Raw genomic sequence first — 60,948 nt, 5'->3', positions numbered from 1 at the left:
AACTGGGGTCAAATGGCCTTTCTCTCAATGTTAAAAAAAACAACACGACTAAATTTTTTTTTTTTTTTTTGCCAGAGACACATTTCTGTTCATCTCCCCTGGAAGTGTTTCTATGATCCCATAAACAAAAAAGAAATGTGTTAAGCCCCACTTCTCACTTTATCACATTGCAGAATGGGGTTTGGAGATTATCTGCCATTACAGACCGTCTTAAGGAGTGTGTGAAACGCCGTGGAGCAGTGGTTTGGAAACTCCTGCTAGTTGTGAAACCTTTTTTTTTTCTCTAGAGGGAATTTTATGGGAAACATATAGCAGAGATGAGGCCCAGAGCCTCCCTACCTCATGACCTCAGTCTCCTCCAAGAATGCCCAAACTCCATACAGCATAGGAGTAAAACAAAAAACAGAGACAGAGGCAAACCATAAGAGACTCTTAAATGCAGAGAACAAACTGGAGGTTACTGGAGGGAGGTGGGTGGGGGGATGGGCTAAATGGGGGATGGGCCTTAAGGAGGGCCCTCGTTGGGATGAGCACTGGGTGCTGTATGGAAGTGATGAACCACTGGGTTCTACTCCTGAAACTAATACTACACTGTATGTTAACTAACTTAAATTTTTTAATAAATAATTAAAAAAAAAAAAAAAGAAGAAGTAAATCGAAAACAAAAGACAGGGGCACCTGGGTGGCTCCATCGGTTAAGCATCTGACTTCAGCTCGGGTCACGATCTCGTGGTTTGTGAGTTTGAACCACACTTCAGTGTGTGGAGCCTGCCTGGGAATCTCTCTCTCTCCTTAATTAATTAATTAATTAATTAAAACAAAGCAAAAAAAAAAGATGTATTTGTCTAGGGGGTGAGCAGAGGAGGGCTATAAAAAGTTACAGAGAAAGGTAACGAAAGAATCCCTTTACATCTGAGTGCCAAGCTTAGGGTAATGCAGAAGCAGCGATGTTTTCTATACAAGGCACAGAAGAGTCTCGTTCACACCGTGGTAGATTACATTTGGGGGGGAGGGGTATTTTTTACACCTCCCTGTAGCCACACCCTTTCCCATCTGACTTTGCAGTTCCCCTGTGTAAACATGAGTGAGTGCATTTCCCCGCCCCTTGACTTTGGGACCAGCTACAAAACTTGCTTTGGCCAATGGGATCTTAAAGCCAGCTTTTGCTGGGGGGCCCTCCCTCTTGTATTTCTGCCCCTGCCATGAGAAAGACATGCCCTGGGTGGGTTGCTGGTCCAGAGAGGATGAGACACACTGCCAGAGACCCAGAGATTAGAGTGAGAACTGGAGTTTCCCTAGCCATCACGGTCAAAGCCTAATGGCTCAGCCATGCCCCGCTTTGGTTAGACAACCTTCAGCCAACTGGTGATGCATAAACAAGTCAGGCTGAGATCCACAGAGGTGTCTAGCTGACCCACAGATGCAGGAGCCGAAAAATGCTTTCTATTGTATGCCACTGAGATTTGTTTGTGGTTGCTTGTTACACAGTGATAGCTGACTGATGCACTCACCATGCTTCTCTCTCCAAAAAACTCAGGGAATTTTGTCAAGGAGACTTGTCAATTTGTGGACAACCATGGGCACCTGGGAGCTTAATTATTTAAGGATTATGTCTCTCTTCTCCTCACGGAAAGAAGGGCAGGACAGTGCTGATGACAAATGTGGAAAAGGCCTGTCTCTAGGTAAGATAATATGTACACATTCCTCCTGTGTATTTGACTTGGCCTAACTGTCCCTACCTAGAAAAAGCAATGCTTTTTCCTAGACGTGAGAAGCATTCTAGGAGATTCTGAGAAACCTTCAACCAATCCTGGGAGTTGGCCAAAAACTTCTCCAGAAAACTAAACATCCTGAGTCCCAAAACTTTAGACTCTCTTATACACACCTCCCCCCAACACACACACACACACACACACACACACACACACACACACACACTTTTCAAATCTAAATATTTCTACGGCTTTGCATTGCACAGGGATAAAAAACACATTCTCGCCATAGAAAGAGAATTCTTTTATAACAAATCTGTCTTCTTCAACATACGAAAACTCAGGTTTCTGGACCCATAACCAAAAGTGTGTTGTGAGTACATTTAACACAATTTAACTCCGATTTGAAAATGTTGGCTGACCCTTAACTCTTTCAGAAGGTTAAAACGGTCTAAGCCTCACAACTGTTAGCAACTCTGTTATTAGGGGGAAAACAATGGTACAATTCAAACATTTCAGCCCAAGATCTTATCTCCTTTTTGTGACAGCTGGTTCCAGGCAGGCCTGGGCAAAGTAGCCATAAACATTTATTGCTTCCCGAAGCCAGGAATCAGCACAGTTACCTATTGAAAGAGAGACATGGTTGTTCCCAGAACTGACATTCAAACCCTGACCACCTGTTTCTTTCTCACGGATGGAGAGTTAGGCGGACACGAACCCAGACTGCTTTGCACCTCCACGTGTGGCCACAGCCCTGACTCCTGCCCCCAGCCCACCGGCGTGCGTCTCAGGTAACCCAGGAAGAGACGGTCCCCCTGAGTCTCCCATGTGATGAATCAGGACATTTCAAGGCAGCGATCCGAAGGGCTCTTCGAACCTTTAGGATGATTTTCTTTGGTCTTTTAAGGCATACATAGAAACATGGACTTTATGAAAGTATAAAAGTGTTCCTTTTTGCATGTTTACAGAGGATGTGCACGGGCCCCTCCCACAGTTGCACCCCAGCCTTCGGTGTCCTGGAACCTTTCCCCATTAACAGACCCTTCCTCTGACCCCCCAACGGCCTCAGCTCATCCCTCCCATGGTCCCTTGTCCAAGCTCCAGCCCATGCCTGGGTCTGTCCATCCACGCTCCCTACCACCCCGACCTCGGGGGGGCAGGGTGAGCTAAGTCGGGGAGTCTAGGTAAGGATCAGGGCAGAGCTACGTGCACACTTTGGAGCTTATCCACCAAGCTTTCCACTGCCAGGAGCAAGAACATCTTGTTACAGTGACACCGTCCTTATCTCGCCTGACAGAAACATCCCATTTTGAGAGACTAAACCTAGCAGGGCAGAAAATGAGAAAGATACCAAACCCAGATTGTCAGGGAAAGCGTTTATCAGAAGCCGATACAACACGGATCCCTCAGGTACAGGGTCAGGACGCAGCAGCCCGACTGCGCTTTGTACAACGGAGGTCATTCCCTGATCAGAGCATCAGAGCCAAGCTGGCTCCCCAGGCCCAACACGCGGTGCCCTGGGGACACGGGCCCATCCGGGGCCTCCCCGTGGAGTGGCCCACAGCGACGCCGCTCACAACGCCACCTGGTGGCCCCTTGACGATGGGCCAGCCTGCAGAGCCTAAACATACCAGCAAAACCTCAAGGAGGACTCAGAATAAGTCAGACTTCGCTCTGTCTTTAGTTATGTCTCCCACCTGCTCACTCCTGTTTAGTTGTCCGGATTTTCCTGGTTCTGGTGATGGGCGTGGTGAGAAAAAAAACGCCGCCGAACCTCGGTTCCGTTTGAAATAAAGCCATTTACCCATTTTCTTTGCTGGGGTGCCTTAGACACCCCATCAGCCAGACCAACCCTGCAAGGTGCCCGCCCACGTGGACGCTGCGCTGTGTGAGGCTTTCCTACTGGTCCCCCCACTCTTTGCAAAGGCTGGAGATGTCAACAGGGAGAGCCTTACCTGGCTGCCCCCCGGGGACTGCAGGGTCCTTTTACCCTTCGAATGTGATCTCCAAGGGCCATCCTCCACCCAGAATGAAAATCTACGGCTGTCAAATTATTCCTTGGCCAGTGGCACAGCTTGGAGCTCTGTTTTTACCTTTTCCAGGCTTCTTTCAAATACGTGAGAGCAAACCTCTCCTTACAACTCATGCGCATCGTGGGTTAAAACGCCACAAGGAGACAAGACCCAGCTCTCCTCAAAACTCTTACTGCGAACACGAGGAGATGGGGGGGGGGGGGGGGTAACTGAACAGTCATGTGGCTGAAGACAGATGCCCCAGAGAGGATTATGGTGCTGGGAGGGCGTGTTCTTTCAGCTCAACTGGGTTCGGGAAGTGACTATTTCCAGGTAAAAATATTCCCTATGCCCCTGCTATGAGAATCCTGATCGTGCCGGAGAAATCACAGCAAACAATGGGGGGTTTGGAACATTCTGCAGAGTGAGCATGAGAGAAAATTCTAGAGCACCATAAGCAAAACAGGCCATCAGCGTACTGTAAACAATTGCAGGATACTTTTTTTTGGCGATACTAGCCTATGTTTTCCTAGGGCTGTTTTTATCTCCTTGGATTTCATGCAAGTAGCCTTTGTAGTTCTTCTCTTGGGGGATTTTTTACAGAACAGGATACAGATGGATCTTGAGGTTAGAAGCTTGTCCTCCTCCAGTGCTGTATAATGGACCCCTGATAAAGAAATATGAGGTGTCCCAGACGTAGAGTGGACAGAGAGAAGTGAGGAGAGAGTGCAGGACAAGGGTGGGAATATCTATGAGTCCCACATCTATGATGTTGGGAATGCCTGAGTCATGGGGACAGCACTCTGAGGCAGGTGAGCAGGGAAGTGGGGGGCGGGGGGGTAGGTCATAAGACCTCAAGGGGATACTAGGACAGGGGAAGCTAGACCCAAGGACCCAAAGCTCAAAGCCCTCACCAAAGGTTCTGGTGTTCCAGGCTGAACCTGAACAGGCCCAATGGGCTGGGACAGTGCATGTCTCAGCATCAACCAGTGTGGACCCATGACCCATGATGGGAGAGGCCCCCCTTCGCTTTACCCTTGAGAATGACCCCAGAACCCTGACACAACTCCAGGAGAGAGAGATGCCCACGGTAACCCTTGGGTGAAACTTCCAGTCAACCCAACAGAATGGAGTTCAGCATTAGAAAACAAGAAAGGTGGGGCGCCTGGGTGGCTCAGTCAGTTAAGTATCCAACTTCAGCTCAAGTCATGATCTCACGGTTCATGGGTTCGAGCCCCGTATCAGGCTCTGTGCTGACAGCTCAGAGATTGGAGCCTGCTTCGGATTCTGTGTCTCCCTCTCTGTTCCTCCCCCGCTCGTACTCTGTCTCTCAAAAATCATAAGTCAAGATTTTAAAACATTTTTTAAAAAAGAAAAGAAAAGAAGAAAGGCGATCCTCCCCACACACCCTAGTTAAAAACTCAGATTCAACCACTCCAAACATACTGACAGGAAGCAGCTTTGCAGGAACCTACCACCAGCATTACAGAGACCCAGGAGGAAATCGAAAATCGGGACTGGAGGCAAAGCCTCAGAAGTATGGGATTAAAATCCAAGCGTTGAAAGCCCAGGGCCACGTGCAGTGCCCGCGGAGGACCTAGACGGGCCTGGTGTGGACCACTCGGGTGAGGGTGACTCCCAGGCTGTTAGCGAGGGCCGCCTGGAGGCATAAATCAGACCTGGGGTTTGCAGCAACAGGTGCTTGGTGTGGCCCCCTTGTCTCCTGAGATCTCAGCGACGCTGGCCAGAGCATCGTCTCCTACAAGCTGTAGGAAGGATGATGAATTCCTGGGGTCGCACAGCCAGGGGCTGCCCCTCTTAAGAGATCTAGGAGAACTGACAGGGTTGCTCATGTAAGTTTTTGTCCCTTTCCAGACAAGCCTTGAGATGGTGATTTTCTTTCCCTCGGATACAAATTGTATTACTCCATCCTCCTTAAGACTTAGATCTATAGTCAGGTTTGTCCTCCAAAAGCAATTACATGGTTGTCAAAACTCATCAAGCTGAATACTTAAGACTGGTGCATTTTATTGTATATTAAATAGCCCTCGACTTAAAACACACACACACACACACACACACACACACACACACACACACTTGCTATGGGCATCTCTAAAATCTGGAAACGGACAAATATATATGTCATCAAAGACGCCTTCAGTCTATAAAAATGCGACTGCCACACTTTAGGACACTAGAAAGTTGGATTAGGTTAAGTAACACCGAACCTATATAATATTCTCGTTCTTGGTGTGGGCTCCCTCATTCTCAGCACTAGGAATTACCTGGGTAGGAGAGAGCAGATGAGCAGCCCAGAACACAGGGCTGGGATGGTAGCGGGCATACAGTTGGGGCTATCGTGGAGGAAAACATTCATTACGTTGTAATTTTTTTTGTTTTTAAGAACTTGATGGGGACGGGAAAGAGCTAAGCTCATTCCCCGCTCACCGTGCCCCCTTGAGCAAGTTTATTTCCCCTCCCTGGGCATCAGATGTTCAAATGTAAAAGAGTTAAGACGCAGAAGGTGATCTCTGCATCTTAAATTTTATGATCGAGTCTGCATTTTATCTGTCTTGAAGCGCTCACGTGGCTTGCATTAAAAATCACATAAGTGAGGCATCCTGTAAGCGACCGTCCCTAAGCAGATGCTGCTATCCCAAGTTTCTGAATGGAAACTCAAGGCCACATAGCAACTTGAAGTGCCTGATCACCGCCACCCCCGTGAAGAAAAACGCACGTGCTGGATTTCCATGTTGCTAAGGGGGAATCATCACCCCTGCATTTTCACGGACTCCTTAGACTGGTCGGGGGCCAGAGCAGACCCGTGCCTTTTCCTTAGCACTAGAACTAACCCGCCAACCTACGGGTGTGGGGTTCTGGAGTAGACCAGGGCCAAGTAGCTGGCTGCCTGTGCTTCAGAGGGTCCAAAAATCTCCTAGCAAAACCATCAGCGGTGAGGGAAGGGCCAGGACTGCTTTCATAGGCTAGAAAAAAATTGAATGCAACCTAACGACCAAACCCCAGCCCCGTCACCAGCCTGTGCTGCATGAGGCTAAACTTGGCCCAGATAAGGTTATCCCAGGGAGAGTGTTTTTAAAGATAAAAAGACAACAAACCTACTGCAATGCAACACTGGCAAATTCTATCCAAAGCTGACCGACGCGCCCTGCGCTGCAGATTTCAAACGTCAAGAGCGCCACCTGCTGCCCAAGACTGGGAAAGGTCTGGTTTGTCTGTCTCTGCCTGTCTGTCCAGCAACGTCAAACCGAAAGTTGCTTTCATCTCAAACTGGATGGGCTGCTCAGGATCCGAAGGCTCTCTCCCAGATCCGTGAGCTGTTTGTATGTTTTCACGATGGCCTAAAAACTTCCTGCAAACTCATGCCGGATCACGGGACTGATAAAATCATCGAAACAGACGCCTTTGTTTTGCATTCGTGAAGATAGTGCTGGGAAGTTTGTGCCCCGTGCTCCATGTTCATGGAACAGAACAATGGTGGGCTAAGTGCTCAAGGAAGTGTTTATACTAAGTAAGGGCCCAAGGGCTCAGCTTCGAGCTCCATAGTGATGGCAGAAAAATGGGGTAAAAACAGAGGCATCACAGGGTTCACGATGGTGAGTACACCTAACTCCAAAGAGTGTGGACAGAACAGTAAGGACCGTAGTTGCAGTGAAGGCAATTTAGGGGAAGCAAAACACCCACGCCAACAGGTTGCCATAAATTATGATGTAGCTTTATTTGAAGTTAATTTGCAATTTTGTTTTGCTTTTATGGTTGAGTACGAATTATAAGGATAAGAAATGGATATCCAGCGTTGTCTGAAATATTTATTAAATTAAATAAAATGATTTCCTTCTGGCTCCTTCTAGCTGCTCTTCTCATTTCTACCCCTCACCCCTCCGTGCACGACCGGCGTGGGCGGAGAGCTGCACGGTACGCGGCTCCCGCGGCCAATGGCTCCCACCACGGCACCCTGCAGGCTGGGGAGGAGAACTTGACCTTGGCAGCTTTGGTCTGCTCGAGGGGACGTGATGGGGAAATGCCCAACAAAAAGGAGGCACTCCCATGGCGAGACGGCTCCCTCTATGGACAGAAAGACTCTCAGCCAGTGTCCAGTGTTGTACAAAAGAGACCGGTCTGAGCTGTGCAGATAAGCAAGGGGGAAAATGAGAAGGGGAGAGGGCAGGGGAGGGGCAACAAAGCGTGAAGGGGAGGGGGAGGTGCAGGCGTCCAGTTGTGGAGTAAGTCACGGGCCGAAGGCGCAAAATAGGGAATATAGTCGGTGGTACTGTAGCCCCGCTTCAGGGTGACAGATGGGAGCTACCCCAGTGGTGACCCCAACATGATGTATAGTCTTATCCACGCGTTACATTGTACACCTGAAGCTAACGTAACATTGGGTCAACTGCGCTTCAATCAAAAAAAAAACCTCACTGGATCTACAAAGTGACTCCGCAGTTTAGAAGCAGTGGCCTGTGGTAATTAAAATAGGGTACATGGGCTAACAGGTGAACGAAACTCAATATAGTCGACATATATTGATTTATATGCTGATTGATTTCATGCATCAGAAAAACAAATTTCTTTAATCGAATGGGGTACTTAAAAACTGAGAACAAACTGAGGGTTGATGGCGAGTGGGAGGGAGGGGAGGGTGAGTGATGGGCATGGAAGAGGGCACCTGTTGGAAGGAGCACTGGGCGTTGTATGGAAACCGAGTTGACAATAAATTTCATATTAAAAAAATAAAAAAAGTAATTGAATGGGGTAGGTCGAAAAATTATGTCAGGGCAGCGGGCTAGCCACCGGGGTGGGGAGGTAGGAAATAAAATTGAATTCCCTACCTAACTCCTTGCGCCAAAACAAATTCTGGACGGATGAAATATTTATAGTTTAAGTGTTGAATAAAGATATACATAGGAAATAGTTTTAATATTTAATCCTGGCGTTTGGGGTGGGGGTGCCTCTAGGCAATGTGTCCACATCAGAACCCAAAACAGACAAGATCACAAGATCGGGGAGTCAGAGCACTGGAATACTATCAGGTTTCTTTGAAAGGGAGGCTCATCACGGGTGTGCCCCTGAGCACCGGACAGCAAGCAGGAGATGACACTCAGCGATGGCCCTGGAAGTGCCAGTTCTCTCCTGCCCAGCCCACACTGTCCTCTTGGAAAAACTGCCCTCAATTCCTCCCCCAGAAGGTGCCATGTGCCTGCCCAGCATGGCACACAGCTGACGGGGCTAGGGGCGGACACCTGACCTAAGCAGGCTACCAGAATTCCTTTCCCAGGAATTTGGAGACAGATCCCTGTGGCTGAGGCAGCCAGTTCTGAGGGGACACGCTATAAGGTCACGGAGAGTCCGGAGCCAGAGCTGACACAGCACACGCACCACCGTGAGCCAGCAAGCCCCAGAAGCCGGGGTGAAGCGGGCTGGTACGCAGGGGTGGAGAGGACACTCAGCCAAGGCTTAGCTGAAAGCCCCTGGTCCACGGGGAGAGGCTGGAGAGTCTGTGCAGGTGACCTCTGGTTCCCATGCGACCTTTTCGGCGGGGCCCCCATGACCCTGCGGTAAGCGCCCTCTCTCCCTGAGTCGCTGGGGGGGCGCGGTGCCCTTGCGACATCACGATTCCTGCTGGGGATGCACCTCGCATGGATGTGCATGCTACCCGCTGCCGTGAAGGAAGGAAGGAACAAGTCAGAGCTAAGGGAAGCGGGGGGAGGAGAGGTCACGGCCAGCTCCATTCCGTTGAGGGTGATCAGACCGAACAATGGAGGCAGAGCCTGAGAAGACCAGACCCACGCGCAGTCACTCAGAGCCCGCAGAAGGTGGCCCGAGTCCCACAGCCTGGCCACGGAAAATACTCAGAAGCCACAAATGTAGGACAAAACGTCCCACGGTGCTTCTGCTATTTTCAAGGGAATAGGCAAAGCAGAGACAAAACAGCAATGTTCAGCCCTCGAATGATTCTTAGGAGGGCTGAAAAGCCGCGCAGGGCAGTTTGAAAGCGGCTGCCTCGCGGTTACAAAGGCTGGGCCCTCTGATTCCAGGCTGGGGAACAGCCCTGCTGGCTTCTCACAACCTTCCCCGCTTTCCCTGGGACTGGCTTCCACCCCCGAGGGCAAGTTTAAAGAAAGAAGCACCATCAAAGGGATCACCCTCAGGTCTGAAGATGCTGGTGCCTTTGGGCCAAAGGCAGGCCTTTTATAAAAACAGAATCAAACTCCTGCGATCACATTTTGGAGAATGGAGATGCTTCTGGAAAAAGGGTTTGCGTTTTTGTTTTTTAATGAGGGCAAAGGGGCAGCGCAGCCACAGCCAGAAAGCAAGCAGGTGAGCCTCAAAGAAATGAGGAAGACGGAAGTAAGAACCTTCCAGCAGGGAAGGGTCCACGCTCGATCCCGCTGTGATGTTTCTAGCCAGGGATGCTTTGTCAAGTGGCCGCATCTCCGCAGCCAAGAATCTGAGCCGAAAACAATTTGGGCGGAGGTGGGTGAGGATCAAGCATCTTCCTTGTGCACACCTGCCCACCACCTTCTCCGTGTGTCTGGAAGCACAGACGGGAAGGCTGGAACGCTTTTGTGATAGATAGAACCCCACCCTCCGCCTCTGTGTGGCTAGATGTGCCTTTTTTTTTTTTAATATTTATTTATAATTTCTTTTGAGAGAGAGAGAGAGCGCACAAGCGGGGAAGGGGCAGAGAGAGGGAGAAAGAGAAACCCAAGCAGGCTCCATGCTGTCCACGCAGAGCGCAGAGCCCAAAGTGGTGCTTGAACTCATGAACCAGGAGATCATGACCTGAGCCGAAACCAAGAGCTGGATGCTTAACCCGACTGAGCCACCCAGGTACCCCTGCATGCGCGTTGGCATATTAATTGATGGTTTGTCCTCCCTGAACTGCCCTCCCTCTTTCCTTCAATTCAAGCTGGTTCTCAAGGTACATGGCAAGACAGAAAAGACAAGTAAACCGTACGATCTTCTGGTTTTGTCTGCAAAAGCCGTGGTCAGCTGTAGGGCGAGGCAGGTGAGGCTGCAAAATTTAAGGAGTCACCAAAAAAAAAACAAAAACAAAAACAAAAACAAAAAAACAAAAAACTCGGAAATCGGGAAAATTAATATTTTAATGCAATCGTTTAAAAAATCAAAATTAATACCCTAAAAAATCTGCAATTTTTAAGGTGCACCCTTAAATTTAGCAGCTGAGTTGGATCCCCATTCACTTCGCCTTAATCCCAGCCCTGCCCAGGGGAGAATTTGGAAGATCTATGGAGGGTGTAAGGAAGGAGAAAGGAGCTTACAGAGAGAAAAGGAGAATCCCCCTCCCAACCATTCCAAGTGGTCCTTCCTGGCTTGAGGAAATAGAATCCTATAGGCTCCAGAAGCCCCAGGGATCCAAGCGGAGGGCCACTGGAGGGTCAAGACTCCAAAGAAGATTATGGACTGTTGAACAAAGGATTCCCAAGCCCTAGGGTGGCAAGGGAACAGCAGACAGGTGGGCTGGGACAGAGGTGTGTCAGCAGTAACCCATGGGACGGATCGTTGAAGCCTGCCGCCCTTGACGTGGCATTTCACCAGCCCCCAGGGCTGTGATCAAATGCGGAATGAATGGCTGAGGTCACTGCCCACTGCACCCTCAGCCAGCAGACTGGGAGGAACACAGTCGAAACATCATTCGACTGACAGAAAATAAAATGATGCACATCCCTTGTTTCAGACTAATATTCATACCAGCTGCCTCCAGATAGGGAAACTGAGGTCAAAAGGTTAATGAAGCAACTTGCATTACGCGCAGATTAAAAAAAAAAAAGATTGTGTGAAACTACATTTGCTGGAGAAACATATCGATTTCAACATATCAATTTAAAATGACTTCCTGGGGCGTCTGGGTGGCTCAGTCGGTTAAGCGGCTGACTCCGGCTCAGGTCATGATCTCGCGGTTCGTGAGTTCGAGCCCCGCGTCGGGCTCTGTGCTGACAGCTCAGAGCCTGGAGCCTGTTTCAGATTCTGTGTCTTCCTCTCTCTCTGACCCTCTCCTGTTCGTGCTCTGTCTCTCTCTGTCTCAAAAATAAACGTTAAAAAAAAAAATAAAATGACTTCTTTAGTTTTATCAAGAATGCTTATTAAAGTATTTCCTGTTTCCAGAGTTACCTCCATGATGCTCCTGTATAAATCTCTCTGTCAAAGGCCAGGGAGCCCTGGTGAGGGCTGGCGTGAAACGTGGACAATCTAAGAACCGTCCGTCTTCCCCCACCCCCACCTTCCTCCCACCAAAGTTCTTCTGGGGAGTTGGAGCAGAGAATGTATACACATGCTTCCTTCTTATCAGATCAAGGGAGGGCCCAAGATCTCTCAAGTGAAATCTATTTTCAGATCTTGATGAAGCTATTGGCTTTCTGTTGACATAAATTCCACGGATACCACAACAGACAGAGCATCATTTTCCTCTGTGCTGCACGGTTTTTATAACAGCAGCTGGGTTTCTCAACGTAATTTTTCTTAAGGTCAAATATTCTTTTCCAAGTATATTCGGTGATATGAAACTTGTCAGAACAAATCTAGATATATCTTTATGTTCTCGTATTATTCAATTCCCAGATTCTATCAGGCAGATAGACAAGGAGGAAAAAATATACCGTTAACAACAAAAGAAATATCTGAGGCTGCTCTGTATGGTATCTGCGTACAACAGAAAGAAGAAATCTCCGCTATTTATTCCAGTACCGCTGCTTTCTTGAAAACAATTAGAGTTTTCACTGCAATTGGTTTCCAGATTCTAGGACACCATCACTGTGGGGTATACCCTAGGTTTAATAAGAGCTTTCAAGGGGCAAAGGAGCCTATATTAAGTGCTCATCAAGCGTAGAATGCACTCCGATTAAAGAAAGGTCACCATATGGAAAAGTATCCCTTTTAGAATGAAAGAGAACAGCCATGGAGATTCCATCTCACAGCGACTCAGCTCTTGGTATTTGCCATTAGAGGGACGGCCACGGTGATCCCACCCTGACACCAAAGGCAAGGTCGTAAAACGTAGGATCAAAATACAGAAAAGGGGAGAGGTCTGCGTTCCCAGGTTCTCTAAGCAAGATGGCATGGCGGGAACGGCCATGGATGGCTTCCACAATTATGGGTTCAGATCCCAGCTCCGCCGCTTACGACCGTGTGACGGGGGTCCTCAGGGTCCTCATCGGTAAATCAGGGGTTTCTTCGTTCATGCAACAAGTATTTATTACGAGCTTCAAATTGTCCAGGCACTGGTCTAGACGTGGATGATACCTTCGGGAACAAAAGAGAGAAGGTCCCGCCCTCCTGAAGGGTATATGCTAGCGGTGCGAAGGACGGGGAGGCGCAGACGAGTAGACAAACTAAGCGCTGCAGACACTGAGAAGCTCCTTTAGTGAACTTTAGCGAAACAGGCGGATGGGACGGCGTCTCGGGGAGGCAGCTTCTCAAGGAGAGAGCATTTGAGCTGAACCCTCAAGGGCTGGAGGAAGATCATTCCAGAGAAAGCGAAGAACCAGTGCGAAGGCCCAGAAGGCGCTGACTGTGCTTGAGAAGGCACGACGACGTCTGTGCGAGGACAGCCGCGCTAGCCCCTGGGAGAGGGGCGGCAGGGAATCGGGAGGTTAGTTTCCTTCCGCTTCCACAGGCCACAGTGAGGAGCTCGGTTCAAAACATAGCAGGAAGCCATTTTTAAATGGCGGTGACATGATTAAATCCCTGCTTCAAAAATTCGCTCTGGCCAGGGATGCAGGGTGAGATAATAAAGCCTCTATCCTGTGATTGTCTGGGATTCGCTGAGAAGACATCAAGGGCCTGTCACAGATCCTGGCTCTGTGTCCGTGCTCCTAAATGCCCACCGTTACTCATTACACACATGGAACTCTGCGAATATCTCCTTCATTCCGCTTAACACGCTGCACGAAATGATCAGCTTTGGGGCCTGTCTCCCCCACAAGATGGAGCTTCTTGACAGCTGATACGATCCCATATTGCACAAGACGCCATAGTATCCCCGGGGCCTGGCACAGGGCGGGACTCAGGACAAGCACCCTTATCATGACAAGCTGAGCGAAGACCTGAATGCACACATGATTTTTCCCTGATGACTGAGGAAGGAGCCCACATAGTTCCTGCCCTTCCACCGTGAGTGTTAAGAGGCGGGAATTCAGCTTCGCAGAGGTGAGTGGGTCCGTGAGGACGGTTGGTCCTCCATGCCGGGCACGGGAGATGTGGTAGAATGCCATAGTGGCCATAGATTCTACCCCCCAGGAAGCTCCCACCATTGAGAGGTCAAGACTGTTTCCTCGCCCCTTAAATCCGAGCTGGCTGTGTGAATCGCATCAGCCAGAAATGTAGTGTAAGCGATCGCACGGAGTTCCAAAACTGAACCTGAAGAGAACGGAGAGCTACCAACCTCGTGCTGGGGACCCTTCCGCTGCCATGTTACCAGGCCCAGGCGGGCCTGCGGGAGGCGGAGCAGCCACACGGACTGAGGAGGACCCAGCCATGTCACCTACTCTAACCAAGAACAACAAAGCACTGCCTAGGTCAGGGCCACCCAGCCCAGCCCAGCCCACGATCCCAGCCCAAAGCCATTGAGTTTGGTTGTTTTGCAGCAAGTGTTAACTAATATAGCAGACCTGGGGTGGAAATCCAGGGTGAGTCAGCAGGGGAAGAAAGGCCAGTTAAAAGCAGGAGAAAATACAAAAGGCAGTGAACTCCAAAGCGTGAATTTAGTGCCAGACTCCTCTTGGGGCGCCTGGGTGGCTCAGTCAGTTAAGAGTCCGACTCTTGGGGCGCCTGGGTGGCTCAGTCGGTTGAACGGCCGGCTTCGGCTCAGGTCACGATCTCACGGTCCGGGAGTTCGAGCCCCGCGTCGGGCTCTGTGCTGACCCGCTCAGAGCCTGGAGCCTGTTTCGGATTCTGTGTCTCCCTCTCTCTCTGCCCCTCCCCCGTTCATGCTCTGTCTCTCTCTGTCTCAAAATAAATAAACATTAAAAAAAAAAAAACTAAAAAAAAAAAAAAGAGTCCGACTCTTGATTTCAGCTCAGGTCATGACCTCACAGTAGTGAGATCGAGCCTCGTGTCGGGCTCTGCACAGAGCATGGAGCCCGCTTGGGATTCTCCCTCTCCCCCATCTCTCTCTGCTCCTCTCCCACTCGTGTGCTCTCTCTCTCTCTCTCAAGATAAACAAATAAACATTAAAAAAAAAAAAGAGCACGATGCCTCTTTTACTCCTAAATGCAAATGGCACACCACCCTAAACCATTTTAGAATGGAGAAAGTCCTCATAGCCCCCTGCTTTGTTGAGATGGCCAAATCCTCTCCGCCAGTGCCCGTGACTGGTCCAGTCGTCCAAGAACCTGTCCCTCTACAGCAAAGCGCCCTGCCAGGCCCCTCCTACCTCCCTACTCGTCTATAAACGCCTGAGCTTTATCAATCCTAAGATGTCCATGGTGGCACCTGCCCTTATTCCCCATCCCAATGAACAGAATTTCCCTGCCTCGCTGGACTGGAAGAGACAGAAGCCATCATTTTCCCAAGTTCCCCAAATCAGTCTCCAAAAACCATGCAGGCAGAAGCCTCGGGACTCAGTCTCTCTGGGCCACGTGAAAGCTGTCACCAAATGGGCTCCCCTCTGGGGATCGCACGTGCTCTGACTCCACACGTCGGTGGAAATAGACGGGAACCCCAGTAAGCAATAGTCCCGGGGGATAACTGAACAGCAACCAACAGCAAGCCCCAAAGGCCACAAACCAGTTCCACTGTAAGGCGCTGTGGACTCACAAGAGCCATGAAACCTCTCCAGAGTTACTTTGATCCAGTTTTTTTGGTCATCTTTGTCACCCTTGCCATGCCCCTGCCCCACCCCCCACGGCTCTGGGGGGCTGAAGGGAAGTGTCGGCACCCGCCAACGTTTGCCAGTGGACCAGCTTCCGCATCCCCCAGCCTCACGCCGACACCACGAGCGCCTTCCCCAAATCCTGGCGGTCCTGCCTCCCAGGTTCCTGTGTGTGGCGGCACCCCCACGGCATCCTGTCAGCGACCCAGAGGTCGCCCACAGTGGCTGCTACAGATGCCACCAGCTTCCTGGGACTCTGCGAGAAGGCATCCCCCAGACGTGGAAGCTTTAGCCCCAAACAGGCCAGAAGTGGCAGGGAGTTAACACATCAGGAAAATCCCCCCACCAGCAAAAGACACGAGCTGGTGGTTAAAACCCCAGCTGTCTTGCCCAGGAATGGACTGATTCTGACACAATTTACACGGTGCCTCGGGGAGCCCCTAGTAGACAAGCCTCAGTTGCCCACAGCAGTCCTCAGGCGTGGACACCTGCTTTCTGGAGCTTTCTCCCTTCCCAGACTCCCTCCCCCACTCCCACCACATTTCTTGGGATGGCCTCCCATAAACTATCCATCTAAATCCTGGTCTCAGCCTCTGCTTTCGGGAACCCCATGCCCCCAGAATTTTCCCAGATGGGGTTAGCCTCCTCCTCTCCAGGCCAGAAGCCTCCATCGTCACCACCTGCTTGAGCTTCCCTTCACTGCACAGCACGGCCCCAGGGCTGGAGCCCAGTTACTCACACAGGCCCTGAAAGTCTTGCTGACACACTGGAAGTAGTTCTAATCTCCCCCTTGGAAGAAGGGAAACCACAGTTGAGCCTGTAACCCCGCTCTGAGCTTGACGGTCCCTGGATTCTATCACCCGGCCAAAGTCACCAGGGTCCACTCATCTGGGACACCTGGACCCAGATCCGTTCTGTGCCCTGGTCCCCTGGGGTTAGCCTCAACGCGGGCAGCCAAGTATCGGGGGCTCCATTCCAGGTCTGGAGGGGAAGGTCCCCCGATGCAGCTGCCCCCTGCTCTTACTAAACTGGGTGCGAGGAACTCATAGACTGTTTCCCAGGAAAGCAGGCTCTGAGGGGAGATGGGTGTGTGGGAAGCTTCCCGGGGACTGTTCTCGGTATCGACACGTTTTGGGGAAGGGGTGTAAGCCACACAGGACTCAGTAGAAGAAAAAATGTGGTCCCACAGGGAGATATGGGAAGGCCCTGAACAGCTGTCCTGAGTTGAAGCAACGGGTCTGGACCTTTGTAATCCACAATGACCAGCCACTGGATACGAGCTGCCCCAGGGCTCACATGAGTGTAAGTGAGGAGATTTAGTTCAGCCGAGGGCAAGTCTAGAAAATCAAGGGCTAGAGTCCAGGAGCAGGGCTCATAACGCCACACCGCACCCATCACACCGACGTTAGAATATTCGGGGGGCGGCACGTTCAGAGACTGCTCTGCCACCCGGAGCAGATGAGGGCCACAAAGTGACTGCCTCACGATAAGCCCTAAGGAGAGGGCACAAGCCACTTGAGAGCCCCCCCGCCCCGGGGGCTTCTGCACCAGAGGCACCTCCCTGGAAGGACCAACCATGACTGCTAAGCCACCTTCAGACCCACCATCAGCTCTCAACCAACCTGCTGGTGGGGTGGGTCTCGTGAGATGCCCCAGGTCCGGCGATACGGGGACTGGTTTCAAACGCGGCCTTTCTGCTCTCACGAAGCAGGAGTGGGAGGGGTTCGTGTAGCCTCTGGATGAGTACCTCTGTTGCGGAAAGGAATCTGCCCGGAATCATTCATCCGCAGGCACTGAGGACCCAGCCTTGCAGGATCAGAGCAGAGCGGAGGCTGGGAACTAAAGCGATGGCCCTGGGGTCCATACCTGGCAGCTGGCGAGTGACATTGAGGAAGGGAGGTCACTTCTCTGAGCCACTGTCTCCCAGATGATTAAGTGGGGCTGATAACTATACCTCCCCGTGCTATTGGTTTAAGGTTAGAATGAGATACTTAATAGGCATTCACGCCAAAAGCTATAAAGTGCTGGGGCATCTGGGTGGCTCAGTCAGTTGAGCATCAACTCTTGATTTTGGCTCAGGTCATGATCTCGGGGTCGTGGGATCAAGCCCCGTATTGGGCTCCATGCTGAGCATGGAGGTTACTTGGGATTCTCTCTCTCCCTCTCTCTCTCTCTCTGTCCCCCGCCCCTGCTCGTGCACATGCGTGCTCTCTCTCAAAAATGAATAAACATTTTAAAAAATGCCAGAATAGAAAGCAACTTCTGTGTTCCTACTTTTCGGGTATGGCCAGAGAGTAACATTCTAGCATTAAAAAACAAAAGCCATGTGGGAATCCCTAAGGGAAAAGAGGAAATTTTCATGGATCTCTATGAGAAGGTAAAGTAATTCAAAATCAACGTGGCCATATCCTCTACATGTAAGAAGTGTAAGTATCCTCTGTGTGTAAGAAGAGAATCTCTCCCGTGTCTCTGGGCACAAGGACATGTATACACAATGGTGAAGGCAGTGTGTTTGTAACAATAAACAACGAACAAGAAACAACCGTAGGGCCCATCAGGAGGGGAACCAAGGAGGTTAAGTGGCTAGATTCAAGAAACACTAAGGAAGTAAATTCAATGGGGATGGGCTGGATTCGAGGTGGAAGATGGAGGGATGGAGGATGATGCCAGAGTTTTGAACTTGCCCAGCAGACCCGTTCTGTGCGATAGGGAGCAACGGAGAAGGGCCAGGTGTGGGTGGGGTGATGATCACACATTCTGGCCTGGAGGAACTTGAACCTACACCTGGATGTGTCACAGGGCCGGCAGGACAGACGGTCTGAGCCGAGAAGCCTGGGCTGGAGACATCCTGGGGGAGGCAGGTAGACGATCACCTGCAAATCTACAGCCAGTGCCAAGAGAGAGTACGGGGGCAAGGAAGAGGGTCTAGGACTGGTCTTGAAGCAACTGCAACTATATTTTTTAACAGCTTTATTGAGGTGTAAGTGACACACAATATACAGCACAAAGTGAAAGTGCACAATTTGTTAAGTTTCGACGTCTATGCACCCACAGACCCATCATTACATTCGAGACAACAAGCGTATCCCTCACCCCCAAAGTTACCTGGTGTTGTTCCTTGGGGACCCCTCCTCCCTCCTGTCCCCGGGGAACCCCGATCTGCTCTGTGGCTTAGTTTTCAGCTTCTAGAACTGTAGGCAAAAGGGATCACAGAGAACATAAGCTGCTTCGGTCTGGCCTCTTTTGTTCAGTCTAATCACTTTTCACGTTTTTCTTTTTGTCCGTGTTGTGGCTCGTCTCGAGAGTTCATGCCTTGTTATTGCTGAACTGTATGCACCGCATGGATGCACCATAATTTATACGTCACCAATTTATGGACATTCAGGCTGTTTCTACGTTTGAGCTACTACAAACATAGCACCTATGACTATTTGTGCGTAAGCCTTTGTGCGGACACACACTGCAATTTCTCTCAAAAATACCCAGAGGGGGAATGGCTGCATCACACAGTCGGCATACGATTAAAGGAACTGCCAAGTTGCTCTCCAGAGGGGGAGGACCACTGAAAACGCTCCCCTGCCCCTTACGATAGTTCTGGTTGTGCCTGGGAGGCTCAGGGTTAAGCGTCCGACTTCGGCTCAGGCCACGGTGACGTCGCAGTTCGTGAGTTCAAGCCCCGCGTTGGGCTGTGTGCTGACGGCTCGGAGCCTGCTTCAGATTCTCTGTCTCCCTCTCTCTCTCTGCTCCTCCCCCACATGCGCTCTCTCTCAAAATAAGTGCATATTAAAAAGAGAGAGAGAGAGTTCCGGTTGCTTCAAATCCTCACCAACGCTTGGTATGGTCAGTGTTTTCACTGTGGCCATTAACTTCTAGCCATTCTCATAGGTACACAGTATTACGTCATTGTGGTCTTAATTTGCGTTTCCCTAGTGACGGATGATGAAACAGCTTTTGGCAACTGGAAGGAGGCTGAACCTGGTACAGGAGGCCCAAAGGAGAAGACAGAGAAGCGGGTAAGAAGATCAGAGAAACGTGGCATCACAGAAGTCAACAGGAGAAATGGCTCAGAGACAGTGGTCAGGAGAACCACCTGATACCAACCGACGCTAACGCGAACTGAACCTTCTCACTTGGATTTAGTGCCTCTGGTGACCTTCCAGGAGCAACTGGGCTCCAGCTTCCAGCCTCTTTCGATGTTTGCAGAACAAGAGTCCATGTACCGAGCAGCATCCCCTCCTCAGGTGTGTGGGTCCCAGCTCGCCCTTCGGAGCCCCGTCTCCTGGGAAGCCAACCGTGGGATGGAGATGGGCAGATGTTGTATCAGGGCGTGGTCTCCCCTGTCACCTCCGAGGACAGAAAGAAGCAAGCCTGGGCCAGGCGGATGCTGGGCTGGGAAGAAGCAGTGTCACCGAAGGGCTCAGCCGATGCCCACGAGGAGCCCTGAGGCCGGGATGGCCCTTTGGCGTTGTCCCCACGGGGGTGCGGGGGCTGAGCCTTCATCCCCTGCGTGGACCAGTCACTGGACACAGCCTGCCCCGGGAGGGAGGTGTGACGGCTGAGGGCTGCCAGCCCCACAACCCGTTTGTTCCCTTCAGTCTTCAAGGGGGTTCAGGGCGGCCTACTCAGCATCCGCAAGGCGATTCTCCTCCAAGTTGCCAGGTTCTCATGGCCCAGGCTCTTCCTTCGGTTCCCCACCCAGGATCCCCACCCAGGATCGGAAGCCGCTTCCTGCCGTTACTGTTGCCAAATTACTTCAGAGTCTCCCGGGTGTTTTTGTAGGTTTCAATACCCGGTTAAGCGATTCCTTGCACTAAACGCTCTCTCTGGCTCCTCCTGTCTTCCCGATGTGCATCCTCCACCAGATGACTCCAGCATCATTAGGGAAGGAGGGGGCAGGGGGAGAAACCCATACTTGGGGGCTGGTTCTGTGTCCCACTGGCCGAGTTACATATAACCCAGAAAGGTCCATTCGGGAAACGTGAGAGTTATGTTTTGCTTTCAGCTCATGCGTATCCCGCCCCCGAGTCATCTGAAAAGCCCAGCGTTTCCACCCAGAAACCTGGACTGGAATAATCAGAGAACACGCATCCCGTGCCCTCCGTGTGTCTGCCCTGCAGGTAGGAACGTGCCTGAACTCTCTGAGCAACTTCGAGCCTGAGTGTAATCCATTGACTGCATCGCTGACATATTAATGCACTAAATGGCTCCCGGGTGATCTGAAAATGTTAACACAGTCACAGCCTGGGTGCCTAACTTCATGTGGAAATGACTCAGGCTCAGGTACACTCGGCTGAAAAACAGTATAAAGGGGTACTGAAGGGGCAAGAATAAATCAACGATTTCTTTTTTTTCCATTTCTCCGACAGCACCAGAATGGATTTTCAGGACACGCTGGACAGCGAGACGAGCACATCCCAAATAAACGCGTCCTGCCAGTTAGTCAAGTGTCCATCACGACATTTATATGTAGTCACATCGGTTTTAAGAAGCATGTCTAAACTAGAATTCCCAGGCTCCCATCTCCAGCATTAAGAAGCAAGCAGAATACAACCCACTTCCGTCAGTCAGAGCACGTTTTATTAACAGAGAAAGAGCACGATTTGCCTTGTTAACCTCGCAGGGGGAGTTCAGATCCTGGTAAGCACCACTCAGGTAGTATACCATGGACTGGGTTATGAGGAGGAGGCAAAACACAGCATTATTACCAAAAAGTCCTCACCGACAGCCTCCCTGCCCCCGTCCCCAAAATGTATTAAAGTCTCCAAATATACAAATCTAAAAATATGGTACAACATGTAACATCAAGACTCAAGTTTGTTTTTGTAAAATACGCTTTAAAACGTACGAAGCATTTCTCCCCCTCTCCTGATTCTGTCTGTCTCCTGGACTTCTAGCTCCTTCTCTGTCTTTGGGGGAGAAGGAGGCTGACCGGTACCCGAGGCGGGGGCTATAAGGCTTTCTCCGCAGACCGCCTGTGCTGGCTCCGGACGTGCCCCTCACTGCTGGGGGGCACCTCCTTTGGTAGGTTCGCCGAGCTAGTCTTCCCCGCCGTTTCAATCCAGGGGTGCTGAAGGACCTGGTGGGCGGTGTAGCGCTTTTTGGGGTCCACCACCAGCAACCGGCTCACCAGATCTTTGGCAGCTGTTGAGGTGAGAGAAGGAGGGGGAAAGAAGTGAATGCAGGTGCCTCCGAAATGGTTCTCCCCACGCAGGAGATAAGAACACAATCATCCGTGTCAGCACCACCCGAGCTACGCTGCAGCCGCGCTGTCCCGCAGAACTTTCCGTGATGTTGGGAACCTTCCAGGTCTGCACTACCCACTGGGCGTCTGAAATCCAGCTAGCGAGCCCGGGGAACTGAGCGTTTCTTCTATTTACTTTCAGCTACTCTACACGTAAAGTTCCGTAGCCACGTGCAGCTACGGGCTACCATGTTGGGACAGCACAGCTCTAGAGGACGACCGTTCGTTTCTAGAGTCACAGGCCAGGCCCCACCCGTGATAGCCACGGCGCCCAGTGCAAGGGAACAAACGGGGGCCACCTACCATATGTCCATGGATCTTAAGTTGTGAAATCGATCGTCGGGCTGTTAAGTAAAATACGTTCAATCGCCTAGGTTGGTAAATATGCCTTCACATTGACAAAACTGAGAAACGTGTGAAAGAAACCGGAGTAAAAAAGAGCACAAATTCAAAATGAACTTCATTTTCTGCCCAAGACCATGACTGCTTCTAGAGAGATGTGGTGGCAACTGGTGGGCCAGGGGGCAGGCGAGGCGGAGAAAAGATTTCTCCTCCTGGGACTTGCTGGCTCTCCCTGGCCAGCTCCCTGAGCCTCCTTTTCAAACACGTGAGAACCTTTCTTGGGGGATGACCCTTGGCTCTCGATCAGCTGCTCAGCCACCAATCAGCCCCGCCTCCACACCCCTGTCCAACCACCTCTTGGGCATGGAAGCCGCAGGATTTCTCCTGCCCCACCCACTTCAAGCTCCGCCCACAAAGTGCCCTGGTACCCATCCAGCCAGCATCACTCCGTCAAGGTCCTCAAAGGACTCAGCAGGGAGCAGGTCAGGTTTAAACTGGAAATTCTCAGACTCACATGGACAGGTGTGGACAACTGGACACCTGGCCACATGTCCAAGGTCTCTCTACCCCTCTGAACAGGCGCCCCTTGGCTCACTGTGGGGAGTGGCTGGGAAAAGAGGTCTCCCCAGTCTTGGGAGTGGGCCTGAGCCATTTGGCCAGGGGATTCTGGGGTCCTGATTCAGGGATCTAGAAGGGTGGGGATCTGGGCTCTGGGGAGACACATGTCCTTGGCTCCAGAGTCTCCTCACTCTGTGGGGCAGGTGTAACCAGAGCAGGGCCCTCTAAGGTATGGGGCTCAGGACAGGGGCCACCACACCCAAATCCAAGGACACTGCTGCACAGAACTTTCTAAAATGATTTTCAGCTCTTCAGTTCCCAAGTCGCCGTTGGCTTGATCAGCTCAAGACCCTCACTCCACCATTTTTTCAGGAAAAAAATGAAGCTTTCTCCTTCCCTCATCTCCCACCCCCAAGTAAGGAGACTGAGGCTGGGGGTGAGGGCAGTTTGATAACTAATCTTAGATGACGTGGTCGGAGGAAAATCGAGTCAAACTAAAGTTATCACTGCTACGTTTTAAGCTAAAGACTCAAAGACTCAAACTCCCTGAATGTCTTGTTCCCAATTCTACAAGGGCGCTGGGCGATACCAACCAATCAGTAGCAAAAAGGGGGAAAGTTGCATTTGAAAGGGCCAAAAAGACCCCACGTGCTTCTGCTCCACTGAAAGTAGTTGAGGCCTTCACGCCCTACCTGCCAGAGCCCCTGTGTCCCACGTATACCCCTCCAGGACCCCTGGCTGTTCACGAGCGAGATACGCACTCCTAGTCTGTTCAATTCACAGCACGTCTGTATACGAGAGGACTTGGATCTTTCCAAATGAGGGATCTGCGTTGTCAACATTCTTCCGTTCTAAGGGTCCTCCGTTGCCTTAAGAAAAAGTTATCTAGTGACTGCAACCAGCGGTCAAACTTTTTCACTGAACCTAAAGCAAGTCATGTTTTCAGAGTGCCACACAAAGAAATCTTCAGGAAGCTTCCAGGAGACAAAGGAGGAGGCACCTGGCAACGGCCCGCGGCTGTGCCCAGTTCTGTAGTGGGCCCTCTGCGCGTCTCATTCCACACCTAAAACCTGCTTTGCGGTCAGAACCCAGGACAGGCTCCAGCTCCCACATCCCCTCTCCTCCTGCTCGGGGAAGCCCCAATCTCACCGTCAGAAATATTGTCCCAGTAAGGGGCCAGGAACTCGAAGCGGCCCAGCTGGATGATGTTGAAGAGTTCGTCCTGGTCCCGCTCTGGGCTGCGGAAGGGGGGGAAGCCACACAGGAGGATGTAGAGGATCACGCCCGCGGCCCACATGTCCACTTCCAGCCCGTAACCTGTGCGACAGGCAGAGACACAAGCGAAACGGAGGCCAGGCTGGGTCAGAGCAATTTGGCACGACTCGGAGCAATTTGGCACGACTGTGACATCCGACCGCATGATCGAGGACACATCTCCATGAAGAGAGTATAGACATCAGAGTTCGGGGGTTGTCGAACACACGTGGTAACTCGCATGTGGCACGAGCAGTGATCTAGTCACCCTGTAGCAGGGTCCCCACTATATTAGAAAAGTTAAAACCTTCACCAGAGATGTTTCGAGAAGGCTTGGTCTGCACCAGCAGCCTCTATGTCCTAGGCATTCATCGTCTCCTCACAGTTAAAAAGTATTTTTACTGGGGCGCCTGGGTGGCTCAGTCAGTTAAGCATCCAACTTGGCACAGGTCAGGATCTCACGGTTCGTGAGTTCGAGCCCCGCGTCGGGCTCTGTGCTGACAGCTCGGAGCCTGCAGCCTGCTTCGGATTCTGGGTCTCCCTCTCTCTCTGCTCCTCCCCAACTCACAATGTCTCTCTCTCTCTCTCTCTCTCTCAAAAATAAATAAACATTAGGAAAAAATTTAATATGTATTAATATAAATTTTTTTACTGACTCTCTTCTATGATTATAAAAAGACTGACATTACTACCTGTATCTCCCATGAACACACGTTTCACACTTATATTTTCTGTAATAAAATTAAAATCACATTGTCCATATCTTATACCTTATTTCACACACTTAATATATCATGGTATTTCCTATATAGGAATTTCCCATAAAGAACATTTAAAAATCTTTAAGGAATATGATTTCTAAGAGCTGTTAGTATTCCCTGGATATAAATCCTCTCTGATGTAATGTACGTGTTCCCCAATTTTTTTACGCTGTAAGTAATTCTGTGGCGAACATCCTTACCTATTAAATATTTATGCACCTCTCTTAGTATATGCTTGAAATAACTTTCTGGAAACTAAATGCGCAAAGAAATAAACAATAACGGTTTTTGCTAGAACTGCCCAGTCGTCGTCACAACACTCTGTAAACAGCAGTATATACATCTGCAAACACTTTACAACTTTTTACCTTTGGAAAAAGAAAACTGTCTGCAGCTGTAGGTTGGAAGTTATTCCAAACTAATAATTCTTATGAATTCATTATTAAGCCCCAGAGCAATGTTGTCAAGACAAATCAGCAGAAAATTATTAGAGAAACAAATCATTCCTGACCTCTTTCTGGCCCACTTCACTGGTCTTTGCTCAGTTCTGTTCTAGAATTCCTGCTCAGGAGGGTCTGGTTCGGCTCAGCCTCCCATCTTGAAATCTGCCCCCTGCCCCCGCCGGCCTCCATGACGTAGTACTTTCCTCTTCCTCTTCCTGCCTCCACTGCCTTGTCCCCCGCTAACCCCTCCTTCTCTCGCTCATCCCCCAACTCCTGGCCTCCCTCCAGACTCTTCCCCCAGATGCCCTTGCTGGTACCACGAGGGGCTCGTTACCTCACCCGCTTGGGCTGCCATTCCTGAGTCGAGGAGTCTCAAAAAGGCACGGCCAGCCCAGGGCTTGACCTCCCCGCCAAGTGGACAACCCCAAGTGTCCATTCTCACATCGCTACCAAGTCGGTGCATTTAAAATTTTAACCTATCCACCCCATCTCCCCAGGCAGCTTTCTTTCTAACACCCGACCTTAGCTGGAACCAGCACCAATGCCGAGGTTTCCCTAAGCGTCCAGGTAGACTGTCCGCTTCCCTTCTTCTCTTACCCAGCTCATCGACACCTCCACTAACATCGTCTCTTCTGCTCAGCATTCTCCACATCGCCATGGCTACTCTGCCTGGCCACGCTGAGTCCAAATTCCTCTCCTCAGCCTCCCCACTTGGAGAGACCCCAGGCTCAACCCCATTAAGCCAACTGAACTTCCCTCTGCAACACTGAGAAGACCAGTCTTCTTAATGTCTCTACCACCCAATCCCCACGCACATTCCCATCTCCTTGTCTTACCTTTTCCCCATGCTGCTGCTGGGAAACTCTCTCCCCTCTCCCCACCGGCCCCACAACCCGTCCAGAGTCTCCCCATCTTCCCCACCGGCCCCACAACCCGTCCAGAGTCTCCCCATCTTCTCCACCGACCCCACAACCCATCCAAAGTTTCCCCATCTTCCCCACCAGCCCCACAGCCCGTCCAGAGTCTCCCCATCTTCCCCACCGACCCCACAACCCATCCAGAGTCTCCCCATCTTCCCCACCGGCCCCACAACCCGTCCAGAGTCTCCCCATCTTCCCCACCAACTCCACAACCCGTCCAGAGTTTCCCCATCTTCCCCACCAGCCCCACAACCCGTCCAGAGTTTCTCCATCTTCCCCACCAGCCCCACAACCCGTCCAGAGTTTCCCCATCTTCCCCACCAGCCCCACAACCCATCCAGAGTTTCCCCATCTTCCCCACCAGCCCCACAACCCATCCAGAGTTTCCCCATCTTCCCCACCGACCCCACAACCCTTCCAGAGTTTCCCCATCTTCCCCACCAACCCCACAACCCGTCCTGAGTTCCCCATCTTCCCCACCGGCCCCACAACCCGTCCAGAGTTTCCCCATCTTCCCCACCGACCCCACAACCCACCCAGAGTCTCCCCATCTTCCCCACCAGCCCCGCAACCCGTCCAGAGTCTCCCCATCTTCCCCACCGGCCCCACAACCCATCCAGAGTCTCCCCATCTTCCCCACCGGCCCCACAACCCGTCCAGAGTCTCCCCATCTTCCCCACCAACTCCACAACCCATCCAGAGTTTCCCCATTTTCCCCACCAGCCCCACAACCCGTCCAGAGTTTCTCCATCTTCCCCACCAGCCCCACAACCCTTCCAGAGTTTCCCCATCTTCCCCACCAACCCCACAACCCGTCCAGAGTCTCCCCATCTTCCCCACCGACCCCACAACCCACCCAGAGTCTCCCCATCTTCCCCACCAGCCCCGCAACCTGTCCAGAGTCTCCCCATCTTCCCCACCGGCCCCACAACCCATCCAGAGTCTCTCCATCTTCCCCACCGGCCCCACAACCCGTCCAGAGTCTCCCCATCTTCCCCACCAACTCCACAACCCATCCAGAGTTTCCCCATTTTCCCCACAGCCCCACAACCCGTCCAGAGTTTCTCCATCTTCCCCACCAGCCCCACAACCCATCCAGAGTTTCCCCATCTTCCCCACCAGCCCCACAACCCATCCAGAGTCTCCCCATCTTCCCCACCGACCCCACAACCCTTCCAGAGTTTCCCCATCTTCCCCACCAACCCCACAACCCGTCCAGAGTTTCCCCATCTTCCCCACCGACCCCACAACCCATCCAGAGTCTCCCCATCTTCCCTACCAGCCCCACAACCCGTCCAGAGTTTGCCCATCTTCCCCACCAACCCCACAACCCGTCCAGAGTTCCCCATCTTCCCCACTGACCCCACAACCCATCCCGAGCTTTCCCATCTTACACACGGGGCCTAAATGGATCTCTCTCAAAGTGCCATGGGGGCTGAATGGTCATTCACGTATTTGGAGCCATATAATAATAATAACAGTCTCCTTTTATACACTTTACAATGTGTCACTAAAAACCGTTCACTGGATCTTCATACTGTATATACAAACCAGTAATAAATATTACTCACGGGGTTTGAAATGGGACACCTTGTTCCTTAAAATGCAAGGTTGGTGGAGAAATCTGTAAGCTGCTTACCATAAGAACCACTTCAATGGTCTCCCATTAGAGGCATCCTGGGGCCAGTGGCATACATGGCCTTGCTCACTTGAGTTCCCAGCCAATTTTCCATCATCTCACGATCCTGCCAATGTACACATACACACACACACACACACACACACACACACACACACACACACACAAATCCCTTCTCTACGAGGGCTGCCCCGATGAGGAAAAAGTCCATGTGCTTTGGTCAAGATCAGCTTCAAATATTCCCGTTAAAATCCAAGTGCCAGCTGGGTGCCAACACGCTGAGATTTTCGACTGCTCCGTATCGAAAAGTGGAAAATATGCAATATTCAAAATAAAACATCCGTTGGTAAGGGAGCTAGCGTCCCACGGGGCAATGTATAACACCTACCTTTCTCGGAGAGAATTTCAGGAGCTACATACGTCGGAGTCCCACACACGGTGAATATAGGTCTCACTACATGCTTTGCAAGGCCAAAATCAGCCAGTTTCAAGGTGGTAGATTTGTCCTCATTTCGCTGAACCTGTCAGAACACAAAACCCCAAATCACCAAAACCGTGATGAGAGCGAAGAAGGAAAGCGAATGAGACAACAACCGTGCAAGGTCAGGATGAGCAAACAAGAAACCTAGAGGAGCTCGTCGTCGATAAGCCCAACCTGACTGCAGGGACAGGTGCTCGCTCACCTTTTCAACCAAGAAACGAAGGAGTTAGACTCCCCATGCTGTCCAGCATGGTAGCACCATATTGCCACCGATGGCTATTCAAATCAAATCAAACTGAAAATATAGCGTCTCAGATGCACTGGCCACCTTTCAAGTGCTCAAGAGCCATGGATGGTTAATGGCTACCATATTGAACGGTGCAAATACAGAGCGAACATGTCCATCATCACAGACACTCCCACTGGGCACCACTGAGTTAGCACAAGGATCAATGATTTTTTGAGCACCGACTAGCTTTAGGGAGGACTAGAGAATTCCTGGCGGGTAATGCAGAGTCTGGGCAGAAGAAAAAAAGAAAGGGGAAGAAGAATTGGAAGGAGAGAAGCAGACAAGCAGTGGAACAGGCCCTAATTTGGGGGCAGCGGGAGGCGTTAAGGACCAAACAGACCCGGAGTCTTCAATTCCGAATCCCAGACTTGCCGCTGGATGGTCGTGGACTGATTTCTTTACTAATCGAAGCCTCTGTTTTCTCATTTGTTTAAAAAGAAAGGGGGGGGGGGTGGTGATCGTTTCCAGCAGGAAGGCTTATGTCAGGAGTTCCATTCAGTGTCCATAATCTACCTTGCAAAGTTCTCATCTAGAGAAACCAACGGTCCCAAGCTGCCGGGGGCTGAAGGGTCCCCAGGATGTTAAAACTGGGACAGCCTCGGGCAAACCAGGACGAGGTGGTTGTCCTTGTCTGCACGTGATGCAGAGCTAATGCCACTGAACTGTGATTTATTCCTGCGTATGTGAACCGATACACTGGGCTCTGTTGACGTTTTTCCCGAAGGCAAAAGAAGTCAGCTCTGATTCTCCCTTGAGACCCCATTTCCATCGGGTTTTAGAGAAGGGCAGAATCAGTCATTTTGAGAACACAGAAAAGACGGCCACCCTCACCACTTTGAAATGAGTGCGGAGAACCGCTGCCCTCCCTCTGTCCTCGTCAAAGGGGATCCCGCCTGAGTCTCCCTCTTTCAAACAAATCCTGGTGACTGGCTTTCCGATGGCTGGTAAACCCATTCCCACCGCCAGGTCAGTGAGTCCTGTCCTCCTTCACCCTCAAGGTCATATGCGTGCTAGATGATGTGTTAGGAAGAGGCGGGGCTTCACCTAGAAGAAATGAATCTCAAGAGGTGAGCATAGCCGGTGTTTGGACCACCCCGCAAGACCGGATAAAGGTACAGACATCGTGTGAGGGGGCAAAGCTAGCCTATCTTGCAGCAAGTAAACGATGCATTGGTTCCCTCCATGCTATGGAGGCCGTTTTCCACTTTGCGGAAGGGTTGAATCGGGCACATCAAAACTCCAACCTTCTTCCATACGCGCTGTACCCAAATAAGCAATGCAGAAAGGCAGCCCGCAGCAGGTCTGTTCGACAAACACATCAGACAATGTTAAGACTCAAGCAGTTGCCTTCCCCATAGGAGTCTCACCTTGACGAAGTCCCAAGCCACCAAGAAATAAAGGCACAAGCCAAAGGGTCCCACAGCCCCTCATTCCCAGGAGGTGGGGAGCGAAGCACGCCTGGGCGATACCTGCCTGCTTCCCACTCCTCTGGCTGACGCGGCTCGGGGCCCCGCTTGGGCCCCGCTCTGGGGCTACCCCTGGCCGCCTCTGTGCACACCTGGAAGATGCTGCTTCCACCTCGGGAAGGTGTTCCGAGCCCCTTTAGCAGCCTTGCCAGCCAGCGATCACTCTGACCTCATTTTGTCACGGCCAGAAGGCCGCACGGCCTCCACCGGGGAGCTTTGAAGGGCGGATTCTGCGAGCGTGGGATCTTTTCCTCCGGCCTTGTCTGCCTCTTGGGAAAGGTGCCGGCAGCCCGCACAACCACATCCTGCCCGGCGCACTGCCTCCCAATAGAAAGGACAATACTTGGGGCTGTCAAGGTCTCAGGCCCAGAGGAGAATTCATCCATAAGAGGGAAGAGAGAATAGTGGAGTCTTGAAAAACAAATGGAAGAAGTCCAGCTCTTACAAAGAGTAGAAGAATGGTCGCCAGGGACTGGGGCGGGTGGGGTGGGGGGTGGGGGGATGGGGCACCGGGAAAGGTGGTCCAAGGGTACCAACGTTCAGTCATAAGATGAATATACTCTGGGGGCCCTGGGTGGCTCAGTCAGTTAAGTGTCTGACTCTTGATTTCGGCCCAGGTCACAATCTCACGGTTTGTGAGTTCGAGCCCCGAGTCAACTCAGAGCCTGCTTGGGATTCTCTCTCTCTGCCCCTCCCCTGCTTGTTCTCTCCCTCTCTCTCTTTCTCTCTCTCTCAGAATGAATAAACAAACTTTAAAAAAAAAGTTAAATATGTTCTGGGAATCCAAGGTACAGGATGGTGACTGTGGGTAATAATTCCATATCATGTACTTGAAATTTGCTAATAAACATCCTTACCAAAAACAAAACAAAACAAAAGGTAACTCTATGAGGTGATGAGTGTGGGAATTAACTGGATTGTGGGAATCCTTCCACAATGTATACATGCATCACGTTGAATACTTTAAGAATATTACTATTTAAGAATATTACTATTTTATTTGTCAATTATACCTCAATTAAGCTGGGGGGAGAAATTAATGCATAGTTTTAATTAAAGCATAAGTTTTATTAAATATAAGATTATATACACTTACATTTTGGGGTTTTTTTTTCCCAAGGCAAGTTCTCAATAAAACTTTCATTTTCCACTTAAAAAACAAATTAAAGGGCCACCTGGGTGGCTCAGTCAGTTGAGCTTCCAACTCTTGATTTTTGACTCAGGTCATGATCCCAGGGTCGTGGGATCGAGCCCTGTGTTCAGCTCTGCACTGAGTGTGGAGCCTGCTTACAATTCTCCTTCTCTCTCTCTCTCTCTCTCTCTCTCTCTCTCTCTCTCTCTCCCCCTGCCCCTGCTCACATGCATGCATTCTCTCTCTCTCTCTCTCTCTCTCTCTCTCTCTCTCTCAAATTAAAAACAAAACAAAATTTATGGCCCCTATTGCTGTCTTGAAACCCAGATAGCCAGCCAGTGTTCTGGGGATCTTGGTCACACAGCAGAAATGCCCCAGGGACACAGCCCCTAGAGGCACCCTTCCTGGACCCAGCGCCATCTAAGGGGTCCATGGCAAAAGCCCTTTTTTGTAACAACTTGGTAAAATTCAGAGTTGAGAGACTAGCTCTGCCCCCTCCTGGCAGAGGTGTGCCTCTGGTCCCCCTGCCTCTTGGTTCTGCGGGGCGATGGCGGGCAGGGGGGTGATGGCAGGCAGGCGGGGGGAAGGCTTGGGCGGGCTTCCTCATGGTCTGCACGGAAATAACCCTTGGCGGGAAGAGTCAGTGTCACAAGCACAGACTCGGAAGCCCCCCTGCCAGGGTTCAACTCCAGCTCAGCATTTACTGTGTAACTGGCTAAGCAAGCTGCCCTCTCTGTGCATCCACTTCCTCATTTGTAAAGTGAGGGGTGAATGGGATGTGTAATGACAACTTAGTGAATTCAGATTTCGAAGGTGCGGGGTGCCTGGGTGGCTCAGTCGGTTAAGCATCAGACTGTGTCTCAGGTCACGATCTCACGGTCCATGAGTTCGAGCCCCGCGTCGGGCTCGGTGCTGACAGCTCGGAGCCTGGAGCCTGCTTCGGATTCTGTGTCTCCCTGTCTCTCTGCCCCTCCCCAGCTCACGCTCTGTCTCTCCTCCAAAAATAAATAAAAATTTAAATATATATATATATATATATATATATATATATATATATATATTTCTAAGGTGTTATAAACAGCGCCTGGCTCCTAAGAACCACGACACGAGTGTTTGTGAAGTAAACCCTATTGTTTTCGCCTTTGTGACCTCTTGGAGAGCAGGACTGACTTCTGGCAAAATGGAAGTACCAGAAGCCGTCCTTGATATTTTCCCTCTCCAAACCAGGCACGGCCCTGGGCCATTCTCTGCTCCACCCCCCGGTCCCCACTCTTACATAGAAGCTGACTGCTCAGGGCACAGGCCAGCTGAGCAGTTAATTACCGAGCGACAGTAAAACAGGGGACAAGCCTGGCTGGTATCACCCCAGGCAAGAGGCTCCTTGAGGCCACCTCTGGGTGGAGCGATTATCAACTTGTTTGCGGGCACAGGCTCGCACATCTCTACTGGAATAGGGGCGAAGGCCCCCAGCGCTCCCAGCAGTGTTTGGGGGGTGCCGAGGGCAATGGGAAGATTCCAGCTCTCCCTGAGCCCCAACAGAGCCAAGGGCAAGGCAACACCGAAAAATCCGGGGCAGGCAGCGCTCCCCGGTTCCGCCAGCATTGAGTAAGCTCTCCGAACTTGCTCTGGATCCTGCCAGTGAGCTTACATCTCTGTAAGCAGAACGTGTGTCTTAATTACTGAGCCTGAGTCACCCCGGGGCCGCCTAATCAATGCCTCCATAATTAACCTAACTGAAGGGGAAGTCACAGACGTAGACAAAAACTTGATTCGGTTTTGCTCTGCGTATCGAGACGGATACAGCCCGGAAGGAGACAGGGAGGTAATTATCAGAGTAACCTAGACTAGAAAATCTAATTTGGAAGGGAAGGACAAAACATAGTGCGGTGCCGAGAGTTTCCAGATGGATCATCTACATTAATCACATTTGCTGGGTAATCGCTGAGAAAAATACGTCCCTCACAAACATTTGTAAATATTCCCAACCAAATGATCAGCAATAAAAGCATTTGGTTGATTTAATAGCCCAAAATGAAATACGTAGCCCCATGTGAAAGAAACTATCCCCCCCACCCCAACTCCAAAACCTGGCCCAACTGAAGGACCCACCAGATTCAACATGGTGGAGAGGCCATCTTTTATTCTGGACATTTATTATATTAGATGTCCAGATGCTGATGCCGACAGTTTCATACACCAGATCTGTGTTTTACATTATTTCGTGGCCTTTCTGAAACATATTATGCTGCCCCTGGCCTCTTCCCGGTTTCGTGCCGCTCTCTTGGCCACAGCAAGGATCACGCCCACAGCACCACCAACAGCAGGCGCTGGGACTCGGGCGTGGTTAAGATCTGTGGGGCCCCTTGTCCCTTCCAGAAAGTGGCTCGAGACCACTCGTGGTTTTAATTCCCCGGTCTCCAGCTTCTGCTGTCAGCAGGGATGTCACAACCCTTCAGTCGCACATCCTCAGTGGGACTCGAGGCTTCTCATTTATGTCACCTACATGAGCAGCTTAATTGCCTTTAAGATCATGCACTGACTGTGTGAGTTTTGTTTTGTTTTGTTTTGCTAACAGGCACCTACCATTCCTGGCTTCCGAGCAAGACCTATCATAATCTCAAAATCAAATGAGTGACATCCTCCCGGGATAATTCTTCCTCCTGGCCTCTGTGGGACTTCTGAAACCACCAGATCTTTCCACCCAGACAGGAGCTTGTACCAAGTACTGTTTGCCCCTGATTGAAATCTCCACCCGGAAAAGATTCCACAACTTGATCCAGCAGTTCAGCCCATTAATGGCCAGCGTGACTTGTGAAGAGGTTCACCCCTACGTTGATGCCAAATTCCACCCCCTACCCTGTTTTCTAAGCCTGCCCTCGGGGGTGATGCTGAAGAAGGCCACGGTCCTCCCAAAGATGGGAAACCGGTATCACGATCCCCAGGTCACCTCTGCCTTCTCTAACTTCACATCCGAGGATCCTCACCTGATCCTGATAAGACCTACCCTCCTGGCCATCACCCCTTCCTTGCCCCCTCCCACACTAAGTTCACTGCTTGAACCAAGAGCACTGTCATTGCCTGAGGGCTGGTTAGAAATCTAGGCTGGCCCAGATCCATGCATGTCAACAAGACCCCGGGGCGGTGCGTGTGCACAGTCAAGTTCTGGATCGTCTCCCATTTCCTCGATGCCTCTTTTAACAAAGAACACCCAGGAATGAACACTACATGCCAGGTGTGTTTTCATCAGGACAGTAGACCTCAGGCCTCTCGGTGGACGGGACACTGGGTTGCCATAAAGACGGCCAGAGAGGGGCACCTGGGTGGCTCAGTTGGTTAAGCATCCGACTTCGGTTCGGGTCGTGATCTCATGGTTCAGGAGTTCAAGCCCCAGGTAGGGCTCCTTGCTGACAGCACAGAGCCTGCTTGGGATTCTGTCTCTCCCTTTCTCTCTGCCTCTGTCTCTCTGCATGTACGTGTGCATCTCTCTCTTCCAAAATAAATAAACTTAAAAAAAAAAAAAAAAGACAGCCAAAGACTCCACTCAGTGTCCCTCTCTGATGCCCCTTCCTCAGAAAGCGTTCGCAGTGGATCAGAACATGTTACTTCAAATTATGCCGCCTTGACATATTGATTCTCTTGAGCTGAAGACCCTTGAGAAACAGCAGGGACAAGAAGTACTCTCTGACCTTCCCCTTTCTACTTAAAAGCAGGACACAAAGTCTCCGGTGAGGAAGGTGCCCTCCCTGCCCCAGGGCAGACCGCTGTAAATCACCAGACGCTCTGGCCAGGCCAGAGAGGCGCTGAGAAGACTCCGCATAGAAACCTTCTTAAACAACTCCTGTCTCCCGCTAGTTCTCCCACGATTTTACTTTCCGTAACTTGCTGCTCCTAAAAGCCTAAAAACCCCTTTTCCTTTATCTTGGCACTTCTCTGAAGTCGCACTGTCCCTTTAAGATGCTTCTAAAAGCCCCTAATTCCAACTCGCCATTTGGGTTACTCATCGCTGAATTTCTCCCACATGTGAATGATGCACACAGGCCCTCTGTTTTTCTCGTTAATCTGTCTTTTGTCAACTTAATTTCCAGGGCCCTGCTAAAGAACCCAGGAGGGTGGAGGAAGAAAGGTTTTATTCCTCCCCTACACCTCAGGGGGCGAGGTTTGGCTGAGGGCCCACCACAGCCCCAGTGCGCACATCTGAACTTGTCTCACCCACATCTCCATTTCTCTATATTCTGGTCCATCGAAACCCGCGGCCCCGGGTCGTGTTCCTTCCTGGGCTGTGTTTTCAGCCGCCCTCCAACCGCCAAGGTATTAGGGATGGATTTGCATGGCACGGTGCCATCTGGACTGCCGATCCGTCTGCATCCGTCACCTCCTTTGCCAGCCACGCCAAGGTTCCCCGATTTGAATCCAGGTGGTCCATGTTATTTACATAAGCAGCCATAAACCATCTGGATGGTCTCAAAGATTCAAGAGAAATCCTTCTTTTTCCGAACAATGAACAGCCTCCTCCCCTTCAAAATGGTACCTCCATTTAAATGCGATCTTGTAATGTTCACCTCCGAACAGAAGGTGGCAGCAGAGTACAGATGGTAAACAGAAAGTAGCTACCGTAAGAAAAACTGAGGGGGGGGAAGCCTACTTAGCTGCTTCTTGATCCTTCAGGGTCCTTCTGGCCTCTTCCCTCCAAGGTTCCATCTTCGACTGGCTATGTGGACTTAGATAATCTTAAAAACCAATTCACACTGAAATACCAATGCCTAAAATCAATTTACGTGTCAACAGCAAAAGATACCGTAACACAAAAGAGTGACTGAAAACGTTAGTGAAAACAAAGTCTTTCCTGGGAACTGTCACATGACAGGCCAATGATAGGCCTTCATCCTAGTTCTTTTCTACTTAATTAACATCTGATATGCATCCCACAATTGTCTGGATGCCTACTGTGTGCCAGGTACTGTTCTAGGAACTCGGAATAGGGAACGAAACAGATAAAGTCCTCGCTCTCATAAAGCCTTCTTTCTACTGATAAATAATGTTCAAATGAATATGTGATACGTGTTATGATATGTGTGATATGTGAAATGATACGTGTTATGAAGAAGAAAAAGTGAACTAAAGGCTGTGTTGTGCAGTGTCGTTTCTACTAACCACGTGTGGCTATTTTTAAACAAGATTTAAAGCTCAGTTCCTCAGACACCCAAGGTCCATTTCAAGTGCCCATGCAGTGGCTACTGTACTGGGCAGTGCAGGGATAAGACATTTCCATCATCACAGAAAGTTCTACTGGACAGTGCTAGAACTGACAGTGACAGGGGCTGATATTTTAAATAGGAGAGTTAAGGCAGAACTCACTGAGAAAGGGACGTCTGAAAAAAGTCAAGCATGAGCCATAATCCGAGGAGAAAGCTTTTTGGGTGGAGGAAATAGCAAACGCAAAGGTCCAGGGGCATGCTTGGCCTGAAGGAGGGACAGCAAGCAGGGGCAGAAGCAGAGTGAGTGAAGGCGTCAGTGTTCGGAGTGGAGCTTTCAGAGGAAGCCAGAGGCCATATCGTGCAAGACCTTGGAGGCCACAGAAATGACCTTGGCTTTTATTCTGAGTGTAACTGAAAGCCAGTGATGGCCCTAAGCAGAGGAGTTACAGGGTCCGATTTACATTTGGAGAAGATCACTCAGGCTCCTTGAGGAAGGTGGCCTTTAGAGGAAGAAGGAGGACCGGCAAGGAGGCTACTGCAATAGTCCCAGCAGGAGATGATGGTGGCTTGGTCTCGGGTGGTAGAGGGGAGGTGGGGAGAAATGTCCCACCTAAGGGCGGAGAGAAGACTTGAACGGGGAGGGTGGGGAAAGGGGCTCCAGGGTGACTCTGAGGTTCCGGCCGTGAGCAGCTGGGTGGGTGGAGGCCCCATCTTTGTGACAGAAAAGGGTGGTTTCGGCACAGTAGGGGGTGAGCGCCTGGCTGGAGTTCAGGACAGAATGGAACGTGGAAAACTACAAATGGTGAGTACAGACACGTTTCAGGGTGTGTGTGTGTATGTGTGTGTGTGTGGTTCATAAAGTGGGGTAACAGCTGAAGGGGGATGTGGAGAAGACAAGGTTTCGTTTTCTTAAGTTGGGAGAATATTACGTATGTTTTTGTGATGACGGAGCCAGCCTCTGGGTTAGAGAAGTCCGGAGAGAAGCAGGTTCCGGGTGAAACCCAGCTTTTGACATCCTGGGAGCGAGACGCCCATGACATCAGACAACCAGGTGGTGACCTGAAGTAAGCGGCCAAATGGGAGCCCACCCCGTGTGACCCAGGAAACATCTCCAGCTCACCAGCCACTCCTCCACCAGCGGGGCGGGCCACATCTGCACCAGACACTGGACCACACCCCAGGTTCCGCGGCCAGACGCTCTCAGCTGGGGGACCTCCCGCAAGCCCCTCAGCCTAGTGTAGCCTCAGTTTCTCCACGTGTACATGCAAGTAACGAAGCCTTCCTCAGAGTTGACCTGAGAGTTCTATGAAACTGCAAGATGCAGACAGCAGCGAGCAATGTGCCACAATCACGTGACAGGAAAGTTCTAATGGGGTGTGGGTTCCTGGGGGGGGGGGAGCACAGAGCAAAGAGTCAACGGCACAGCGTAACACGTACAGGCAGGGGGGTCCTCCACCACCACCGCCCCGGAGATACCTGACTGTCTGGAAACATCTTTGCCTGTCACAACTCGGGGGATGCTATTGGCCTCTGGCGGGCGGATGCCAGGAGGCTGCCAAACCTACGATGCCCAGGACCCGCCCCCGCAGCACGGTCATCCTGCCCAAACGCAGGCACAGCGGCACAGTTGAGAATCCTGGTGGAGAACGACAGAAATAGGGCCATAAACATCAGGTTCAGACTAGAGTGATGACGCCCTGGCAGAGGACACGACGGAGGTAAGCAGCAGGATGCTTTCAAACAAATGCCCGGACTAGCGTGTGATTTCCGCACTCTGCTGTCTCTTCGTATGGAAACACAAAGACTGCGCTCCTCCCCACCAGCTTCTCGGTCTCCCCGATACCGGAACCCGCCCAGCTCCCCGACTCTCGAGGAGCAAAGTCCACACTTGGGCATAGAACTCTCCAAGGAAATCATTCAACCCAAAGTCAAGCAACAGAACCGTCGAAGGTCTTGCAAAGATGCGAGAGGCTGCACGCATCTTGTGGAAGAGCTCAGAACTAGGACTGAAACTACCTGGGTCTCGGTTTTAGCTCTGCTGCCTCCAGAAGAGCCAGATGGCCTCCACCTTGCGTTTTGCTGAGCCCGTCTAAACGAAAGCAGGCTGAGAGGAAGTTTTGGAAAGCATTTGAGAGACGCCTTGTCCCACAGGATGAGGAGGCCCAACTTTCCGTGAAGTTGGGAGCTTCCCAAGAGATCCAGAGAAATTACCCATGAAGTTTGGGTGATTCTAGAAACAGGTCTGGCGGGCACGTCTTATCTACGGCTTCCTGAAGGGTATAGTCTCCCAGATTTGCCCTACAACCAGCAGTCCCTGAGACCTCCTAAGAGGGATTAGAATCATCCCTATAATCCCACAATAGAGATGGAGAAAAAAGGAGGCCACCCCAAAAATGGCCTGGAGCCAGCCCCATGCTGAGCGGCAGAGGGACCCAGAGGGGCCCACGTGGGTGGTCCCCCCTCCCCCACCCACTCCAGGAGCACACTGTCTTCAGTGACCTCAAGAAACAGCTGGTGGGTGGTTTCTACGTCCCCACCCAAACCCTCCAAACAGGGAAGGGTACCTAAGGGCCTGGCCACTGGGCAGAGTCCCCAAGAGAAAGCACAAGTGAACATCTCCAAAGTGTCCTAGGCTAGGAAAATGGGCGTTTTGAAAGTTTCTCATGCCCCATTCACTGTACCTGGTCGGGGGGCCGAGGTGAGGCTAAAACACAGGCCACGGCGTAAGCAACAGGGTGGAAACGTGTAGTGGCCAAAGACCCATACTCCCCGCAGGGCCATGTGACACGGAAACATAGACAGCCCTTCCCTAACTGGCTGGCACAGGAAGATACACAGGCCGGCAGGGCCTGCTGGCTGGGTCACCTCCTCCCTAGCTGTCCTGCCGGCTCTAGAAGACACAGAAGTCTGCAGAGGCAACGCACCGTGTGTGCACCCCGTCTCCAGGCACAGCCGGTTCCCAGGTCCATTCTGAGCTGTAGGGCGGCCACAGCTCGTGCCCCCCCTCCCGCAGGCTCCCCTTCCTTCCCACAGAACCCAGACTCCACCCAGCTGCCAGGCAACTTGCACGAGGAAAGGTGGGCCCATTGTGACTGGGCCCAAGTCCATCACTGCGACCATGCCTCTTTTCCAAGGGGGGCCCCGTGATGCGTCCTGGCCAATGAGCTAGAACGGGGGGTGTGCCGAGGGGGCAGATTCTCTTCGACTTTCAAAAGGGAGAAGGCCAGCAAGAGTCTACCCCCTACTTTTCCTGCCGTTTACGTGGCTGTGACAATGCGATCCGTGGAGAGCGGTAGACATTTGGGGGCCCTGAGAGAAATGGCAAAAACGGCCTGGACGTGCTTGACCTGCTCCATTAACCATCCCCGTAACCGCCTGTCTCCAAGCTTCTGGTCACGTGAGACAACTAGAGGCCTCCACTGCCGGAGCCCTTGCTCCGCAAGGTGTGCTCTGTGGACCCTTAGCATCCCCTGGGCCTTATTATAACTGCAGCGTCTCAGGCCCCTGCCCACACCCACGAAATCAGCATCCGCCTCTCATCAAGATCCAGGTGCCTCCGGTGCACAAGACGGGTTGAGAAGTGCTGATTTACCCCACTGTAGTCAGGTGGTCCTGCCACAGCCGGAAGGTAGGTCCGCTGTCACCAGGAGAGCCAGTCAGGGGGTCCTCTCCGTCTCTTTATCCGCTCCTCGGCCCTTACGACGCGTCTGGCTCCCCTGGACGCAGACGCAGGCAGTACCTGCATGGGCACACATCTTTGTGTTCCTGCTTCCAACTCCCTCCCAGAAAAAGCTAACAAACCGACATAAAACACCAAGCCCACAATGACAGGGCCACGCACGTAATTTGTCAAACTTCACACGGTCGAGGTCCTCCCCAGTAAAGAAAGCCAAAGTTATTAGAAACAGAATTATTATTGTCATGGTCGCCATTATTTATTCATGGGCCTCCAGGGGTACCCTGGGATCTGACAAGGTCAAAACATCAGAGACGGTTCCCAGAGGGCCAATTTAGCATCTTGAGAAGGCACCTGGGGCCAAATGCCTGGGCGTGCTGCCCTCATAGATTCTTAGACACATCGTCCTTTAACCTGATTCCATATGTTCTATCCAACCGGCTGAAAGGCTTCGAAGGGTTCTGTCCAGACACGGAAAAGTGGACTCTCCTTGCCAATGAAAGGTTGGGGAGGGATCAACAGTATCCACACACACACAGAATGTCCTGAAGAGATTTACCAACTTGCTTCTCCAGGGGAAGGACATTTCGAAAACAGAGATTTCTAAGAAACTTCACGTCAGATCCTCAAATGGCTCACAGGCCATCAGTCTCTTGGAGCGACAACAACACACATGAACACAAGTATTGAGAGGACAACAGACTGCTGGAATATTTACCTTTACTAAATGATTTGAACTTCAGGACTCCTTGGGGGGAATGAAGTCACAATTTTAGAAGAGATTCAACAAGGTTGATAACTATGAATCAGGTTTTAAAGGTGCTTCCATTACTGATAATCTACTGTCTGCAGTATATTAGGAGACATCGACCGTTGTAGGTGACTCTTTCAAAAGGAACAGACGAAAGAAAACCTCGGTTATCAAAATGACCCAGTATCTAGAATTGTGACGACTTAAATCTCCTGAAACTTCCGGCTCTGTGGTCAAGTCATATATGTGGGTTCACTCTATGGACACTTTTTATTTTCCTGGAAACTGTTCACATGGAGGCCAAGAACCACTCTCATGGATACAAACCTGAAGTCGTAACTCTCAATGTCTCTTGTGGAATTCACCCTGGGGTTCTTGAGATGAGTTGTAGCTCTTATAAACCCGTCTTCTCACCGATGTGATCAATACTGGCCAATGGCCTAAAGGCTTGTATCACTGTGCTTTTGCTTTAGTGACTTCGTGTGATTGCTGAAATCCCCATTTCTTGATGGTGCTGAGTATACCTTAACAAGACACGCTTCCTAGTCCTCCAATTTTTAATTAATGCAACGGGTGTATAAATGCATGTGTGAATGCCTGGACCATTAAGGAGAGGACCTGGACACCCGTCTCAGATGCTACGGGGAAAGGAGACGGAAACTGGAGCTGGGACAGAGAAGTCGTGTTGCTGGCGAGGGAGAACCGCGCACCGTGTAACTGCTAGCAGAGCACTGATCGCTGAGTCCTTCTTGCACATCAGAGTCGAAGTGGGAAAAAGAACTTAGAGAACTAGAGCACACAAAGTGACTGGACAGGGTTATTTCCGAGGGAAAATGGGCAAGATGTGCGTTTGCCCGTTTTTTGAATGTTTGTTTATTTTTGAGAGAGAGACAGAGTGTGAGTGGGGCAGGAGCAGAGAGAGAGGGAGACACAGAATCTGAAGCAGGCTCCGGGCTCTGAGCCATGATTTTTAACCTTCCATATCTTCCTTACCACCCTTGGGGACGTCGGTCTCTGATCTGTCCTAGTCACATTTAGAAAATCTAGAAAAGTCTGCTCCCTTCCCAGAACCCACGAGAGGCCAGAAAGAGCACCACCTTTATCCTTGGTGAGCTGGGACCTGTCCCCACACCATTTCCCCTGGACTCCGAGGGTCTCTGCTTCAAACACTTCAGGGCGACAGTGCCTGCCGCCTAGCCCCTGCCTTTCAGCCCGTTTCCAAAGCCAAACCCTGCCCTTCTGTGGGACAGATGACCTCAAATGGCCTGTGCTCACATCTGACATCCCCTCAGTGTGTCCCCCCCCCCAACACCCTCAGCTTTCTTCGCCGCGGTGTCTCAGTTGTTGGCCGGAAGTAGCCAACATTAGCCACTCCCCAGGCTGTGTGGGCTGCTCCAGGCCTCCTCACCTCTCTGGCTCCTGTCTGCCCCCTCCCCTCCTCCCAGGGCCCAGTCAACACCACACAGCACATTCCAACCCCACCAAGGGAGCACACGCTGGCAGGAGAAGCAATTAACATTTCTGCAAGCTGGAAATTCTCATAATTAAAACTTCTCTTGCAAGATCTCAGGAGTCGAGATAACCCAAGGGGAAGAGGCGTCTTATCAGGACACGTGATCGGTAGAGAGGGATAAACTCAGTAATACAGGCCTAAAATTGTACCCTGGGGCCGAATTATTAGACACAAATATTTCTGTTGATTAAAATAACATGAGAAGCTTGCTATAGTCCTAAGGAGCTCTGCACACATTCAGAAAGTCTCTAAAAGAAGCAACAGTTATAATCACTCATGGAATCCGAAGTTAGTTCTAGCGTGAAAGCGCTTTCCTAAGTTTAGCAAAGTCAGGTCTTAACTCAGACTGTAGCCATCCGCTGAAGGACAAAGAAAGAATCACCTTGATAACCCAAGGCTCCGTACAAGTGCAAAACACTAAATGAAGGGCACCTGAAGAACATTAATTGATGAACAGTGGCCAGCCTGGTCATATTCAGGAAGAGTAGATCTTAGAAGACCAGGCAAGTTTGTGGCGTGTTTATCGTACCAGCAAATTTAGAGAGGACGACCTTCTAAACCCAGACCACAAGTCCACTGTCAGATCCAGCACTATCCAGAGCTCTGTCTGAAAAGCCGATAAACACTGGCATTAGAGACCATTTAGACTTCTGACATGACAACACGTTGAACTTGACTCACCCAGAAACAGAACCAATATGGCCTATAAATGCGACAGACCTGTTCATTTTCAGATAAATGCAACCTGACAAACTGCAGGACAGAAAAGATATTAAAGTATTTCACAAAAGATGGCTCAGATATGTATCTCCTTGCAGTTTCTGAGGAGCCATACGACCACACACACACACACACACACACACACACACACACACAAAAGGTTTTATTAAAAAAAAAAAAGAAAAGGAAAGAAAAAAAAGGGAGGGGGGCACCTGGGTGGCTCACAGGTTAAGCGTCCAACTTCAGCTCAGGTCAAGATCTCATGGTTGATGGGTTCAGGCCGTGCGTTGGGCTCTGTGCTGACAGCTGGGAGCCTGGAGCCTGCTTCGGATTCTGTGTCTCCCTCTCTCTCTCTGCCCCTCCCTGGCTCATGCTCTGTCTCTCTCTTTCTCTCAAAAATAAATAGACATTAGGGGCGCCTGGGTGGCTCAGTCGGTTAAGCATCTGACTTCGGCTCAGGTTATGATCTCGCGGTCCGTGAGTTCGAGCCCCGCGTCAGGCTCTGTGCTGACAGCTCAGAGCCTGCAGCAGCCTGTTTCGGATTCTGTGTCTCCCTCTCTCTCTGACCCTCCCCCGTTCATGCTGTCTCTCCCTGTCTCAAAAATAAACGTTAAAAATAAATTAAAAATAAATAAATGAATAAGTAGACATTAAAAAAACATTTAAAAAAAAGAAGTGGGCTTTCTTTGAAATCAGAAAAGGGAGAAGGGTCTAAATACAAGTTACAATCCATACCAATAAATAAGTCATGTACTGAGACTGAAAAATGTGCCTTTCAGAACACACACATACACACACACACACACACACACACACACACACACACACTTCACTGCCCTTAAGGGCACTAAAAACACACCTGTACTGACATGTAAATCCATGAAGGGTTGCCAAACGACTTCTCAGAGGGAGTTAGCCTGTCCATGCGAAACATTCCTTGCACTTCTAATTCCTCAAGGAAAAACTTCTCCCTGAAATCTAAACCGCTGCTTTCTCCATTTTAAAAACTGCCAACGAGTAGGGGCACCTGGGTGACTCAGTGGGTTGAGCGTCTCACTCTCGGTTTCGGCTCAGGTCACGATCTCGCAGTTCGTGACTTCGAGCCCCCGCATCTGGCTCTGCGCTGACGGTGCGGAGTCTGCTTGGGATCCTCTGCCTCTTCCTCTCTCTCTGCCCCTCCCCCACTCACTCGCTCTCAAAAATAAACAAACAAAAAATTACAAAAAGTAAAAACTGCCGACAAGTGAGTCCCTTGACACAAGTTAAGAGCCTCTGTGGCTCAAGAGATGAGCTGGTTCAACACATGGTTCCGGGACCTTGTTGAGAAGACGCGAGCTTAGATGACTGACCCCAAAAGAAAACAATCCTATAGGATAAATTATGTCAGTCCACATATTCAAGAACCTGTATCAGCGTTAGAATGCTTTAGTAGGCATATGCCCAAAATGCTCAGCTCAGGGAGGACCCACCCGGGCCTCTAAGCAGAATCTCTTCTGCTTAGACAATTCAGTAAAACATCAGAGGCTCATTCCAAAGCGTCCGTTATAAACAGCGCACGGCACACCACACACGGAGAACACCGGGGCTCAGACCCAGAAGACGGAAGAAGCAATCAGGAATCAAGTGAAGAGAGGAGGAGAACACTTCCCTAACGCCGAAGGGAGATTTCTTCAAAGGGAGCCATCGGATAGTAATGCAGATCTCTCAGGCGACCAAATTGCTTCTTCAGTTCTCTTAAATTCAGGCAAAACCAAGGTTGCTTGACTGGGTGGTCAACACAGGCCTCATGTCGCCAGCTAATTGGCTGGATTCACTCGGTATTTCTGTTGCGTGTGGGAGCAGTTTACAGACAGATGAATGCCCCGTGGCAGCATGTTCCCAGGCTGGGTCTACGGCCACGAAATGAAAGCAAGCAAGCTCACGTGCTGCCAGAAAGAAAAAGTAACGTGGCTCATCGAAATCGTGTTCCCCATTCCCAACTGCTCTATCTGCAGCAATGTGGCTTTGGATGCCTGCTCCTGACATCCACCTTAACGTCCGAGTCATTTCTAAAGCACGACAGTCGCCACCGCTGATGGAATGCTCGCTGTTGTGCGGGCAGCGTGCTATGGTCCGAGTTCACTCATTCATCTAAGATTCAAAGAAGGCCCACCATGGGACAGAACTGTTCTGGGTTTGGGGGTAAAGTCTGAATAAAACAAAGCTCCCGCTGGCATAGAATGAGCTTTCCAGTAAGAGGAGAAAGAAAACAGAAGAATAAATAGGGGATGTATCAGGGGGTGACCAGGGCTACGAACGAAGTAGGATAAGGGTCCCAGAGGGTGACCGTGTGAAAGCATGCTGTCCTAACACAGACCACCGGGAACACACGTGCCGTTCAGAACACTGCATTTACTAACTCGCTGCTACAAGAGAGAATGCACACCACGGGGAGCCAGGCATCCAAATAAGAGGGTGTTCAAAGGACTTACCTTAGGATTTGGCTTGTTAGCTGACTTGGGGGAGGGGTCGAGAAAGCAGGATTTTGCTCTGAATGGGACACTGTCAGGAAGGGAGGGTGGTTCTACAATTCGGTGTCTTAGTAATTCTTACCAAGGAGAGGGGAGGAATGAAATGAGGCAGCCCCTCCTACTAGCTGACGGGGGCCTTCCTTGTGGTTTGGGCAATCTTGGTTTTACGTGCATTTGGGCATGATTATAAAGGGTTCTTGCTTTTGTCTTAACCCATCTTTATCTGACGGTGGTGTTTTCGGAGCCTATTTACGTGAACCAGGAGAACACCACGGCCGAGCTGAGCGTGCGAGGCCAGCTCCCGGCCACCAGGGCCTGCTCTTCCCTTTCCTGTGCCCCGTCTTCCTCCAACCCTGCCAGACAAGTACTATTGCTATTTCTCTTTCATAAATGAGGAAGCAAAGGCCCAGAGAGGTGAAAGACTTATCCTCCGGCAAGCAACTCAGAAAGCCAGGATTCAAACTCGGGTTATCTGACTCCAGGGCCAGCCTCTTACATCCACCTCACACAGGGGGCGCCGGTAGATACCCCCCCACCCCAGACCAGGCGATGCGCAAATGCCCGAGAAATTAAGTCCGCCTGGTCACTGTCAAGGTGAAAGCATTTTTCTCCCAGGAATGAGAAAGCATGTCCCATTTTATCTAAACTGGAAGGTTTCTTTTTCAATAATCATCAACCCCAACGCATCTCAGCAGCCTGTGACCGACGACCGGGCTTTTAAATACCGGAACGAGAATGCTAAGGCAGCACGAGGGCCACGTCCCAGGATGCGGGGGAGAACCGCTAGGAGGCGTACTTGCCGACCGCCAGGCAGTCAGGGCTTACCAGCAGGTTTTCGGGCTTGAGGTCCCGGTGGACGATGCTCTTGTCGTGCAGGTGCACAAGCGCCCGGCACAAGTCCATGAGCATGAGCGCGGCGTCGCGCTCGGCGAACTTCACGCTCTCGATGATGGCGTCGAAGAGGTCCCCGCCCTGCACGTACTCCATGATCAGGTAGATCTCCGCGTCGGTCTCGTACACCTCGTGCAGCTTCACGATGTTGGGGTGGGAGAGGCTCTGGATGATCAGGATCTCGCTGTCCACCATGTCCTCCTTGCCCTTGAGCTTGGACTTGTCGATGATCTTCATGGCGTAGGCCTGCCGCGTCTCGCGGTGCCGGCACTCCTTGACCACGGCGAAGTTGCCGTCCCCGAGCACGCGGCCCGCCTCGTAGAACTTGTGCACGTCTGCCGCCAGGAGGCCCGCGGGCCGCCGCTTCCGGCCGCCCCTGGGCTCCCGGTCCCCGCGGGCGGCCGGCTTCCTGGGCCCTGACGCGGCCGCACAGGTCTGCTGCTCCCGGTGCGCGTCCGGCTCGCCCCCGCGGGGCCCCGGCGGCGCCTCCGGGTCCACCGGCTGCTCCCTCCGCGGCCAGCCGCCCTGCCTGCTCCCGCAGGCGCTCCTGGCCTCCCTCCTCGCGTCCCGCAGCCCCTCCTCTCTGACCGGCGGCGCGTCCCCCGGCTCCCTCCTGGCCTTGGCCGCAGCCTGAGCGTGCCCTTCCTGACCTTCGGGGTCTCTGTCCTCCTTCTTGTCTGGGTGTCTGCCGGGCTTCCTGGGCTCCTGGGTAGGGTTCCTGGGGCTGCTCCTGTGGCTCTCGGCCCTCCCCCCTTCCTCCCCGGCTGCAGGGTGGGCCTCGGGCGACCGCCGGCAGCTCCTGGTCCTCACCAGCTTCTCGGCCGCCGCCTCGTACCTGTGGCTCTTCCCCAAGTCCAGCTCGCTGGTCCCCAGGGACAGCCTCTCCCTCTGCAGGCCCTGCTGGAGCTCCCTCTCTCGCCTGCACTTCTCACACCGGATGATCTCACCCGAGGTCCTTTCGATCTCCACGCCCAGGTGCTTCTCGCCGCTCGCAGGTCTGTCCAGAGCGGCTTCCCTGGGCGGCCTGCTGGCGGGCTCGGGCTCCCGCTTGCCCCCGACCCACTTCTTCTGGGGCCTCGCCCTGTCCTCCGGCGCTGGCTCCACGGGGGCCTGGCCCCGATGTCCGGGGGCCGCCTTGGACGCGCCAGCCTCCCCGCGGCCCTTGGCCGCGTCGCTCTCCCCACAGTGGTGACCCCCTCTCAGAGCCCTGCTATAGAGCCTGCTTCGCAGCCTCGGAGAAGGGGCCCGGCTGTGCTGGGTCAGGGTCAGGGCCCGGGCTTTGCTGGGGTAGAGTTCTTCTACGGCTACCTGAATGTTCTTCAGGGTTAACGGTTCTTTGCCCATGGCTATGAAAGCATCCCCTTCCCTGAAGAAATCGGAGACGCTCCTGATCTCCTTGCCCTTGAGGTTAAAGAGCTTCCTCACGCGATCGTTCTTCCATCTGGGAAAGCCCAAGGCCTCGGAGACGTCCGCCAAGAGCTGCTCAAAGCTCTGCACCGACCGTCTGTTGAGGAGCAGGGTGACCTTCCGGAGCGGGTGCCCGCCCAGCTTCACCACGGTCACCACCCTGGGCTTCAGCGGGCTGCTCTCGGCGTGGACGGGGTGGAGGCCATTCTGAGGGCCGAGCACGGGCGCGACGGGGCCCCGCGGCCCCAGGAGTGGTTTCTCCAGGTTCCCGCGGCCCGCAGGCAGCCACGTGCCTTGCAGCTTCCGCACCGTGATTCTGGAGCTTAAAGATTTTAGAGAATGGTCACACAGGCTTCCGCGTCCTGCAAGAGGAAAATGACAACACTGTGTCAGTCGTGATGGGTTCAAGGGGCCCACTGGCCTTCGCCAAAACTTTACTGAAGGTCACGGGTCCTATTATGGTCTGTAGGTGTGATCGTGGAGGGTCTGTTTGAAACGATGGAAGCCTGTGCACTTGGGACCTTATCCCCGGTCTCCCCTGTGAGAGACGAGGAACGCCGAATGGAGTCAGCCTCGGGCCTGGGTCACTCCTCTATGCCTCCCAGGAACCCCCAGAACGGGCCACACGTGGAGAGTGCTCACTAGGCTAGGCCTGACCCTGGAAACGCAGCCTCTGCCCCCCTGAAGTGAGCCGACTCTCCAGGATACACAACGGAGATCACAGGCCCAGGGTTTGCCACCCAGGAAACACCAACAAGTCAGAACGTTCCGGAGCTGGAAAGAACCCAACTTTCCCCCACCTCTTTGCCAGGAAGAGTTTTCTCAGCTTGACTTTCAACTCACTGGAGGTGAGGTGGTACCTGAAGGGGTGATGACCACCGACTCTGAGACAGACCTGGATTTGAACCCTGGCACGGCCACTGACTACTTGTGTGAACGTGGGCAAATCACTCATGCTTCTGTCCTTTCAGCGAGGACGTGGGGATGCAAAGGGTTTTTGTGAGGGGCAAACGGGTAAATGATTGCGGTTCACTCAAAGGGCTGTTTGGCACACAGTGAGGGCACAGTAATTAACACTGTCCTTAGAGTCTCAATATCTCTTTTGTATGGTATTTTCATTTTGGTAGTAATATATTACACTGGGAAGGCAGAATCCACTTGGCATCACAAGAACTCATGGACCAGCACGACAGGGCGGGTATTTCTTAAAGCTGTGATTGAGATTCTCTTACACCGGGGGTTGCGGAAAAGAAAGGAGGTGGAAACAAGTTCGGTGTAGGTACAGAAACTTTCTTCTCCAAATGGCTTTTCCTCTCAGAAAAAGGGAAAGCTTTAATAGTGAAAATACGCTCATTCTTGGGGCGCCTGGGTGGCTCAGTCGGTTAAGCGTCCGACTTCGGCTCAGGTCATGATCTCACGGTTTGTGGATTCGAGCCCCGTGTCGGGCTCTGTGCGGACAGCTCGGAGCCTGGAGCCTGCTTCGGATTCTGTGTCTCCCTCTCTCTCTGCCCCTCCCCCGCTGACTCTCTCTCTCTCTCTCTCTCTCTCTCTCAAAAAATAAACATTAAAAAAAATTTTTTTAAATACAAAAAAAAATATGCTCATTCTCTATTTACTCCTTAACCGCATAAATGAATACAACAAGACACTGTGTTTCCTGATCAGTTGTGCCCAGCCAGAATGAAGCAGTTGGGGCAAAAGCAGTTCAATTTCCATTTCTGTCCAGGTCAGGAAAGAGGAAGACGACAGAATCGGTCACGGAGTTCAACCATGAGGGTGGACTGCGGCCTACTTACATTACCCCCAAAGGATCCCTATGTCCTACCCTCCATGTAGGAATCTGCCATTTATGCTTCCTTTAAAAAGAAGTTAAACAGGGGCGCCTGGGTGGCTCAGCTGGTTAACCGTCTGACTTCGGCTCAGGTCATGATCTCACGGTTCGTGGGTTCGAGCCCCGCGTCGGGCTCTGTGCTGACAGCTCGGAGCCTAGAGCCTGCTTCCGATTCTGTGTCTCCCTCTCTCTCTGCCCCTCCCCTGCTCGCGCGCTGTCTCTCTCCGTCTCTCAAAAATAAAAAAATGTAAAAAAATAAATAAAAATAAATAAGTAAATAAATAATAAAAAGAAGTTAAAGATAATCCTTTCTGTGTGCATTTGAGTTGTAGCCGGAACCCCGGTTGTGCCAGGATGCGCAATTTGGCCCAACATATTTACACGGAATGCCTTTTGTGTTTCAATTACAACGTACAATCTGTTCTGAGATGATTTCCATCTAGACGCAGGTGTCAAATTAGATGACAAGCACTGGCTGGTACCGACTGATCTTCTCACATGTCATGCGTTTATAAGTTTAGCGCTCACATTGACAGTGAGACTGCGGACATCTGGTATACCATTTCTTCTCATGGTCTCTGTCATCTGCCTCCCTTGTTTGAGAGAGTTTAGAGAGATCTACAGAAGCCATGCCAGGCTGGATTTCCTCATGGGGAACATTAAGGAAGGACGCCAAGGAAGATGACCTTCTCAAAGAGAAGGACCTGCTATACCCGTTCGGCACGCTAACTAAATGGAAAAGAGTTCTCTATTCCAGAAAAGGGAAAGGAGAAGGGCTTTCAGGGAAGAACCAGAAGTACACGGGAGCATGTGGTGAATACATTAGGGATGCGGGAAGAGTTTAGCACAGAAGGGGGTTCAGGAGGGTCCCAGAGAAGGGTCCAGATGGGATGTCAGGGAACCCTACAAGAGTACTCATGGAACGGGACAGACGCTGGTAGGGCTGACACACTGAACAGTGACCGAGGATGACAGGCAGGTATGTCGTGGTGGGACCTGGGGCTTCAAGGTCCCAGTGAAACTATGAGGTTTGGGTATGGCCCTGTGGGACCCAGAGTCGGAGTGGGGGGGGGGGGGGGCATGCTCTCTGGGATGGCTGTGCCCAGCCAGATTCAGCAGACCTTACCTCAGAGCCAGCCCTGATTCCTGGTGGCTAGAGGAGCAAACTGGGGTGCTCAGAAAACACAGCCTCCAAGTGTAAATATTTTTATCCCCTCTTCCACAAGCCCCCTTTTAAAAATCCTTAGTCCAGAGCAAAGTTTTCTTCTTTAAGGGTGAGCGGATAACATCAGCAGACTCTGAAGGCCTGGTCTTTAAGCACGGGGAGCAAGCATTAGGGAGAGGAACAACATAGCCCGACCTTGGGGCCCTGGGTTCAGCCTCCAGCAACAGCCTCACCTCCCGAGCCTCACCTCCCACAGCACAGTGGTCCATTTAGGCTAAGCATAAGCAGCGGTGTCCTGGTACCCACCCCCCATCCATCCGAGCAGAAAGCCGAAGACCAGGCCGTGTCTGCTTCTCTCCAACAATTTACAGAATCAACTAAAATGGAACCCTGTGAGATTGCCAGTCCTTCCATCGTGACCGGCAAAGAAGCGGAAATGTCATGTGGCTTAACCTGAAACGATCTAGGATAATAACCCCTACCCTGTCCCCACGTCAACCACCAGCAGTTAAAGAAAGTACAGAGAGTAAAAAGTAAACACCCTAAGGCCCAGTCCTCGGTCACCACGCTTGGAGCTTCCCGGAAACGGACGCAGAAAAGGATGCTCTCGTAACCCTGTTTTTCTAGGTTCCTACAGCGACGTCAATTGGCCTTGATTTGACAATACACTGCTTTTGCCTCATATACCCCAGACACAGATATGTGCAGGGTCTCTCCCCAGGGCCAATCTAAACCCCCACACACAAGGACAAACACTGCTTTCGCCAAGTCACTCCTCTGCTCAAGAACCTACGGTGGCTCCTTATTATCTTCCCAGAGGGCCAAACCCAAACCCCTCCCCTGGATAGGTAAGGCCCTCCATAACACGGTGGCCTCCGCCCATCCCAGCCCCACACCACCCTCGGTCCTCACAGCCACGTCGGAAGACCTGGGACCCACGGCTACCACCAAACCTTCCCTGACCTCACTTTTACAGTCCACTCCCTCCTCGGAAGCTCGGTTCGTTCCTTAAAGCAACACTTGGCAGGGATGCTCGAGACCCAATACCGGCGCTTGGCTGCCCCATATCCGGTCTCCTCTGCGGCACGTCTCGGCTACTTGTTAGTTCATCTTCACAGATGTAAATACTCTCCCTCTCGACTGAAATCAAGCCCCCTAAAGACAAAGACACCACAGACTGTGTAAATCCCCCCCGCACCCCCGCCCCCCCAGTCGGTACTGCAGATCTGGGGAGTCGGTTCCCAGCCCTCACATCCAACACAAGGGCCGAGTCTCAGTCTGCCGGCCCTCCTTGTAGACAACGGAGTGTGGCTCCTTTCAGCTCTGGCAGACAGCACACCCCAGGCCTCCTAAAGAGACTGGAAAGGCGAAAGAAGACACGATCACAGACATCCACTTTACTTCAAGGAAATCTGCCAATGCAGCATTTATAAAGAGGGACTGATACAGGTAGGGGACAGCAGTACATCTCTGCAGAGTTTGTGACAGCTTCGTTCCAGAGGCGTGCAAAGAACACTGGACACGGCGTCAGAGACCTCATTGAAATCCTGGTTCTAGCAGGCTCTTACTTGCCATGTGACCTTCGCAGAGTTATAGCATCTCTCTGAGCCCCAGTCTCCACATCTGCCAACCACGATACCTCGGTCGTGCTGAAGGTGCTCAGCGTGTGTTTGTTTTCTTCCCTCTCCAAAAGCAAACAAGGTCTTGTAACCCTGGCTTTCCCCCAAATCCACGTAGATCTTAAGAGCAAAGAGAACACGATGCTAAATGTGACTCCGTGGGTGAATTTGTCATCCAGGTAGTGACTGAAATAGGAGACAGGAGGGACAGGGTACTAAGAGAAACACTCCAGCAAACTGAAGCATACAGCAGTTCTGGGAGGATAAGCCAACTTCCTGCTCACTGATCCTAGGTTCTCCGACTGGCGTCAGCCAGTAAACGCGGCAACTGCATAGACCGTTTGTTGTCATTGCCTCCAGTGGGTGTGGCCCCTGACAATCCTGTCTCCTATCGGCTGCCACGATTCATAACCTGATTCTACAAGGGTCAGCCCTACACCTTATCATACTGACAAGGCTACCAAAATGACTGGACGTCACATTAATCCAGTTTCCTGTGTGATCATTTAATAACACTTTGTTTGGGCGGTACCAAGATTAAACATATATATATATATATATATATATATATATATATATATATACTGCTAAAATTAATCTTTTACTTGTCTTTTTTAATCAGAACAAAACGAATGTACCTTTTCCTACTCATTTTTAAATCATAACCCGTATGTCTAACAAAGAAAAACTGTGTCTGAGGTCAGCATTAACTTTGGAATTCTCACCTCGGTTCCTAGAAGGCTACAGTGACACATCAAGAAAAAGAAATGGGAGAATCGCATCCAAATTGCCGTCAGGCGTAAGTAATCCATAATCACTTTTTAAGCATTGACGAATTAGGAGTGCTGAAAGGAACAGAAATCAGTGTTTCAAAGCATCTGGTGACACGCAATGCAACAACAAACACTGATGGGAAAATAAAAGCCAACGCAGCTAGTGGCACGCAGTCCCCATTCCTCGCAGAGACGCTTCCCCTGAAACGTGTTCCCTTTTATCGACCTCGTACTTCTGGGTGGTTTCACCAGATTGATCACGTGTGGCCCCAGGCTGCAGTGCTGCAAGGCTGTTCGCTTCCATCCTTTTGTAGAAGTTGAAGAGGGACCGGCTGGATTCATTTTCCTTTCCACTGAGTAATCATTTGTCCTGGGTTTTTTCCAGGGGCTGTTTGGGAACAAACTCATTTTGCTCATATGCAGATGATGAGGCAGGAGAAACATTTGTGAACTTACGTTTGATTATGCAAACATCCCAAGGAGGGTTTTCTAAACGAGTAAAAAATTGGAATGCAGCCTCCAGTCAGTAAGCCTCAAAAGTGCTACAGTTTCCTAACTTGCGAGCCTGGCCAAGGTCTGTATGGATCAAAGCTGGAGACGTTAATAAAGGTAAGGTAATACGACGAACGTGCCGTGCCATTTATTGGCTGTCGCTGCTGATGACCCTTCAATCTCTAATTAATGCTGTCGCTACCTAATCTTTATTACCAACAGGACGTCAACTGAGACACCAGGAACGGAGTAATTGAAAAGACCTCTCCAGCTCTCATCTCAAAGGTGCCCCTGCTCTGGGCTGTCTTTTAATCTGCTGACCTACTCATGCCAATTTCCCTACGTGCCTCCCAGCTTGTTGGCACAGGAACCCTGTTTGGTCTCTGACTGAAGGATATTTGCCAGTCCTTGTAATAGCCCGCCTGACAGATGCCTGATATTTGCTTCCTAAGCTGCTCACTGATTTAAAGAGGGAGTTTGCTAAACAAACAAAGAGCAGAATCAGACTCACACACACGCAGAGGCCAAACTGATGGCTGCCAGAGGGGAGGGGCTGGGGGGAGGGGCAAAACGGGGGAGGGGGAGGGGGAGGTTCAGGCTTCCGGTTACGGAATGAATAAGTCACAGACATGAAAGGTACGGCACGGGGGAAATAGTCGATGATATTGCCATAGCGATGTACGGTGACAGACGGTAGCTATACTCGTGATGAGCGCAGCATAACGTACAGATTTGTCAAATCACTATGATGTACACCTGAAACTAATGTGACATCGTGTGCCAATTATACTTAATTAACGACAACAAAAAAATCAATAAAAAACAAGAAAGTGCGATGGATACCGACCAGGCAAACTAACAGTTGCTATATAACCTCGTTATGGGTGGAATTGTGTCCCCCTCCCCCACCCTTAAATTCATACAAACTCCCCACCCCCAGGCTCTCAGAATGTGACATTATTCTGAGACAGGATTTTCACAGAGGCAGTCAAGTTCAAGGGAAGTCCCTGGGGTAGGCTGTAATCCAACATGACTGGTGTCCTTATAAGGAGGTGAAATCTGGACACAGACAATCACGCGGGGAGAATGCCATGTGAACATGGAGATGGTCACCTACAAGCCAAGGAGAGGGGCCGACACCGGCCCTCAGAAGGAACCGGCACCGCCAGCATCTGATTTCAGACATCTGGCCCCCAGAACCGTGAGACAGTACATTCCTGGAACTTTACCATCGCAGCTACTTTGGAGTCGCAGCGAGTTAGAAAGGGATTTGAAAGTGAAGCTTCCGTATCTGCTCGCTTTCGAAGCTCATCCCAAACCCCCTCAATAACACTCCTCCTCCCGCCCTTGCTTTTCCCAGCACCCTGCTCTCATCCTGCACACCTACCCATCTCACCGTCACATCGCACTTCTCCCTTCCTCCTCTGCTGCCTGTATTTTGTCTGAAGAACCTTCACGCTCCACGCAAGCCAGAAAGCCTGTGCTCCTCTCTCCCCAGACGTCCCCCGGGACACCCCGTGACGAAGAGGACCAATGACCAAGGGATGGACTTCTCCCCACTGTCACTGACGTGCCTCCTTTGGGCGTCCCGCTAAAGTGGCAAAGTCAGCAGCTCCCGCTGCCGATGCGCTGTGTTCTCACATCTCTCGTATGAGGGCGCACACACCACCTGGGGACCGCGTTCACGTGCAGGTCCTAAGTCAGCCAGTCAAGGTCGAGGATAGCTCCTGAGGTTCTGCCTCTCCGACAAGGGTCCAGGCGATGCCCATCTTGCTGGCACGTGGACCCCACCGTGAGACACAAGGATACAGAGACGAGTTCCGGAGTATCCTTCTGGGAATGCTGGTCACCTATCAGCAATTTCTAAGTGGGTCCACATACCAACTCCTTAAAGTAGTATTACAACTAACAGTACCCTTATTTTCGTATGCGAGTAGGAAGATGATAGGTGATTAAAACACGACATCACCCGTGCGGTGAAACAAAAAGTCCGGTCAGGATTTCCTAGCCAGGGTTTTCCCTTAAGCACAGCAAACAGAAATGAAGGAGGCGGTGACCGCTTTGACGACCCGAGGGGGGCCCGCGGCACAGCACCCCCCGGCACAGCTTGTTGGAAGTGCAGGATCGCAGGCCTCACCCCAGACCCACCGGATCCGATTCCGCATCTTAACAACACCCCCAGGGGGGTCTGACACGTGCTGAATCTTAAGAAGCACCGCTGTAGGACCATCTCTTGCGACTCCGAGGTGGCTGGTGGAACCAAAATATGCAGACCACGACGGGAGAGATTACGAGGTCCTCGGACTAGTGCATCCCCATTCGACCAACCCCGAAGGCACGGCAGCCTGACCCAACCCAAGCCAAAGTGGGATCCAGGGTTGGCCCCCGCCCAGTGGTGGGTTTATTCCCCTGGAATCCACATGCGCCGGCTGACAAACCGGCAGGCAAGGAGGGGAATGTAGGGGGAAGAAGGAGGCATTTCATGCGCAGGCATCAGACACCCGGAGGAAGCAGCAGGATAAGAGACAATGACAAAAGAGGCAGTGGAATGGCATCTGCCCCTGCCCTCCCAATCCTTGGAGCACAGGGTTAACAAAGGACACTAAAGAAGCTGTGTGTCTTTGGGGCGCCTGGGTGGCTCAGTCGGTTAAGCGGCCGACTTCGGCTCAGGTCATGATCTCGCGGTCCGTGAGTTCGAGCCCCACGTCGGGCCCTGTGCTGACGGCTCAGAGCCTGGAGCCTGTTTCAGACTCTGTGTCTCCCTCTCTCTGACCCTCCCCTGTTCATGCTCTGTCTCTCCCTGTCTCAAAAATAAATAAAACGTTAAAAAAAAATTTAAAAAAAAAAGCTGTGTGTCTTCATATATATATATATATTCATATTCATATATATATATATATATATAATTCATTGTCAGATTGGTTTCCATGCAACACCCAGTGCTCATCCCAACAGGTGCCCTCCTCAACGCCCACCACCCACCCACTTTCCCCCCTCCCCCACGTCCCATCAACCCTCAGTTTGTTCTCAGTAGTGAAGAGTCTCTTATGGTTTGCCTCCCTCCCTCTCTGTAACTTTTTTCCCCCTTCCCCTCCCGCCCTGGTCTTCTGTTAAGTTTCTCAGGGTCCACGGATGAGTGAAAACAGAGGGTATCTGTCTTTCTCTGCCTGACTTATGTCACTTGGCGTAACACCCTCCAGTTCCATCCACGTTGCTACAAATGGCGGGATTTCATTCTTTCTCGTTGCCAAGTAGTACTCCGTTGTATACACAAACCACATCTTCTTTACCCATTCGTCAGTTAAGCCCGTGTGGGGTTCTGGGACCCAGGTGACAAGGTTCAAAGGCAGCCGCCCAGCCTTCCCCAGCACAGCACAGAGGACAATGTGGGGCCTCGGGGACACACTGACGGCAGGGGCGGGGGAGTGAGGAGTGACTCAACCCCTGGGGAAAGAACAGGAGCCACCGGGTACCTGAGGACAGTGACATCCTGTCCTGGGGACTCCGAGGACGCTGGCTGAGGTCCTGTGTAAGCAGGTGGGGCCACCGGGCCTCCGAGCCGGGCATTAATATTAAACACGGCCTCGTTTGCTCCCAGGGCTCGTGAGGCCTCAGACATTCCAGGGGCCGCAGGAATGGCCATCTCACTCCAACACCTCTTCCCCCAGACGAGCCCTTCTCCTCCCACTTTCCCACTGTTGCCTCACGTGAAGCTTTTATGCTCCTCTCTTCCCCTTCAGCTCTGTGTGCCAACGTTTGCTGAGCCTTGCCCGATGCCACCCTGTCGCTCACGTCGCCCTTCTCGGTGACATCCAATGCTGGCTTACTTTGACACGAGCTTCCCCTGGGGACAGCTTGTCTTTCTGTCTCACCCCTGGGTTTAATGTTTCCTCCCGACACGCCCCAACTCACCCACGAGCCCGTCCCTGGGGTGTCGCTTCTCGCTCAGTAAAATTCCAACAGGACACGGCCCCCCAGGCCGGGCTGTTGTGTTCCGTGACCTGGATTTTTAATCCCGACTGTCTGCTGCAGTTCCATAAACCTGACTGGGGCTGAATTTCGCTCTTCTCGGTGCCTTTCAGGGAGCCTCTTTGGGTGTGTTCATTTGGAAGGGAAGCATAGTGTCCAGCCGACTCAAAGCCAGCAAGACCTCCTTTTTCTGGTCAGCCTTTTTCTGGCTGGTTGTCACTCCCGAAGGCCTTCCCCGGACCACCGGTCTCCACTGGCCTGTGTCCTAATAACACGGAAACACACCGGCTAGCTAGAGCTGCGCCTCGGTCCGTCCCTATAGGGGAGGCTGTCGAAATCATTCTAAAAGCAAAGGCTGTGTTCTTTTTTTCTAGAGAGACTGAGCACAGCCATCTCGTGTCTCCGCCTTCGTGCTTAGGTTTGGATGGATCTCAAATTGATCTAAAGACCGCTGGAATATTTGACCCACCGCCTGAAAGCGCCCGGCCCCACAGACTCTCACCCCTCATGTAGCAGCTGCTTATCGGAGGGGCCAGGGGATACCTCCACTAAGCATTACTAGACAGCGCAAGGGAGGCAGGGAGCCTGTGGATTCTTTAGAAAGCCCTTTTTAAAGGGGTTTGGCCTCTTGATGAGACAACCACCACGTACAACATGTAATTAAATAGCAAGCACGTAAAGCAACTTAAGAGGAGACATTTCCGAAAAATTTATAGTTTTCATTCTTATTCAGGAGCGACGATATACGGTGTTTGAAAAATACCGGGGCTGCCTCTATGAAATAACGATAAGGGAATACTGTGAATTATCCTATGCCAACAAATAAGACAACTTAATAAAACGGATGGATTCCATGAAAGATACATCTTGCCCAAGTTTCCTCAGGAAGAAATAAATAACCTGAGTAGCTCCATGGTGCTATTATCTGAGGTTCAGGTACACCACCCAGAGGAATAACTTGCCATAAATATTCAGGACATGGCCATTACGTGATTGATTGGGCTTACTGGTAAAACTCCTCAGAAATTGCTTCTGGTGAAAAATGCATCCTTTCGATGCCTTTGGCCTTGGATTCCTTCTAAGAAGGATGCAAAGGGGATCCTAAGGATGTGTGGCAGCAAAGGCTGTGTGAGTGAGAATCTTTGTATGTTAGAACTGAAAGGCCAGGAGCCTCAATTTTTAGATGTAAGTGTAGACCAGAAGGGGTAAGCAGTGGGTCCAAGGCCACACAGCCTGAGAGTAAGAACTAGAACAATCGATGGCTTCAGACAAAATCAGGTTCCCATTTGTAACCATGGAATAAAACAAAGCTCACGGGACCAACCAGAGGAAACAGAGCAGGACACCAACTCATCAACATGCGTCGGTCCCTAAGCAGAGCAGCCTCGGTTTAGCTGTGCCCTGTTGACGCAGCCGGCCTCCCAACTGGGCAAAATAAAGTCACACGGTGTTCCCGCAGCAGGCAATAAACAAGAGAGCTGTTCCCTGACGTCCCCGTAGACAGGCTGATCTGAAAACACAACTCCCCAAAGTGTGCTAGGATTCCAAACAAAGAAGAGGCAAGCAGACCAAGGTACACGCTTTTCTGCCGTTAGGGAATTCAACCTGGGTTTGGTTATCCTCTAAAGCAGCAAAGTCACCGTGCCAAGAACCTGACTGCAACGGGCATCCACCAGGCACCATAACGGGGGCCCCGGCACCCACCCCGAGTGCTAGAGCCAAGAGGGACCTCATCTTCAGCCCTGCTGGCAGAGTGCCTGGTGGTCCTCATCACCGTGGGAACCTGCATGGCCACCACCGGCCAGCCTCCCACGATGGCGGTAAAGACTGCAACGAGATGACAGGTGTAAGGTCACCTGCCTGTGGAAAGCACTCGGTACATCGTGCTTAAACCACACTGGTGACAGCAGCAGCAAGGCAAGCCAGCTCCTCTGCTAAGAAGCCAACCTCAGAGGGCAGAAATGCGTACGGTTCCCTCAAAGAGCCCAGATGCTGCATCTAGGTCTTTTGAGAGCATCATTTATAAATGTTTCGGCGAAGGCTGTTGCCTTCAGAGCCTTGATATGAGTCAACTTTGGCAGCTTCTGCGGTTAAGCTTCTTCGGGATCCCTTGCGAAGCTCTCTCCTGGCATTTGCCAAAAATATAGCATTGGCAAGGACAGTGTCTAGTAAATAAAATGGACCTTGCTTGGCTGGGTCCACAATCATCAGGTTGTCCTGGGTGACCAAAGCAATCCTGCGCTTTCCATCTGTTTCTGCCCCCAAACCTAACTAAAGATACCCAGTCATCCGCATTCTCTAGGACCAGCACGGTCATGGATGCGGCAGGTGTCCAACGCTATCCCCCTACCAGGCGGTGGTCCCCACCCACCAACTCTTATGAACGTTGGCTGTTCAAGGGCCACCGCTGCTCTAGTTTCTGGAATTACCCTCTGTTGACTGGAGTCCCTCACCCAGGAGGTTCTACACCCATCTCCACGTCCTCAAGTGCAGCCCATGATCAATGACTGATGGGGACAGGGAAGGGTACCAAAGACCAAGCAGTCACCCAGGGGGGACCAGGTCTGTGTGCAGTGCAGGCTCCAGAACTCCCGTGGGCTCAGGCTGAGGTGGTCTCCAGCTGAGACCACATCCTTGCTTGGCCACGTCCCCCGCTGCCCTTGCTACCCTACCTCCCGTCCCGTGGCAGCTCTCCCCTCAAAATCACACGCACAGGGATCCCGGTCTCAGGTTCTGCTTCTAGGGAACATGGACCCACACTGTCGCCTAAAGAATTATGAAAGTCCTTTAAATCTCAAAACAAAAATGAGCACTGAGGGTTTTGTGGCATGTTTTTTTGAATTCGCACGTAGAAGGCATTCCATCGTTCGTGTTTCCTTAAAAACCAAAGGCAGTTAATTACCCAGAGATGCCTAGAGTGTTCATCAAACTATTTCTCGCACACACGTTTCTCGCACTTCCTACCTTTGTTCAGGTCTGCAATCGATCATTTCATATCCTTTCTCCAAGAGGCCCTCCATGAAGACCCTCAACCCGTTCCATCCCCCTCACTCACCAACCCTCCTGCTCCTTCCTCCCTTCCCAGCTTACCACGACGGATGTTACAATACCCACCTAATGCTCTGACCTTCATCGCTCCAGCTCTTTATGGACGAATACAACAGCCTCCAGCAACAAAGGGCTATTTGCACTTTCAATTTAAACAAAGATTACTGTGCCTATGGCAGGTGGCATAGGAGATACTCAGCAACTAAATGTGAGTGAATGAAAAACTAGTTTGTGGTGAGCATCAGTGATTTCTCAACGTCTAAGTGGGTAACCTTTACACTAAAAACTGA

The 60,948-nt window shown here is 51.4% G+C and overlaps 1 protein-coding gene across 1 annotated transcript; it reads right to left on the bottom strand.

Annotated features, from left to right (window-relative positions):
* Nucleotides 1–21,127: 21,127 nt before the first annotated feature.
* Nucleotides 21,128–48,134, bottom strand: DCLK3 (doublecortin like kinase 3). The gene is made up of 4 exons (XM_023260780.2): nucleotides 46,289–48,134; nucleotides 28,119–28,251; nucleotides 23,863–24,030; nucleotides 21,128–21,713 (listed from the first exon to the last, which is right to left on the bottom strand). Exons 1-4 carry the CDS (start codon nucleotides 47,696–47,698, stop codon nucleotides 21,520–21,522), a joined length of 1,905 nt encoding a protein of 634 aa, XP_023116548.1. The 5' UTR covers nucleotides 47,699–48,134; the 3' UTR covers nucleotides 21,128–21,519.
* Nucleotides 48,135–60,948: the final 12,814 nt, after the last annotated feature.

This window comes from Felis catus, chromosome C2 (genome assembly GCF_018350175.1).
Source record: "Felis catus isolate Fca126 chromosome C2, F.catus_Fca126_mat1.0, whole genome shotgun sequence".
NCBI classification, from domain to species: Eukaryota; Metazoa; Chordata; class Mammalia; order Carnivora; family Felidae; genus Felis; species Felis catus.
Note: the sequence above shows the minus strand (reverse complement) of the source record. Positions and strands in the feature narration are given on the sequence as shown.

Bases quoted from the DNA above. Each gene is read 5' to 3' on its own strand.
- DCLK3 (XM_023260780.2), bottom strand. From the start codon at position 47,698: ATGGGCAAAGAACCGTTAACCCTGAAGAACATTCAGGTAGCCGTAGAA. The intron at 28,252-46,288 runs GTAAGCCCTGAC...GTGTTCTGACAG, and splicing joins TCAAGCCCGAAAACCTGCTG to GTTCAGCGAAATGAGGACAA. The intron at 24,031-28,118 runs GTAGGTGTTATA...CCTGTCGCACAG, and splicing joins TGAAATTCTCTCCGAGAAAG to GTTACGGGCTGGAAGTGGAC.